General features: G+C 44.6%; 4 protein-coding genes across 7 annotated transcripts in view; 2 read left to right on the top strand and 2 right to left on the bottom strand.

Annotated features, from left to right (window-relative positions):
• The window catches only part of qpctla (glutaminyl-peptide cyclotransferase-like a), an 11,054-nt gene extending 8,212 nt beyond the window's left edge, over positions 1–2,842 (bottom strand). The window contains exons 1-5 of one of the 4 annotated variants that reach the window (XM_059004926.1): positions 2,743–2,842; positions 1,309–1,538; positions 908–1,054; positions 556–831; positions 296–457 (exon numbers count right to left, since the gene is read on the bottom strand). In XM_059004926.1, coding sequence (XP_058860909.1) covers positions 296–457; positions 556–831; positions 908–1,054; positions 1,309–1,521 — 798 coding nt within the window. In that variant the 5' untranslated portion in view covers positions 1,522–1,538; positions 2,743–2,842. The other 3 variants (XM_059004928.1, XM_033994062.3, XM_059004927.1) reach the window with 3 other exon arrangements.
• Positions 2,843–3,634: 792 nt separating this feature from the next.
• Positions 3,635–11,824, bottom strand: pglyrp5 (peptidoglycan recognition protein 5). Its single transcript, XM_034058163.3, has 4 exons — positions 11,530–11,824; positions 7,236–7,449; positions 5,847–5,965; positions 3,635–5,198 (listed from the first exon to the last, which is right to left on the bottom strand). Exons 1-4 carry the CDS (start codon positions 11,609–11,611, stop codon positions 5,020–5,022), a joined length of 594 nt encoding a protein of 197 aa, XP_033914054.3. The 5' UTR covers positions 11,612–11,824; the 3' UTR covers positions 3,635–5,019.
• A 15,087-nt stretch (positions 11,825–26,911) lies between these two features.
• On the top strand, positions 26,912–28,329 carry LOC117434504 (forkhead box protein G1-like). Its single transcript, XM_034911122.2, has one exon. It carries the CDS (start codon positions 26,953–26,955, stop codon positions 28,327–28,329), a length of 1,377 nt encoding a protein of 458 aa, XP_034767013.2. The 5' UTR covers positions 26,912–26,952.
• A 10,971-nt stretch (positions 28,330–39,300) lies between these two features.
• Positions 39,301–44,357, top strand: LOC117394946 (small nuclear ribonucleoprotein Sm D2). The gene is made up of 3 exons (XM_033993718.3): positions 39,301–39,445; positions 40,607–40,783; positions 42,302–44,357. Coding segments are annotated over exons 1-3 (354 nt in total). The 5' UTR covers positions 39,301–39,443; the 3' UTR covers positions 42,477–44,357.
• The last annotated feature ends 27,732 nt before the right edge of the window (positions 44,358–72,089 follow it).

Here is a 72,089-nt window from a genome sequence, read left to right as displayed (position 1 = left end):
GTCTGTATCTCAGTGTGTGTGCGTCAGTGTGTCTGTATCTCAGTGTGTGTGTCTCAGTGTGTGTGTCTGTATCTCAGTGTGTGTGTCTCAGTGTGTGTGTCTGTATCTCAGTGTGTGTGTCTCAGTGTGTGTGTCTGTATCTCAGTGTGTGTGTCTCAGTGTGTCTGTATCTCAGTGTGTGTGTCTCAGTGTGTGTGTCTGTATCTCAGTGTGTGTGTGTCAGTGTGTCTGTATCTCAGTGTGTGTGTCTCAGTGTGTGTGTCTGTATCTCAGTGTGTCTCAGGGCTGCACTCACGATGCTGTTCAGCAGAGTGGTGTCTTCTGCTCCGGGGGGGTGCTTGGTTCTCCCCATGAGCTCAGCGAGGTGGCGTGACCCGTACAGAGAGTCAGTGGCAGTCCACTCCTCGAAGGCCTCCTCCCCATCGAAGAACACCAACTGGAGAGTCAACACAGCCTTCTGCACCAGACAGGAGAACAGCAGCGAGGCTGTCAGTGAGCATTCCCTCCCCTCCCCTCTCCCTCCCCTCTCCTTCAATCCCATCTCCTTCCTCTCACCCGGTGTCGTGCTGCTCCCAGCATGGTGTCCAGCGCGGAGGCGAGCTCCAGCAGCATGGCACAAGGCACGGCCGAGTCACTGGCCCCTAGGAAGGGCCCCCCAGGAAGCTTCTTGGAGTCATAATGACAGGCCAGCAGGAGGCGTCGTGGAGCTTCGGGATCCAGCACAGCCAGAACATTGGAGAAGGAGACCCGGCCTCGAGGTGTGAGAGAGGAGAACGAGTCAACCTCCACCGTCCAGCCAGCAGAGAGGGAGCGCAGAGAGGAGAGGAGGTGCTGAGAGAGAGGAAAACAAGTCAACATCCAGGAGGGGGGAGTGGTAGAGGAGGGGAGGGTGTTTCAGAGTGTTCACCTGTCTCACTGCGCTGCTCCCCGGACTGCCAGGCAGCCTCTCCACCAGCAGGGGGCGCAGATGAGTCTCCCAGAGCCGGCTCAGGTCCACACGAGACACCAGCCGACGAACCTGGCTAGCAGAGACCCTGCTGGGCAAGTGAGACAGCTGGGAGAGGGAAGAGAGAGAGGAGGCTCAGAGTGCTGTGCAACAGGAATCTTATTGTTATTATTATTTGTATTACTACTACTAAATTCAGAGTGAATGTAAAATCTGGACTGGCTCTCACACTGCTGTGCAATGGGAGCCTTGTTATTATTAATAGGCTCACAGAATGCGAGTTGCTTATATAATCTCAATACCTTCAGATGTCACAAAACCCTGCAGAAGTAAGAGCTGTTTGGAAGCGCCCTGCGGCTCACCTTGTCTCTCGTCCAGTCTGCGGGGTGTGGACGCACGCTGTCCAGCGTGTCAATAGACAGGTACACTCCCAGCATCCCCGCCACAGCCAGAACCACGCACAGCCCGCACAGCAGCACCCGGGCCCGGGGTCTCCCGACCGGGTCACACCGGCCCGTCAAGCTGCCTGGACTGACCGGGGCCGCAGCTCTGAACCTCCGCCCTCCTTTCGACATCTTCAAACCCGCCGGGACTTGGAAGAGCAGACAGGAGCCTAATGCAACTACTATTAACTAGTGCTAACTAAAATGAACTAAGATCAATGTACCTAGTGACTAACATTAACTTATGTAGTCTACTTCAGTGCTCATGTTAATTTGGCTGAATAATTAACAAGTGCAACAACGAAAGAAAGAAGGCACTTATTTATTTTACATTATTTTCTTTTATTGTTACTTATTTGAAAAACAGTATTTGAACGGGGGTTCGGGAAAGAATCTCCGACTTGAACTTAGAATTGCACCTTCCTTCGCGCAATATGACGTCACCAGCATGTATCACTGTAGCATGACACACTGGGACCCCTTGTGGTTGCGTGACGTCAGGCTGTATCCACAGACAAGACTGGGATTCATTTAATATTGAAGTCAAGTAACGAGTTTCTGTCTTCAGACATCCATTACCAAAATATAATTGACGTTACCGTCAAGTACTATCACGTGTTGTCCTAGCGTTTAAAATGCTGAGACACGCTTGTATTTAAATTCAGATAGGCACTGTATAGTATTTACATGTTAATAATAATAATAATAATAATAATAATAATAATAATAATAAAAACAACTTACTTATATTTTAAGACAAAACGTCGTTTTCATTTCGAGACCCCCTCATCCTGTGACGTGTAATTCAAAATCATATTCCACTCCGATAGCAATGGGTTAAATGGGAAATGAACACAATCTTATAGCCCTATTATTATTATTATTATTATTATTATTATTATTATTATTATTATTTATTTGACTCAGTCAATTACTATATCGCCGTTATCAATGCACAGCAGGTCATGTTAACGCATAGGCGATGCAATAAGGATACCAATTTCTGTACAGTAAAAAGAAAACAGAGCGACCACAGCAGCGCACACAGTAAACCCTTATGTTACTAACTCCCCCTAGTCACCGGGGTATTACACTGACAATGCGCAATATGGTGGAACCAGTCCAGATGCAAAGCGGTACAGGCTGTCAGTCTGTCTGAAAGATATTCAAACGCTCTGCAGAAAAAAAAAAAAAACGTCCCTTTGCCCGGAGCCGCGACCACACAGGTGCAATATTATAACTACGATTAACAATGAAATGAATCGGTGTTCATATTTCCTGTGAATTCCGTCTCCTGCCCTCAGCCCTCTCGTTTGTTTAGGTACTCGTCCCCCTGCAGCCCCTCTTACTTACTGTGTTAAAAACGACACATTGCAACAAGAATCTCCGCGCTCTACTGAACAGATACCTTCCGGCTTCCTTTCCAAAACGATGACGAGCCACACACGGCTCTTAAAGGGACAGCGTATGAAATATCGACAAGCTTCCCAAATACACCTCCTTCAAAAAGGAAGTTTATAGTTATATAAGCTCTCCGCGAATATGTTAAACAGCATATGCTGAAAAAATACTAGCAGTTAACCGAAAGAATTCTGAATGAGTTAATTACCATGTCATAACACAGCTTACCAGCTGCAGTCTCACTTTGGAGTGTCACTGATCATCATTACTCACTACTAAAAACGACAGAATTGAGTATAGCTACGACGGGCAGCAGTGTGGAGTAGTGGTTAGGGCTCTGGACTCTTGACTGGAGGGTTGCGGGTTCAATCCCAGGTGGGGGACGCTGCTGCTGTACCCTTGAGCAAGGTACTTTACCTAGATTGCTCCAGTAAAAACCCAACTGTATAAATGGGTAATTGTATGTAAAAATAATGTGATATTGTAAGTCGCCCTGGAGAAGGGCGTCTGCTAAGAAATAAATAATAATAATAATACGACATCAAATAACTTCTGTCACCTCGTTGGCAATAAAGATCACATTCTCAACCATGTGCAATCGGCAAACCTTTTTCTTTAGATTAATCACGTCGTCATTTTTTAACGGTAACCTGATGGATGCATTGATTATTAAAAAGTTAAAAAAAACATAGTTGTTTTTAACAGAAGAAAAACCCTGTGCTGAATAGTTCAAACAAATTTAAATTAGAAAACTAGTCTTCTTGGGCGTTGTAAACCTGGATAGCTGGCAATCGTGGTGGGGAATGTAAAAGAAATGAGTCGACTTCCATTAGCGGCGGTACAAGCACAGCACATTTATTAGTTCATAGGATTCGGACCATACACAGCCAGGTCCCACGGCTTTCCCCTCCCAGGCATACATATCAGAGGATCAGGCGTTTTACCAACTAAACCAGGCCACAGTATATTCCTGGTTCATTTGGTATCACATTTAAATAAAACACAGCTCTGGATGCAGAATTGACATTTAAAAACAACATCTTGCGCTTTAACCCGTACTTGCACCCCGACCTGGTACTACTAAAGCCGGTTTAATCAATCCAAACCTGTAGCATCGGTAAAGTTTGTCGCATAGGATTTATTAAAACGCTTAATTTATGGATGTATTTGACTTATCTTTGTCACTGTGTTTTGGAAGAGCGCAAATGTCTGTTTTCTTGGGTGATGGCATTTCATATACAGCTAGAAAAATATGGGATCCCCATGCTTGTTTATAGGGGCTGTGGTCAAAAATGGGGACCCGTATACTCTCTCTGTCTGACTGCCTGTCTGTTTACTTTACTATTAAATATTAGCTTGGGAACATGCTGAATGGCAAACATGGGTGAAAAACTGAAGACATTCTCCTCCCATCTAAACACACTAAACCCTGCCAGCTGTACGGATGAGAGTGGAGAATAAAGTCGAAACTAACAGAAACCTTCGAGACTCTTCTTATAAAAGTTCACCAGGGGTCATTTTGAAGTTTTGCCCTATACTATACATTTACATAGTTTACCATGCTTTTTAAATATGCTTCACCATACCTCTCTGTGCTTCACAATGCCCTCACTGTGATTTATTACACTTTGCGGGAAACTTTTTATAAAAGATGTCATTTTATGTCCCAAAACCAAAATAAAAAAAGAAGACTCTCAGGGTCCCCTTCATGAGTTTGAACTTCAGCTTTCCCCTCTTCGCCTGCTTGCAGGATGATGCATGAAAGGAATGTGCAGTAACAATGGTATCCACACACAAGCACTGCAGGGGAAGCACACAGTAACACCCGCAGGACTGAATGAGACTCTAGACACCACCTTTACTAAATCAGTATAAGAACCCATTCAACTGCTTTATATGAGTTACCATTGCCACTGTATTCCTTTGAAACCAAGAAGAAAAGGACTGAAGAAACTCAGACTAAGAGGCGCAGACTTCGTTTACTTTCATATTATTTATTTACTGTCTGTTTTTCACAGAAAAATCAAAATCATTTCTCATCTCCATAGAGGTGAGGAGTAGCCATCGAAAGCCCCCTCACCGGGCCTCACCGCCTCCACCCTCACCCCTCAATCCCTTCTGAAGGCCTAGGAAGGGGGCTCCCCTTTCCTGCCCCGCTCTCTTTGAGCCGGCCCCTGTCTCCTCAGGGTCTCTCTCCTGCCCCCTGGTGGATGGTGTGGCAGTAGCCCCTCAGGGTCGGTAGCTTGCCCACTGTCGGATGGAGCTGTGCAGCTTGTCTCCGGGGCACTGAGTGCTGCCCAGGTCACGGTGCCCCTTCAGGGTGAAGGCAGGGAGCAGGTACCCCAGAGACACCCCGCAGTGGAGCAGCCTGCGGGCCGAAGAGAGAGCCTCCAGGCTGGGGGCCGAGTCTATAACACACAGACAACACAATCCACAACATCAACACAACGACACAATATCAAGACAGCCACACAGCATCAACACAATACACAACCTCACAGCAGCAACACAATACAGCATCAACACAATACACAGACACACAACATTAACACAATACATAACATCAACACAATATACAACCACGCAGCATCAACACAATACACAACATCAACACAACGACACAATATCAAGACAGCCACACAGCATCAACACAATACACAACCTCACAGCAGCAACAGAATACACAACATCAACACAATACACAGCAACACAACATCAACACAATACAGCATCAACACAATACACAGACACACAACATTAACACAATACACAACATTAACACAATACATAACATCAACGCAATACATAACCTCACAGCAGCAACAGAATACACAACATCAACACAATACAGCATCAACACAATACACAGCAACACAACATCAACACAATACAGCATCAACACAATACACAGACACACAACATTAACACAATACATAACATCAATGCAATATACAACCTCACAGCATCAACACAATGCACAACATCAACATACTACAGAACCACAGACACACATGCAATCTCAAAGAAAGGCACAAGACCAGACTGTGCAGCCTCACCGGTGAAGCAGCCCATGAGCGCGATGCCCAGCGCCTTGTTATTGAACATGCGAGTGTGAGCACCTTCCACACCCCAGCCCCGCCCCTCATACACTGTGCCGTCCGGACCAATCAGGAAGCTGCAAACACAACCACAGCCAATCAGTACACTGCAAAACAGACACTTTGGCAGATCTATGTAATTGCAATAGCAAAATTATGTCACGCAGACCCGTGCAGAGTGTCCTAGTAATCAGACAGCACCCGACAGGGTACATATCTGTCACAATAAAATCAATCTTAGCAGATTATAGCCAGGAAAGGAGTGTATGATAAAAGCTTGGTGAAGATTGCTGAAAGATCAAGGTAGTTATTGTGTTCACTGTGTACAGAGAAACACACAGACAGACGGATGGACAGACAGGCAGCCATGCAGACACAATCAGATCATCAGGGTGCCTATATTTTGAATGGGGCTCCTGAAAGGGAGTGAAGTTTGTAGCTCCTTGCTCTCTGCATGTTATCCTAACCAGGGTTAGAGTCAATTCCTTTTCTTCAATTGCAGTTCCATTTGCAGTTCCTTTTTAAAATCCTAATTTTCCAATTCTAATTCCTATTCCCTTTTAGTCAGTTCCAATTTTACAACGTAGGCTTTATTGAGCAAACATACATCCAGCTTGTCAAACACATGTACACCTTGTAGAACTGCATGGTTTGTTAACAAGGTGCACATGTGTTTGACAAGTTGTATGCATATTTGCTCAATAAAGCCTATATTGTAAAATAAATCAGAACTGGAATTGAAAAAAATTAATTGACCCCTACCCTGCTCCTGCCCCAGACTCCCTGCTCCTGCCCCAGACCCCCTGCTCCTGCCACAGGCACCCTGCTCCTGCCCCAGACCCCCTGCTCCTACCCCAGACCCCCTGGTCCTGCCCAGACACAATGCTCCTGCCCCAGACCCCCTGCTCCTGCCCCAGACCCCCTGCTCCTGCCACAGGCACCCTGCTCCTGCCCCAGACCCCCTGCTCCTACCCCAGACCCCCTGGTCCTGCCCAGACACAATGTTCCTGCCCCAGACACCCTGCTCCTGCCCCAGACCCCCTGCTCCTACCCCAGACCCCCTGCTCCTGCCCAGACACAATGCTCCTGCCCCAGACCCCCTGCTTCTGCCCCAGACCCCCTGCTCCTACCACAGACCTCTGCTCCTGCCCCAGACCCCCTGATCCTGCCCCAGACCCCCTGCTCCTGCCCCAGACCCCCTGCTCCTGCTCCAGACCCCCTGCTCCTGCCCCAGACCCCCTGCCCCTGCCCCAGACCCCCTGCTCCTGCCCCAGGCCCCCTGCTCCTGCCCCAGACCCCCCTGCTCCTGCCCCAGACCCCTTGCTCCCGAGTGCTCTCCTGTCTCACTTGTAGCCAATGTCGTTCCAGCCGCGCTCATCCATGTGCAGCCGCTGGATGTTCCGGAGCTGCACGCAGCAGGCGGAGTGGGTGTGGCCAAGCGGCATGGCTGTGTGGTGAATCACTGCCAGCGCTGCCGGGACCTGCATGCTCTCCGAGAGCCTCGGGGGCCGGGCCCCCCACTCTGAGCGAGGCACCACAGGGGGGCAGCCCTCCACTGCATCTGAAACAAGAAGATGAGTTCAGAGACCAGCACACAGAGAGAGGGGAGAGGAGGGGAGTGAGAGTGAGAGGAGAGGGGAGGGGACGGGAGAGGAGAGGAGAGGGGAGAGAAGAGGAGAGGAGGGGAGTGAGAGTTAGAGGAGAGGGGAGGGGACGGGAGAGGAGAGGAGAGGGGAGAGGAGAGGAGAGGAGGGGGGTGAAAGTGAGAGGAGAGGGGAGGGGACGGGAGGGGAGAGGAGAGGGGTGAGAGGAGGAGAGGAGAGGGGAGGGGAGAGAGGAGGGGAGGGGAGTAGAGAGTAGAGGAGGAGAGAGGAGGAGAGGAGAGGGGAGGGGAGAGGAGAGGGGAGAGGAGAGGAGAGGAGTGAGATTGAGAGGAGAGGGGAGGGGACGGTAGGGGAGAGGAGAGGGGAGAGAGGATGAGAGGAGGGGAGTGAGAGTGAGAGGAGAGGGGAGGGGATGGGAGGGGAGAGGAGAGGGGAGAGAAGAGGAGAGGAGGGGAGTAAAAGTGAGAGGAGAGGGGAGGGGACGGGAGGGGAGAGGAGAGGGGAGAGAGGAGGGGAGGGGAGTAGAGAGTAAAGGAGGAGAGAGGAGGAGAGGAGAGGGGAGGGGAGAGGAGAGGGGGGAGTGAGAGTGAGAGGAGAGGGGAGGGGATGGTAGGGGAGAGGAGAGGGGAGAGGAGAGGAGGGGAGTGAGAGTGAGAGGAGAGGGGAGGGAACGGTAGGGGAGAGGAGAGGGAAGAGGAGAGGAGAGGGGAGAGAGGAGGAGAGGAGGGGAGTGAGAGTGAGAGGAGAGGGGAGGGGACGGTAGAGGAGAGGAGAGGGAAAGGGAGGAGGAGAGGGGAGAGGAGAGGAGAGGAGGGGAGTGAAAGTGAAAGGAGAGGGGAGGGGACGGTAGGGCAGAGGAGAGGGGAGAGGAGAGGAGAGGAGGGGAGTGAGAGTGAGAGGAGAGGGAAGGGGAGAGGAGAGGGGAGAGAGGAGGAGAGGAGGGGAGTGAGAGTGAGAGGAGAGGGGAGGGGACGGTAGAGGAGAGGAGAGGGAAAGGGAGGAGGAGAGGGGAGAGAGCAGGAGAGGAGGGGAGTGAGAGTGAGAGGAGAGGGGAGGGGACGGTAGAGGAGAGGAGAGGGGAGAGGAGAGGAGGGGAGTGAGAGTGAGAGGAGAGGGGAGGGGACGGGAGGGAAGAGGAGAGGGAAGGGGAGAGGGGAGAGAGGAGGAGAGGAGGGGAGTGAGAGTGAGAGGAGAGGGGACGGTAGAGGAGAGGAGAGGGAAGGGGAGAGGAGAGGAGAGGAGGGGAGTGAGAGTGAGAGGAGAGGGGAGGGGACGGGATCGGGAGAGGAGAGGGAAGGGGAGAGGAGAGGGGAGAGAGGAGGAGAGGACGGGAGTGAGAGTGAGAGGAGAGGGGAGGGGACGGTAGAGGAGAGGAGAGGGGAGAGGAGAGGAGAGGAGGGGAGTAAAAGTGAGAGGAGAGGGGAGGGGACGGGAGGGGAGAGGAGAGGGGAGAGAGGAGGGGAGGGGAGTAGAGAGTAAAGGAGGAGAGAGGAGGAGAGGGGAGGGGAGAGGAGAGGAGGGGAGTGAGAGTGAGAGGAGAGGGGAGGGGATGGTAGGGGATAGGAGAGGGGAGAGGAGAGGAGGGGAATGAGAGTGAGAGGAGAGGGGAGGGAACGGTAGGGGAGAGGAGAGGGGAGAGGAGAGGAGAGGAGGGGAGTGAGAGGGAAGGGGAGAGGAGAGGGGAGAGGAGAGGAGAGGAGGGGAGTGAGAGTGAGAGGAGAGGGGAGGGGACGGGATCGGGAGAGGAGAGGGAAGGGGAGAGGAGAGGGGAGAGAGGAGGAGAGGACGGGAGTGAGAGTGAGAGGAGAGGGGAGGGGACGGTAGAGGAGAGGAGAGGGGAGAGGAGAGGAGGGGAGTAAAAGTGAGAGGAGAGGGGAGGGGACGGGAGGGGAGAGGAGAGGGGAGAGAGGAGGGGAGGGGAGTAGAGAGTAAAGGAGGAGAGAGGAGGAGAGGGGAGGGGAGAGGAGAGGAGGGGAGTGAGAGTGAGAGGAGAGGGGAGGGGATGGTAGGGGATAGGAGAGGGGAGAGGAGAGGAGGGGAATGAGAGTGAGAGGAGAGGGGAGGGAACGGTAGGGGAGAGGAGAGGGGAGAGGAGAGGAGAGGAGGGGAGTGAGAGGGAAGGGGAGAGGAGAGGGGAGAGGAGAGGAGAGGAGGGGAGTGAGAGTGAGAGGAGAGGGGAGGGGAGGGGACGGGAGGGGAGAGGAGAGGGAAGGGGAGAGGAGAGGGGAGAGGAGGGGAGTGAGAGTGAGAGGAGAGGGGAGGGGACGGTAGGGGAGAGAGGAGGAGAGGAGAGGGGAGGGGAGAGAGGAGGGGAGGAGAGTAGAGAGTAAAGGAGGAGAGAGGAGGAGAGGAGAGGGGAGGGGAGAGAGGAGGAGAGGAGGGGAGTGAGAGTGAGAGGAGAGGGAAGGGGAGAGGAGAGGGGAGAGAGGAGGAGAGGAGGGGAGTAAAAGTGAGAGGAGAGGGGAGGGGAGAGAGGAGGAGAGGAGGGGAGTGAGAGTGAGAGGAGAGGGAAGGGGAGAGGAGAGGGGAGAGAGGAGGAGAGGAGGGGAGTAAAAGTGAGAGGAGAGGGGAGGGGACGGTAGAGGAGAGGAGAGGGGAGGGGAGAGAGGAGGGGAGGAGGGGAGTGAGAGTGAGAGGAGAGGGGACAGGAGAGAGGAGGGGAGGAGAGGGGAGAGAGGAGGAGAGGAGGGGAGTGAGAGTGAGAGGAGAGGGGAGGGGACAGGAGAGAGGAGTAGAGAGTAGAGGAGGAGAGAGGAGGAGAGGAGAGGGGAGGGGAGAGAGGAGGAGAGGAGGGGAGTGAGAGAGTGAGAGGAGAGGGGAGGGGACAGGAGAGAGGAGGGGAGGGGAGTAGAGAGTAGAGGAGGAGAGGAGAGGGGAGGGGAGAGAGGAGGAGTTGAGAGGGGAGGGGAGAGAGGAGGAGAGGAGGGGAGTGAGAGGAGAGGGGACAGGAGAGAGGAGGGGAGGAGAGGGGAGGGGAGAGAGGAGGAGAGGAGGGGAGTGAGAGTGAGAGGAGAGGGGAGGGGACAGGAGAGAGGAGTAGAGAGTAGAGGAGGAGAGAGGAGGAGAGGAGAGGGGAGGGGAGAGAGGAGGAGAGGAGGGGAGTGAGAGAGTGAGAGGAGAGGGGAGGGGACAGGAGAGAGGAGGGGAGGGGAGTAGAGAGTAGAGGAGGAGAGGAGAGGGGAGGGGAGAGAGGAGGAGATGAGAGGGGAGGGGAGAGAGGAGGAACGGGGCGTCCAAAACCTCAGGGGTCTGTCTGTGCTGAAGATACAGCCCCACTCACGGCACTCACACACCATCAAAGACCAAAATGTGAAACTTGGAATTGGTATAAAAAATGACAAGCCATCTGATTTGTTTCTTTACAGTGACACATCACTGCCTCTGATTGCCCTGGCATCGACTCCATCTTATCCAGCCAGTGCTATTGTTATACTGATAACGTGTTCCAGGAGACGCCCTGCAGAGTGCCGCTGTTCAACACAGGCTGGCAGGGCGAGGTTTTAATGAGCTTCACAATCTGTGTGGAGCGCGATGTAATTGAGCCGCGCCCTCTGGTGGACAGACGTACAGACAGACACACCCCTAGCCCCGGTCTCTGATCACTATCATAAAAGTAATGTTAAAAACAAGTTTCATGTCAGCGGAATAACTGATTGTCCAGATATACGTACATACAGACACGTGACTGTAGTGACACACACTTCCAATATAGACGGAATCTGATCCTCTCAATAACTTATGTAAATAATGTTATTACCAAGTTTAATCACAATTAGTACAGCGACTATTGACACTGCTAATGGTGTCGTTTGAATGCAGCCTCTGGTGGTATTAAATCCACTGTTTTATCGATCAGTGAATAATTAGTTTAAGTTATTATTAAAAGTGAAACGTCTTGCATTAAACTAACAGGGCTGTATCGGAAGTCATCTCTAAGTAAACTCTTCGTATAGCAGGAGCGCTGTTACTCCTTGTTAGAAGTGCAGGCAGCGACACCGAGTAAAACTGGTCCAGTTTGTGAGAGTGCGTGTCCTCACCTGCCCGCTGCTCCACCGCTCCCCGGTCCCCGGACTCAGTTTTATCGGCTGCCTGCTCCATTCTGTCACGACCAACGCGCATGTTCGGTCCTGTGCTTCGCGTCAGCCAGAGCTGCGCCGTATAGCCCTACAAACACGCCCAGAGGCTGGGTGTTGGGGGTGTGCCTCTATAACTTATACAAACGCGTCTGTATTCGATTTTCTAGCGAAGTACAGCTCATTTTATATAAGTTCTTTAACTTGTATAAAAAGAAACGTATCACTTACATTTGGATAAAATTCACTAGATGTGATCGAAAAATGACAAACTCTGTTTTAGAGCAGGTGCAGTGACTTTTTATCGTGCTGATTAACAATTGACATCACGAAGACGCTGCAGAATGATCTGTGGATCTCGGGCAGGTGTTGGGACTCTCGGTCTCCCAGTTCGTGGCCTGTCAGAGTGTGTCATACCGTCTCGCCAGGTTTGAAATCGTTGGCTGTGAGCACCCAAGACAACGAGCCACAGCACGCTGCCCTAGTCCAGCCTCCAACATGCCGATCGCACGAAGGCGCTGCTCTCTTGACAGACGTGGCATATTGTTTTTTTTCTGTGATTTTCTTTATTGCTTTTATTCAAGCTTGCAATTCAACAGCTGAAATCACTCCATATCCAATCAGCTGTCTCACTAATTAGGTGATTAAGTGCATCTGCTTCAGTCACAGTCACTCAAGCGTGTCATGGTCAAGGATGAATGATCGAGTGATTAAAAAGAAACCAAAAACATTTCGTCAATGTCCATCATTTATATACCTTTTTTTAAAAAAAAAAAGTGTTATAATAGTGATAAGTTTATTTTAATGCTCTGTGTGTGTGTGTGTGTGTCTATATATATATATATATATATATATATATATATATATATATATATAATATATATATATATATATATGATGTAATGTTATGTTGTCCAGGATTGCTCTAAACAAGATTATTGGTTTGTAGTGTATGAAACATTGCTTATTTTGTCTACGTCACAGTCTTTTTCCCTGTACCTTTTACAGAGCATTCACAAATTCTTCTTTTTTCTTTAGAATGGAAAAAACTCCATTACTCAACTTGTTGTGGATGGCAGTATCACAAATAACCCAAAGAAAATAGCCGCACAATGTTCAAATTTCTATCAGAACTTATATAAGTCTAATGTCTGTGAAGATTCTACTAGAGATTTTTTTTAATTAATAGGTAATGTTAAAACTATTAATGCAGATGAAAAAAAGTTTTTGTGATGGTCCCATTCTTATACAAGAAATTGTTGACTCCATTGCAAATCTTAAAAATAATAAATCACCAGGAAATGATGGTATTACCGCTGAATTTTATAAAATGTTTGTAAAACAGGTATCCATTTTTTTTATACAAGTTATATTTAGAAAGTATAAATATAGAATCTCTACCACAAACCCTGAACCAGGGACTAATTACCTTAATACCTAAAACCTAAAAAAGATCTTCTCTTACTTGATAATTGGAGGCCCATAAGTCTTCTCAACAACGATTATAACATTTTAGCTTTGATTTTTGCCACAAGAATAAAAATAGCTCTTAAGATTTCCATTACACGAGAGTAGATGTTAAAACTTCATGCTGATTTGAACTCGGCTCTCGCCAAGATAAGCACCAACTAAGACGTAGCTTTACAGTAAACTAATGTGATCCATATGTGTCTCCATCCATTTACGTTTCCTTCCATATGATGATGTACAATAATAGATGAAACACAATCAGGTTTTATGAAAAATAGACATATTACAAATAATATTAGATTAGTATTAGATATCTTAGATTATTCTGGTATTGGAAGAAAGTTTTATTCTCTTTCTTGATTTTTACAAGGCTTTCGACACAGTTGAACACCTTTTCATCGTTAACGCTCTTGAAAAATTTGGCTTTGGAGTTTTTTTTTTATTAAAGTAATTAAAACGCTTTAGAAAAATAATAATAGCTCAATTAAATTAGGTCATGGTACCTCGCAAAGATTTACTATACAACGTGGCATCCGACAGGGTTGCCCTATTTCACCTTATTTGTTTTTACTTGCAATGCAGCTCCTGGCAGTCCATATCATTAATAATGGTTTGCAGGGTATTTCCATCGCAGAGAAACAAATAATTATAAGTCAAGTGGCAGATGATACAACTCTTTTTCTGAAAAATAAATCTCAGATACCAATAGCTATTAACATAATTAATTCATTCTCAAAAGCCTCAGGTTTATACTTAAATATAAAAAAATGTGAATTATTACCTATTTCTGATTCGTTTATATCAGAAATCCCAATTAAAAACGAAATAAACTATTTAGGAATTATTATAAATAAAGATAAAAAAAAACTAGGTGCTCTCTAAATTTTAATCATCTTATTGAAAAGACACAACATAAATTAAACCAGTCAATTTTTGACAATTTTTGACTGCTCCCCTGCCTCCAGAGCCCGCTCCTTCTCCACCCTTGCTCCGCAGTGGTGGAATGACCTTCCTACAGATGTCAGGACTGCCCAGTCCCTGACCACATTCCGGCGCCTCCTTAAGACTCACCTCTTCAAACAGCACCTGTAGAACTCCTCTGTTTGTATCCTGGGACACTATCACCCTTCATTTAAATGTGCTTTATTTTGCTCTTATCTGCCCCCTATTTTACTGCATTTAATCCTGTACTTCAGAATACTGTAATCTGCCAAGTGTTTAACCTGTAGTACTTTGTATTTAATCACATCCTGATGTAACTATCACTATTTAATCATATCCTGATGTAACTATCACTATTATCTGCTGTATTATTGAATTGTGGTTTGTCACACTTGAACAAAAGTTATTGTATTTCTTGCTCTCATTGTATTACTTGTATTGTAACACTTGAAATGTATTTGCTTACGATTGTAAGTCGCCCTGGATAAGGGCGTCTGCTAAGAAATAAATAATAATAATAATAATAAACCAATGGTTGCAAAGAGATTTGTCTCTGAAAGGTCGGATTTTGCTTGCTAAGGCTGAAGGTATTTCTAGGCTGAGTTATGCAGCTCTTTCTCTGGATGTATCAAAAGACATCAGTAGTATGGTTGATAGAATCTTATTTAACTTTATCTGGAAGAACAAAACTCATTATATTAGAAAATCAGTAATAATGAACAATCATGAATATAGAGGACTTAACTTTCTTGATTTTTCTACCTTAAACAATACCTTTAAAATAAATTGGATTAAACAGTTTATTAAAAATCCATCTTCAACTTGGAACTTTATTCCTGCATATATTTTTAATAATCTTGGTGGTCTAAGCTTTCTATTAATATGTAATTACAATATTGAAAAAATTCCCATCAAGTTATCAAATTTTCACAAACAAATGCTTCTTTCTTGGTCTTTAATTTATAAACATAACTTTTCTCCACACAAATATTTCATTTGGAATAATAAGGATATTTGCTATAAGCATAAGTCCTTATTTTTCCCCAATTGGTTTAATAATGGCATCATATTAGTTACTCAATTATTTAAATGTAATGGCAATCTTCTTAACTATACAGAATTCTTGTCCACCTTTAAATTACCTATTACAGCAAAGGAGTTTGCCATTATTTTTGATGCTCTCCCTAGAGGAGTGATCACTTTACTGAAAAATGATTTGAAAGTATTATCTTGCCCTCCACCTTCCATAGACCCTTGTAAAACTTTTATTGGAAAATATTGTTTTATAGATCATTCTAAAAATAATAAGCATATAAGATCTCTTTTCCAAAATGATCTAGTATCCATCCCTTATGTTATTTCATATTGGGACGGGTTTATTGAAGGTATTGACTGGAAAAAAGTTTGGATTTTATCCAACAAGTACTTATTAACTAACAAAGTTAAAGAAGTTTCTTATAAAATAATACATAAATGTTATCCTGTTAAAAACTATTTAAAGAAACTGAAACATGGTATCGACCTGAGCTGCTCATTCTGTAAGGACTCCACTGAAACAGTGTGGCATTTATTTTGGAATTGTAGATTTTGGAAAGATGTAATTACTTTCACCAACAATAATATTAAAAAAGAAAAAAACTTAAATTTCATATTGGTAATGTACTGTTTGGTTTCACTAACTATAAGACCAGTGAAAATAATGAGTATTACATTATAAACTTGATTATTCTAATGGCAAAATTTCATGTTCACAAGTGTAAATTCTCTAATCAGAAACCTTTCTTTTTTCTTTTTGTAAAAGAAATGGAACAGTACATTAAGGTTATTAAGATGTCCAATAATAAAAAAAGCCTTGAAGACACTTCATGTATGTAACCTATTTAATATCTTTTTGTAATTGTATAAAGCCCACCCCCTGGCTTCCATTATAATATGTTCACTATTCTGTTTTTTTTCTACTTTCTGTACATTTTCTTTGTTTATTTCAATAAAAATGCATTTAAAAAAAAAACAGAGCATTCACAAATATATGTCCTACTGCTGCTTAGCTTAGATTAGTTATCGTACAATGAAAATGATTGTGCTATGTACAGAGTACTGGGGTGAGAATTGGCCCAGGCTAATGTGCACCCTCCCAGAAGAGTAGTGAGAATTAGCCTGACAGGGTGAGGTTGAGCCTACAGAACTCACCCGGGGTGAGAATTAGCCTGTAACACCGGCTCCATTGCAAGGAGCGTATATCGGGCTTATGTCTTCGTATGTGATTGCGTCACCTACCTGCCCCGGACTTGCTCACCAGGCTACAGTCCGACGAGTGCGTGCCGGGGTACGTGTGTCCACTGCTGACGCCACTGTAGCAATGCCGAGTTCGCGCCCGACCTCCGCCTGTGTGTGGATTGCCTCACCTGTGTGATGCGTTAACCGAGATCGCTACAAACTAATGAAACACTTTTCTGCTGTTTTCTGACAGTTGGAATGGGTGCAATTCACGCTCCCCGACGGTCCGAACAACTTTGATATTCAGGGACATTCTCTCTGTGCTGGTTCCATGTAAAATGTTCCTAGTATAGGGAGAGGAGGGTGTATAGATATACAGAGAGAATATATAGAATGAACTAGATACAGAACAATATATAGAGAAATAGGCTAATAAAGACAGAGAGAAAGAACTATAGAGAGAGATAAACGAGATCGAGATAGAAAGAGAGAATATATAGCCTAATAAAGAGAGAGAGAGAGAGAGAGAGAGAGAGAGAGTACACATAGACTGAGGTAGGTAGATATATTTAGAGAAATAAATAGATAGAATGAGGACCCCAATGTAGTGAACTAACACTGGAGGCTGCAGTTTAACATTGAGTCCACTAGATGGCGGTGCAGCACCACACACATGCACACACGCATTCTAAACAGAATGAATTCACAATCCTGGTTAAGTTAGGGTATAATATTTATAACATAAAAAGAATTTGTCTCTACACAGCAGTGTTTAATTGCTCGATCCTCGTGGCCTTCTGGAGTTCAGAATGTGACACCTAAACAAAGGGAGCCAATTGCAACAAGCTTGTAGATTTAGTGAATCAGGGCTGTCTAACCCCAGCAGTGAATCAGGGCTGCCTCCTCTCACCCCCACAGTGAATCGGGGCTGCCTCCTTTCACCCCCACACTGAATCTGGGCTGCCTCCTCCCAACCCCACAGTGAACCGGGGCTGCCTCCTCTCACCTGTCACTCCTGTCCCTCCAAATGCGTCACGTAGTCCTGTTCATACATGACATGGAGCTGTCATCCACTGCTGTGCAAACAGTGCAGTCGAGTCTCATGGTGCCTGTGATACCCGGGGACACGATGCTCAACTGCAAAAGAGCTGACCAGGAAACCTCTCCTCTCCTCACAAAACCGGTAAACAGCAAACCTGACCCTGTCTCTCCTGACCTCACAAAACCAGTAAAGTCCCTGATACAGTCTGTCCCTCCTGTCATACATAGCAGAGAAACACTGACAGTGTGTAGCTGTGCCGGAGCACTCACAGAGAAACACTGACAGCGTGTAACTGTGGCGGAGCACTCACAGAGAAACGGGAAACACTGACAGTGTGTAACTGTGCCGGAGTGCTCACAGGGAAACAGGAAACTCTGACAGCGTGTAGCTGTGCTGGAGTGCTCACAGGGAAACACTGACAGCATGTAGCTGTGTCGGAGCGCTCACAGGGAAACAGGAAACACTGACAGCATGTAGCTGTGTCGGAGCGCTCACAGGGAAACAGGAAACACCGACAGCGTGTAGCTGTGCCGGAGCGCTCACAGGGAAACACCGACAGCGTGTAGCTGTGCCGGAGCGCTCACAGGGAAACAGGAAACACTGACAGCGTGTAGCTGTGCCGGAGCGCTCACAGGGAAACAGGAAACACTGACAGCGTGTAGCTGTGCCGGAGCGCTCACAGGGAAACAGGAAACACTGACAGCATGTAGCTGTGCCGGAGCGCTCACAGGGAAACAGGAAACACTGACAGCATGTAGCTGTGCCGGAGCGCTCACAGGGAAACACCGACAGCGTGTAGCTGTGCCGGAGCGCTCACAGGGAAACAGGAAACACTGACAGCGTGTAGCTGTGCCGGAGCGCTCACAGGGAAACAGGAAACACTGACAGCGTGTAGCTGTGCCGGAGCGCTCACAGGGAAACAGGAAACACTGACAGCATGTAGCTGTGCCGGAGCGCTCACAGGGAAACAGGAAACACTGACAGCATGTAGCTGTGCCGGAGCGCTCACAGGGAAACAGGAAACACCGACAGCGTGTAGCTGTGCCGGAGCGCTCATAGGGAAACACTGACAGCGTGTAGCTGTGCCGGAGCGCTCACAGGGAAACACTGACAGCGTGTAGCTGTGCCGGAGCGCTCACAGGGAAACACTGACAGCGTGTAGCTGTGCCGGAGCGCTCACAGGGAAACAGGAAACACTGACAGCGTGTAGCTGTGCCGGAGCGCTCACAGGGAAACAGGAAACACTGACAGCGTGTAGCTGTGCCGGAGCGCTCACAGGGAAACAGGAAACACCGACAGCGTGTAGCTGTGCCGGAGCGCTCACAGGGAAACACCGACAGCGTGTAGCTGTGCCGGAGCGCTCACAGGGAAACACTGACAGCGTGTAGCTGTGCCGGAGCGCTCACAGGGAAACAGGAAACACTGACAGCGTGTAGCTGTGCCGGAGCGCTCACAGGGAAACACTGATAGCGTGTAGCTGTGCCGGAGCGCTCACAGGGAAACAGGAAACACTGACAGCGTGTAGCTGTGCCGGAGCGCTCACAGGGAAACAGGAAACACCGACAGCGTGTAGCTGTGCCGGAGCGCTCACAGGGAAACACCGACAGCGTGTAGCTGTGCCGGAGCGCTCACAGGGAAACACCGACAGCATGTAGCTGTGCCGGAGCGCTCACAGGGAAACACTGACAGCGTGTAGCTGTGCCGGAGCGCTCACAGGGAAACAGGAAACACTGACAGCGTGTAGCTGTGCCGGAGCGCTCACAGGGAAACACTGATAGCGTGTAGCTGTGCCGGAGCGCTCACAGGGAAACAGGAAACACTGACAGCGTGTAGCTGTGCCGGAGCGCTCACAGGGAAACAGGAAACACCGACAGCGTGTAGCTGTGCCGGAGCGCTCACAGGGAAACACCGACAGCGTGTAGCTGTGCCGGAGCGCTCACAGGGAAACACCGACAGCATGTAGCTGTGCCGGAGCACTCACAGGGAAACAGGAAACACTGACAGCATGTAGCTGTGCCGGAGCGCTCACAGGGAAACAGGAAACACTGACAGCGTGTAGCTGTGCCGGAGCGCTCACAGGGAAACAGGAAACACCGACAGCGTGTAGCTGTGCCGGAGCGCTCACAGGGAAACACCGACAGCATGTAGCTGTGCCGGAGCGCTCACAGGGAAACACTGACAGCATGTAGCTGTGCCGGAGCGCTCACAGGGAAACAGGAAACACCGACAGCATGTAGCTGTGCCGGAGCGCTCACAGGGAAACACTGACAGCGTGTAGCTGTGCCGGAGCGCTCACAGGGAAACACTGACAGCGTGTAGCTGTGCCGGAGCGCTCACAGGGAAACACTGAAAATCTTGCAGTTTGCTTTTACCATTGGTTTTCCATGTAAGTTAATATGCTTTTACCTCACTGGGCCTTACAATGCTTGCCTATGTTTTACCACACCTCTCTGTGCTTTACAATGCTTCCCTATGCTTTACCAGACCTCTCTGTGCTTTACAATGCTTCCCTATGCTTTACCATACCTCTCTGTGCTTTACAATGCTTCCCTATGCTTTACCAGACCTCTCTGTGCTTTACAATGCTTCCCTATGCTTTACCACACCTCTCTGTGCTTTACAATGCTTCCCTATGCTTTACCATACCTCTCTGTGCTTTACAATGCTTGCCTATGCTTTACCATACCTCTCTGAGCTTTACAATGCTTCCCTATGCTTTACCAGACCTCTCTGTGCTTTACAATGCTTCCCTATGTTTTACCACACCTCTCTGTGCTTTACAATGCTTCCCTATGCTTTACCAGACCTCTCTGTGCTTTACAATGCTTCCCTATGCTTTACCATACCTCTCTGTGCTTTACAATGCTTGCCTATGCTTTACCATACCTCTCTGTGCTTTACAATGCTTCCCTATGCTTTACCATACCTCTCTGTGCTTTACAATGCTTCCCTATGCTTTACCAGACCTCTCTGTGCTTTACAATGCTTCCCTATGCTTTACCACACCTCTCTGTGCTTTACAATGCTTCCCTATGCTTTACCATACCTCTCTGTGCTTTACAATGCTTCCCTATGCTTTACCACACCTCTCTGTGCTTTACAGTGCTTCCCTATGCTTTACCAGACCTCTCTGTGCTTTACAATGCCTCCCTATGCTTTACCATGCTGTCAGTGTTGTATCCTCCTTCCATCCCCTTCTCCCACTATCCCTCTCTCCCCGGCGGTTTAACACTCGACACCGGCCCCTCTCCCCGCGCTGGTAACACAAGACAGCACACAGACCAGCACAGAGTGTCACTCACATACCTTCTCCATTCACGAGTTCAACCAGCCGTTTATTTAAAAGCTGTCCTTTTTTGTTGGAATAATATCACGTTTCATGTCGACACGGTCGGCTAAGAGCCATCTCGTGCCCCGTCCCGTGAGGCAGGTGACCCCTGTCGCTCGCTTTGTGCTGAGCGCCGAGTACAAAAAATGAACGTCACTGCCACCCAGCTGCACCCAAACAACGGCCGAAACACACCCACACACACACACGGGGACGGACGAGGGGTGTGCTGCGGTGCGCAGCGGGACACGCTGCACAAACCGGCCCTTCACAGTGCTTTACAAGCAGAGAATTCGCAGGAAACGGTACAGAATGAGAAATAATAATAATAATAATAATAATAATAATAATAATAATAATAATAATAATAATAATAATAATAAAACTCAAGAATTTAAGCGAGCTTGATGAAAGCGTGTCCTCCGTTCTTTAATTAACTTATGTTTCTTGAAAGGAAGCCACCCCAAAGTTTACCTTAGCCCTTAGACGACTTTAATCAAGGAGCAACAATACAGTACAGACATGCAACGTGAACTCGGGACCGGGCGCTTGCTGTGTGAGCACCCACAACAAGCTACCCGCTTTCCCGCTGAAGGGGGAACCGCGTTGCTATACTAAACATTCCCTCCAGGAAATGCTCTCTCACAAACTCGTGTGTTGATTCAATTTCTGTACGTTCAAAAGTTCCTACTAGTTTATATTTAAAATAATAATAATACAAAACCCATTTAGCAACTCTCATATTTAAAATTAGATTTACTTTAGCTTTCAGTTGTAAACAATCAATGCTATTTAACGTTTCTAATTATTTCATCTTCTACCCCTTGCTTAAATGTTTCAGTATAACCTCTACGTGTTCCAGTTCTTTGTTCACTTCGGTGACTTTTATTAGTGTAACGGGCAGTGTTGTGTGATACACTGCAGGTACACATCCGTACAGGTACAGGTACTCTGTCGATAATGGCGAATAACAATGAAGTTTGGGGATTTTTTTAAAAATTATGTCTCATTTGTGTTTAAGGTTTTATTTCAACATTGTATAGCGTCCGCTATGTGGGCAGTAAAAGTGATACGACAGAGCAGTTCAAAAGGCGAGGAGCTTTCAATACAGGAGATGAAAGATGCTCAATCACTATTTGCCTTCCAGCAGCGTTTCCCCTGCGCAGTGAAATGTCGAGGTTTGTAAAATACCGGCAACCACATCTTTAACAAAACGGTCTTCAGATGTATTCTCCCAAAACTAAAACATTGAATCGAATATAGCTGGAAACTAGTGTTTCTGCCATTTCTCAATCAAAGACATTGGCTGCTTTTGTTACGTTACTGTCTGTAGGATTTTACTTCGTTTTTTTTGTATAATTGCAACACGCAGCAATACAATGCAGCAATTATGAAGAATTCCATAGTTGAAAATTGCAACTTTGTATAGAACTGTGTACCAAACCAGACTTAAACAAACAGCATGCGTGTATCTATTTACAATCCGCTCGCTCTGCTTTAAAATCGGTATTTTTAAAAACTCAATTCAAAATAATAATAAAAACTGGGATTATAGGCTACTTATTACCGAATGACCCCGCAGAATAGATGCGATTTCCACAGCTAGCAGAAACTTCACAACCTCGACCCTGTTACAACAGCACGTACTTCATACTGCACTGAAACACTTCATGTTGGATAAAGATGTCTGTCTATTAATTAATTAATTAATTAATTAATTATTATTATTATTATTATTATTATTATTATTATTATTATTATTATTATTATTATTATTATTATTATTATTATTAACAGGACCTGCATTATATTCCACCATACTGAAGTTTTGCGAGACAAGCATTGGCACTATAGGTGCCCACACAACGTGCAGTGTAGCCGCCTCAAATGTTTCCCTTGACCCCCTCAGAACTCCCTCACCTGGGAGAGCCGGGCGCCGCCACTAAACATGACCTATCAAATATAATATCAATACCGGTATTTCACACTCTAAAATATTGGTTTTAAAGTTCAAAATACTAAAATACACTTCATAAATTCTCAATGCAAACGTTTCGGCTTCTCAGGACGCTGACAATTTGAATTCAGTACGTTCATTTTCATATTTCTAAACAGTTATGTCACAGCGTTATTATTTATTTATATTAAGATTACTATACAGATAAACAGCATGCACATGACTCAATACATCTAACATGGTGTCCAGGTCCTAGTGAGGGTGGATAGTCTCATGGGAATTCAAGCGAAATAAGCAGGGGTGATTTCTATCGCGCTACGCAGCTTGTGAATTTGAGTGTTATGAACCCGTGACCAAGGCGTGTGTGAAAGAAACTCCAAACACCACGTGTATTTGATCAAGTAATTTCTTAATCTCATGATAAACGGCATTTTTTAAGAAAAAATAGATGTTTTGAATTTTTTTGTATCTATAATAGATATAAATAGATGTAAAACAGATTTATAAACCACAGGATCTACACAGAACACATAATAATAATAATAATAATAATAATAATAATAATAATAATAATAATAATAATAATAATAATAATAATAATAATAAGTGTAGTTGTAAATCGGCTGATGTCCACTTCAATGTTTTAAGCAGTGTTTATATACATTGCATTTATATTCTATAAATAGGGCCGTTTGCAAAAATCCGAATGCAATGAAACGGGAACAAAAGTTACTAAGTTAAAGAAACCAAGTGAAATAATATGACCCGTGTATAATACAGCGCTTTTACGAATGCTTACAACGTAATCAATATAAACATGTCTTGTGTGACAGAAACACACGAAGCAATAATTATTATTATAATTAATATGAATAATAATGAATAATCAATTCAGCATTTTATGATAAAGGTGACGTAAGAAGACTGAACAGAATTTTAAGTCATTAACAGATTATTTTATTTATCTGCAATGATTGCTAAAATCAAACAGTTTATGAATAGGCTACAGTATATTAAAACGTCCAAAAGATTTATTTAATTTCTGTGACAAAAATTCTCTTTTTTTTTAAAATACAGACCTCCCCTCAAAAAGTGGGACATGAACAAATACGTGGATGGATGCCCGGATCCGCTATCAGATCATTATATTCGGTTTGTAATTGGAAGCATGGATAGTATATATTTCATGTTCAGATTTCTAGTTTATTTTGCTACAGAAAATGGGAATGTGGGAAGATTTGCCCAGGAAACTTTTCAATTTACCAGGAATATTGAGTGATTTCAAGATATGCACGGAAACAAAAACATAATAATAATAATAATAATAATAATAATAATAATAATAATAATAATAATAATAATAATAATCAGGGGGATCGTGCCTCATTGCTGATGTCGGGAGCTGCACGCCCACAGTGCCTAGCTGTGTTGTAACTAATCATCAAGTTTGAACAATATAGTCCTCTTATTTTTTGCTTATTTTCTTTTTGGCTCCACTTTTATGACTATTACTATTTTAAAAACCAACACAATACTTCAGCTAATTTCAAATGTGTATCATATACAGCAAGTTTAGAACAGCTCTGATCATTCACTACCATACTGTATTGTGATCAATACTGTCATGTATGAATGTGTTTCCTCTCTGAGTAGAAATTACCACGGCAGCAGCACCCGCTTGACTACCAGTCAAAATTATGGCTGCAGCAAATTATTTACAAAATCTTTGTATTGCCCATTTTTCCTTTACTTACAAAATATCTTGGTATCTCTGATTAGATAATCGACTCCTCTTTAAATGTCTAGTAATAAGGGTACCACTACACTTGTGAAATATCTTGCTCATTAAAATCTTTTGCATATTTTTTTTTTTAAAAAGGAGACAATTATCTATTCAGGGATAACAATGTATTTTATAAAGGGAAATCAGCAATACAATTAAGTAACGTTCGTCGAGTACATTTCCGCTGAGCTCTAAGAAAATAGTCCCGGACATTTTTTAAATAATAAAAAAAGGATGACATACACATAAAGAGAAAAACAATTAGTTTTGATTTAGTAAATCGATTTGTTATTAACGTGTTAGGGTTTTAAACTCTTATTTATAATCTGGACATTGCCTAAGGAATGAATGGAGCAATTACTGGACAGTCCGTGTACGATAGAGTCTGAACTACAATCTCTCATTAAATATCACTCTGAAATGCCTCCTCACTCACCATGTTTCTACCTTCAGCCAAAGCATGTCTCTCCTGAATCTATATACGAATGGAGCAATATCCCTGAACTGTCTGCTTCTCGCTTTGTTGCTGTTCAGAGATGCCGAGTGACCCCAGTCGAGCTGACAGGCTGTGATTGCCTCGCGGCAGTTGCAGGTACAGGGTTGTGTGCCGATTGATTTTAAATCTGAGTCACACAGTTGGTGCTAAGACGTTCCAGCGGGCATCTGCTGTTAGTGCCCGCTAGAACTGGAAACTGATCGGCTGACGGTACTGAATCGTTTTCTGATTGTAGAACATGGACCTTGACAACAAAGGTAGTTATTGACCGGACTGGCGCTCAAACAGGAGCTTACTATCAGAGTAACAGATTGCCTATCTGTAGGCACGCCTAGAACGAGATAAAAATGAATTCGTTAAATTCTACTGTGTAGTAATTTAAGACAAGTTATTATTATTATTATTATTATTATTATTATTATTATTATTATTATTATTATTATTATTATTATTATCATGAATTTCCGTTTACAAAAATGAAATTAAGTATGTCTATGTTCAATACGGATACGTTGAAACAGTATTCATTTGTGTGTATTCACAATGTTTTCGCTTATGAGTTGTATTGAATGCTTCTGGGCGATGCATACGTTTTGAGATACAGTCACGTGTTCAGATATGCTGTTACTCGATAGATTACTGTCTCGTTCACAGGCGTCTGTCTATAAATCATGTTAGAATATGTGTTGTTGGGGAAATAAACCTTTTTTTTTTAACTGATTCAAATTTTGCTGCGGATGTATTTATTTTCATAAAGTCTTCTTTAGGGTAAGTGCCGCAGCTGGGCTGCCAGAGTTTTATTTATTAATTTGTTCAACGACCTTAAGTACCTGCATTTGTTTTAATAGAGTAACCTCTATATATTATTATTATTATTATTATTATTATTATTATTATTATTATTATTATTATTTATTTATTTATTTATTTCTTAGCAGACGCCCTTATCCAGGACGACTTACAATCGTAAGCAAATACATTTCAAGTGTTACAATACAAGTAATACAATAAGAGCAAGAAATACAATAACTTGAATATAACATATTTATGTTGAAGATAATCTGCTCCAAGCCTATTAAATAATATGCATGGGGTTAAATGTGTTTAAAGGAACTGCTAATAGTGTTATAAATACGTTATAAGCATGGTTAGCTGTATAGTCCAGCAGTCACAGTGAGCAGGGTTAGCTGTATAGTCCAGTCACAGTGAGCAGGGTTAGCTGTATAGCCCAGCAGTCACAGTGAGCAGGGTTAGCTGTATAGTCCAGTCACAGTGAGCAGTTAGCCTCTACAGTATGTTTATATATCCACAGAAACACAAGACTACAGTCATGCATAAAACCACAAACAGGTGCTCATAATATACAGTCATAACACTACTGCTATTATCACTAGAAATAATAATAATAATAATAATAATAATAATAATAATAATAATAATAATAATAATAATAATAATAATAATAATAATAATAATAATAGATTACAAAACTTAGGAAAAACTATAATAAATAAAGTCAAGTAGACGAACGTTTTGGCTAGTGCATTCTTTAGTGAACTGTTTTCCAAACCTTCTGAAAAATACACCTTCAACATAACCAACAAAACCAGAGCAACGTCGCCCTACCTGCACAAGCAATCGATTCGACAAACAGCAAACCGCATGCAAGTCACTTAGCTACATAGGCCTATACGGGGATTGCAATGCATGTAAAGGTCAATTTTAAAGGGTGAAACAACTGAAGGCATTCCAGTCGAGCAGGCGTGAACGCTAACACTGCAGGACTAACCTGAGCCTGTGCGCAGCCCGACACAACACCGACAGAAGCGTGCCCGTTTACACGAGAGTCCTCTTCACTCCCAGCAAGCTGCGGGAAGGGGTGTCTTACAGGACATCAGTGTATTTGCTAAACACCAAAAACATTTTAAAAAATGGCAGGCACTTTTCTGAAGGGGGGGGGGGGGGGGGGGGGGGGGGGGGCGTGTTGAAAGCCGGCTCATTGGTCGGAAAGCAGACGAGCGTGTTGTGTTACAAAGTGCTAGGAAGTGTTCTAATTCAACGAGGAGTTCCGCGACGACACAGAGAGATTGACACCTGAATGGAGCGGCTTACATGAAGAATACCTCCTTCTGCAACCCGCTGCCGAGCGTGTATGGGTCTGCGTGCAGCAGGGAGGACCGCGCCTTCTCTTTCTCTTCCTCTGTCTTTCATGCTTTCTTCCTGTGATTCGGTTGACTTGGTGGGATGTGAAATGCTGGACATGGAGCGCTTGAAAGAGGCCCCCGGGATTGTCCGCGCGTCTTCATTCAGCATCAAGAGTCTCTTGCAGGAGGTGGCGGGGAGTGACAGCGGAGCCCCTGACAGCGGCGCGCACGCTGATACTTCCAGGGGACTGGAGACCCAGCGCACAGGCAGTCCTCATCCCGGGGTCGCCGAGCGGGACGGGGGGCGCCACGACAATACTAATAACAGCAATAATAATAATAATAATAATAATGAGGATAAAGAGGGAGAGCGAGGAGGAGACAAGAAGACCAAAGGGTCGGAACAGGACAGAGAGGGAGAGAAGGCAGCCACTTGTGACAAACCCCCGTTCAGCTATAACGCACTGATCATGATGGCGATACGCCAGAGCCCGGAGAAGCGCCTGACTCTCAACGGCATCTACCAGTTCATCGTGCAGAATTTCCCCTACTATAAGGAGAACAAGCAGGGCTGGCAGAACTCCATCCGCCACAATCTCAGCCTCAACAAGTGCTTCCTCAAGGTGCCGCGCCACTACGACGACCCTGGGAAGGGCAACTACTGGATGCTGGACCCCTCCAGCGACGACGTTTTCATCGGTGGCACCACGGGCAAACTCCGCCGGCGCTCCACCGCCTCCTCCAGGGCCAAGCTCGCTTTCAAGCAGGGGAACAGGCTGGCGTCCTCCGCCGCTGCTGCCGCCGCGGCCGCCGCTGGCCTAGCCTTTGCGGGGTCCCTTTACTGGCCGGTCCCGCCTTTCCTGTCCCTTCAGCAGCCTCACCCTCACCACCAACCCGGCTCCACTCTCGGATACAGCTCGTCCTACTTCGGACACCCGAGCTCCTACGCTGCCTCGATTCTGTCCCAGACCTCACATCAGCTTAGCGCCACGGCCGCCGGGGTGGACCGGCTACTGCAAGGCGCGGCCGAGTCTTCTTACGCGGGTACCGCTGTGGGGAGCCACCACCATCACCAGGTCACGGCCGCCGCCTCGTTCGCCGCGTCTTCGCTGCCATGCGGTCTGTCGCTGCCCACCTCCTTGAACCCGTGTTCGTTCAACCTCCTGGCGGCCGGACGGGCCAGTTATTTCTTCTCTCACCACGTCCCACACCACCCAGCCGTGCAGGGGACACAGCCCCTGCCTGCCCCTCTCGAGTCCTCGCCTCTGAAGGGCTTCCCGGTGGAACAGCACCTGCACTGCTGGAGCGGGTCGAGCACAGCCGGGGACCCGGGTCACTTCACCCAGAATCACCAGACGAGCTCGTTCAACTCGCTTCTGCACTGAGACTTTCTAAATGGGGGGGGGGGGGGGGGGGGGGGGGGGAGAAAGGAAAACATGTTATAACATTTACAAGAAGACTGTAGCTAAATTATTTTAAGCCACTATTGGACTCCACGGTGAGTCAGGTATCTGCGTTACATTGCAAAGCTGCTGAACTGAACGTCTATAGCAGACAAGACATGTTGTATACCCGAGAATAAACGAGAGCGTAATGTGCTTGTCTAAATTTACAGTTTTTTTTTTTTAACAGTTCATACTTTCTAATTTCAAAACTTGTTGCTCCACAAAAAAATATGCCCCATTTTTTTTTTTTGAACAGAAATGAAATCTTGTGATGTTCCAAATGGATTAGTTGCACTTCACTGAACGGGCCGGGGACTCAGTACGTGTCGATGTGTAACCCTGCCCCGTGTCCGCCGCGTCTGCTTAGGAAGCGGTACAGATGGCGAGTCCATCGATCACTACAAGGTTTTCTTAGAGCTGGTAATTCGATGTGATTGAACTCTTTTCATTTTCAATTTAATATTGCGTGTTTCTCTTCTCAATGCATTAATAATTCATCTCCCTAGCGAGTCGATTGGACCCCCCAATTTACGAATCCATATGAAAATAAACTGCTGTTTCAAATTTTAACAGATACATCCAGTCAAATCCACATACTATATATATATATATATATATATATATATATATATATATATAAGCTACATTTCAAATGTAGTTTCATATAGATCATTTTGATATGAAAGCTCGAATTTTTCCTCTATATCATTTTTAATTATTTTTTATTATTGGAAATTTACTGAGATGAGACCAAATTTGCCCAATTTTGAGTTTTAGTTTCAAAGAATTCAGCCGAAGTTATTATTATTATTATTTATTTTTATTAATATTATTTGAAACAAAAAGTTGCATATTTTTTTACTGGAGCAAAAAAAAAAATCGTTAATATTTGTATGATGTTGTTTTATTTTGTTTGTAACCGAACTGCAGGGAATTTTAATAATAATAATAATAATAATAATAATAATAATAATAATAATAATAATAATAATAATAATAATAATAATAATAATAATAATACGAGTGTTTTGTAATATATCAATGGCAGTGTTATTGTGTATTAGATGGTATGCACCCTTTATTTTAAAAGCAGTATTGTTTCAAACGTGAACGCTCTCCAAATCTGAAAAAAAAAAAAATGCTATGAATTTATCATGGGGTATGTTTTAAATACACACCTGTCTCATTTTAAATATATGGTTTGTGGTGTGTGCTCTTGGTTTGTAAATCGAGTTTTAGGCTACAGCAGTGCAGGGAATACATCGGAGTAAACTATTGTGAAATTAAGTTTCCTTGCAGACGCTGTCGCGCTCGTACTGTGAAACACGCATGCACTTTGGTTTCGCAGATGTCTTTTTAAAAGCTATGAAAACAGTGTTTCTTTGTTTGTTTGTTTGGTTGTGTATTCATCAGTACATGTTTACAATTCATATTCAGATTGCATCTTAATAAGCACACGGACATGCACGTGTCTTTCGATTTGTGTTTGTTGTTACTGCATGGCAATATGACAATTCTAACACCGCGGCTTTCAGTTAAGAAATATTAAAGGGATGACTTTTATAAATGAGCACAGAGTCATTTTGCAGTTTCCACCCATGCTGTTCCCATGGTTATACTATGCATTTACTATATTGTTGTTGTTTTTTAACATGCTTTACCAGACCTCTCTGTGCTTTACAATGCTTCCCTATGCTTTACCAGACCTCTCTGTGCTTTACAATGCTTCCCTATGCTTTACCACACCTCTCTGTGCTTTACAATGCTTCCCTGTGCTTTACCAGACCTCTCTGTGCTTTACAATGCTTCCCTATGCTTTACCAGACCTCTCTGTGCTTTACAATGCTTCCCTATGCTTTACCACACCTCTCTGTGCTTTACAATGCTTCCCTGTGCTTTACCAGACCTCTCTGTGCTTTACAATGCTTCCCTATGCTTTACCATACCTCTCTGTGCTTTACAATGCTTCCCTATGCTTTACCATACCTCTCTGTGCTTTACAATGCTTCCCTATGCTTTACCAGACCTCTCTGTGCTTTACAATGCTTCCCTATGCTTTACCAGACCTCTCTGTGCTTTACAATGCTTCCCTATGCTTTACCAGACCTCTGTGTGCTTTACATTGCTTCCACTTTGCCATGCTTTCATGTGCTTTATTACATTGCTAGGTTTTTACTGTGGGACTTTTGTATAAGGGTAACTTCTACATATATTTGAACGTGGTGTCGTCACTGTAAACTTAAGAACTGAACATAAATCTTCTGGAATAGAACACAGTTTAATTGTAATATTTATGCACTGCATGCTGTAATGTGGATTTTGTGGGAGTCTTAAATATATCTTAAAACAATTCAAATAAAGAATAATCTTTATATGTATTTTGATTGTGTTTAGACTCTTTTATCTGCAAATTAAACAGTAAAACGGAGCTTATTTTCTGTTGCGTAAGAGTTTAAATATTAAAACATTTCGGTCCAAATTCACCAATCATTTCTTGGAGAAGGTTATTATCTGCAACAGGAAAGGTGGCGTGCTCTGAAATGAACACTCGAGTCGATCATGTGAAGTTTTTAACAGTGTTTTCATTATAGAAAGACATTTCGATTGCTAAAAGCTCTGTGAATATGGGACTCTGAAGCGCAGGTTTTGAAATGACTTCCAATTCCATTAATAATCTTCGAATGAGTGACGCGTTTGTTGGTTGAGGTCTCCGCGTTGAAATTATAATGCTGGAATGTGAGTTCTGGAGTTCGGGTCTGTAACGAAATAACAGAAACAAACCTAACATTACCCCCCTAACCGGCTGCTCACGGGCATTACATTAAAAAAAAAAAAAAAACACCGCAAATACTGCTTTCTGATGACATTAATACGTCTTGTATGCAAGTACATTTCAGATTATCACAGAAAACAGTTCACTAAAGAATGCACTAGCCAAAACGTTCGTCTACTTGACTTTATTTATTATAGTTTTTCCTAAGTTTTGTAATCTATTATTATTATTATTATTATTATTATTATTATTATTATTATTATTATTATTATTATTATTATTAATAGTAGTGGTAGAATTTGGAAATAACTTTGATAGTCTTGTAATTCATTAATATTTAAATAATTTCCATGTAGTAGAGTTGTTTATTATTATTATTATTATTATTATTATTATTATTATTATTATTATTATTATTATACATCTGACAATATCTTTAATAGTCTTGTTAATGGTTACAATGTAAAGTTTAGCTGCACACACTCTACAAACACTCTGCCGATGTTGTTGGCTACATCTTTCAATAACACCTTTTGTAAGCCTTGTAAGAGATAGTTATAAAGTATTTAAAAATTAAAATGTGTTTACAAGGTTTGTTTAATTCCTAAACTCTTACAATGCAATGTAATCGTACAGTTTTCCCGGCGAATAGATTTTCTTTTTCTGAAAGCAAAAAATAAAAAATAAAATCCAAAAAAATATATAATATTATAAAACTGCAAAAGCAACTCCTTCTGAAAACTCTAACGCTGGGAGTAGAAACCACTGTTGCAGGCCGACATGAAATCGGTTCAATGAAAACATCTGCATTCCGTGTTCGGAATTCGGAAAAATGTCTTCTGAAAATTATTCCATTTACCTATTTAAAAAATGGGCACTTCATTATAGTATTTTGGAAATATATAGCCTATACGTGGGGAATTATATATAATCCATGTGCATGCATTTCCTTGAATCCCTACTGCGTTCAGTTTGAGAATTAATCTTTTATGCGGGACTATCAAAAGCTTTCTGGAAATCTAAATAAACCATGTCATATGCTTTGCAATTATCCATTGTCGATGTTGCATCCTCAAAAAAGTCAAGCAGGTTAGTTAGACACGATCTCCCTTTCCTAAAACCATGCTGAATGTCTCCCAGGATATTGTTACCATATAGGTAATTTTCCATTTTGGATCTTATTATAGTTTCCATAAGTTTACATAAAATAGAAGTCAGGCTTATTGGTCTGTAGTTACCTGCTTCGGTTTTGTCTCCCTTTTTGTGGATCGGTATTACGTTTGCAATTCTCCAGTCTGTTGGTACAACCCCTGTGTCAAGAGACTGTTGCATGATCTTGGTTAGCAGTTTGTAAATAACTTCTTTCATTTCTTTGAGTACTATTGGGAGGATCTCATCCGGCCCAGGGGATTTGTTTATTTTAAGAGCTCCTAGTCCTTTTAACACTTCTGCCTCAGTTATGCTATCATCTATGATTTTGCCATTTGTGTCTCTTAGACATTTAACCCCCTATTGAATATTTGAATGTTCTCTTGCTGTTATAATATAACGCGTTTTGCATACAACATTCTCTCTCTCTCTCTCTCTCTCTCTCTCTCTCTCTCTCTCTCTCTCTCTCTCTCTCTCTCTCTCTCTCTCTCTCTCTCTCAACTTTCATTTGATTAATGTTTCATTGTTAAACATTTTTATCAGTATGCTGGATAGCCGTGCTGTTTTAAATGTAGAACACGATTTGGTCTAGTTTTGAAATAGCCTATATATATATATATATATATATATATATATATATATATATATATATTTCAAGACTAGACCAAATCGTGTTCATGAACACTTCCGCTTCGCGTGTACGTAGTGAAACAGGGACAGGGAGTCTCTGGAAAATCCACATTTAATTCAATAAGCAAACCAGAAGAGCGTCGCTTTAGAATTCAGAGACACATTCGGTACTGCGGTGCACGCATAGCCCTTGGTACTTCGGTATCTAGGTGCGCACGGTGCTTATTGCACACGGCACACGGTGCCCAGCGCTACAACATCAGTGCACGGACAAGACGCCGCACGGTACACGGTGTACTTAGTGCTCGCGGTACTCGGTGTGCGCGGTGCTCAGCACTCACGGTGCTCGCGGTGAAATTGTTGCTTGATCACAGGGTGCTATATATTATAGTGCAAGCAGTGTTCGGTGCACGCTGTGTTCAGTCAGTGCAGAACACGCCAAGATGATGTCGAGCAAGACCTGGTTCCACGCCTGTACATCCTGCAGGGCCAACATCCCTCAGGAGGACAGGCACACTCTCTGTGCGCGGTGCCTGGGCGTCCAGCATGCCAACTTGGCCCTCGTGAGAGAGGTGGCCTGCAGTATCTGAAGGAGAACAGGTTGGAGAGGGCCATGAGGGCGAGTTCCGCGTCCTCAGTGGCTGGACAGTTGGAGTCCAAGAGCCCCTCCTCCATGAACTGTCCCAGGACTCCCTGCTGGACATCCCCGGCACACAGGACCCCCATAGTTGCTCCCCATCCACGCAGACAAGAAGGGTGAAGCGGTCTAAACAGGCCAGGGACATTATGGACCTCAAGGCACAAATGGCCCAGGTCCTGGAGCTCCTGTCTCGACAGACACTTGTGGCTCCTGCCGCAGCCCCAGCTCCAACCTTGCCTCAAGTTTGAGATCAGGGTGAACAAGAAGATCAGGGTGAACAGGAAGAAGCGCCCCAGCCGGCACAGGAGGATACACTCTCGATAGCACCCTCCTAGGACAGAGCCTCCTTCTCCTCCGGCACGGAGGTAGGAGGGGAGCCTGAACCTCCTGCTGAGGTAGAACTTAGCTTTGAGGTGGCCTCGGAAGCCAGTGCTCCACCGCTGTCGGACTCCACATCGGTGCTGATGGGGTGCACTGCAGCGTTTCTGCAGGTCCCCTGGACACCAGCGGCAGAGCCACGCCGCTTTGTATTTCAGACGCAGATGATGACCCCTCGCCCTCAAAAGTACCCCGTCTTCCCGGACTTCATGGAGGAGGTCCACTTCTCTTGGAATATGGGATATCCACTTGTCGACAGCTCTGATATAAAGAGCTCAGAATACCTACCCAATGGGCAAGGACATCCCATAGTAACGTTGGTGGTCATCTTCTCTTTCAGGGAACCAGGGTTACGGTAGCTAACCTAACGTTATTGTTTGAAAGCAGAAGTTTGAATAGAGGGCCACTGGAACGAGACCCCTGATTAAATTACACAGATACAATCTCGGAGCTCTTAGCGTTTTCAAGGAAATGCAATACTGTGGCCAGTCTGCATGCAAATGTACTGCAGCTACGAATATGCATGTAGTAGCGTTTATTATTATTATTATTATTATTATTATTATTATTATTATTATTATTATTATTATTATTATTATTATTAATAGTAGTGGTAGTATTTGGAAATAACTTTGATAGTCTTGAAATTGATTAAAATGTCATTTCCATAGTTTTTATTATTATTATTATTATTATTATTATTATTATTATTATTATTATTATTATTATTATTATTATTTGACATTTGACAATCTCTTTAGTAGTCTTGTTAATGGTTAAAATGTAAAGTTTAGCTGCACACAGTCTATAAACACGTCCGTGCTCTAAAGCAACGAAAATGAGAGAAAGCCCCCTATTCACAACGCGTGCACTAGTTTACACTGTTAGTTACGGTTAGTTTACACTGTTTATTTTATTAAAACAATCGAAGTTCAGATAAATCACTCAGAAGTTAATGTAGCTCCATCATTCGTCTGGGTGTATTTCATTCAAGCTCTGTGACATTGGATTTGTTTTAAAATTGAACCAGAACCAATAAGAACATAAGAACATAAGAAAGTTTACAAACGAGAGGAGGCCATTCAGCCCATCTTGCTCGTTTGGTTGTTAGTAGCTTATTGATCCCAGAATCTCATCAAGCAGCTTCTTGAAGGTGTCAGCTTCAACAACATTACTGGGGAGTTGGTTCCAGACCCTCACAATTCTCTGTGTAAAAAAGTGCCTCCTATTTTCTGTTCTGAATGCCCCTTTATCTAATCTCCATTTGTGACCCCTGGTCCTTGTTTCTTTTTTCAGGTCAAAAAAGTCCCCAGTGTCGACATTGTCTATACTTTTTAGGATTTTGAATGCTTGAATCAGATCACCACGTAGTCTTCTTTGTTCAAGACTGAATAGATTCAGTTATTTTAGACTGTCTGCATACGACATGCCTTTTAAACCCGCGATAATTCTGGTTGCTCTTCTTTGCACTCTTTCTAGAGCAGCAATATCCTTTTTGTAACGAGGTGACCAGAACTGAACACAATATTCTAGGTGAGGTCTTACTAATGCATTGTAAAGTTTTAACATTACTTCCCTTGATTTAAATTCAACACTTCTCACAATATAGCCGAGCATCTTGTTTGCCTTTTTTTATATCTTCCCCACATTGTCTAGATGAAGACATTTCTTTTTTTCTTTTTTTCTTTTTTTTTTATAAATTTAGTTGTTGCCAATTTATTTATTTTTTCTCCCAATTTGGAATGGCCAATTATTTTATTATGCTCAGCTCACTGCTACCACCCCTGCGCTGACTCAGGAGGGGCGAAGATGAACACACGCTGTCCTCCGAAGCGTGTGCCCTCAGCCGACCGCTTTTTTTCACACTGCAGACTCACCATGCAGCCACCCAAGAGCTACAGCTTCGGAGGACAACGCAGCTCTCGGGCAGCTTACAGGCAAGCCCGCAGGCGCCCGGCCAGACTACAGGGGTCGCTGGTGCGCGATGAGCCGAGGACACCCTGCCCGACCTAACCCTCCCTCCCCCCGGGCGACGCTTGGCCAATTGGGCGCCGCCCCCTGGGAGCTCCCGTCCTCGGTCGGCAAAGGAATAGCCTGGACTCGATCTCACGACGTCCAGACTATAGAGCACATCCGGCACTCTAAAGATGAAGACATTTCTGAGTCAACATGAACTCCTAGGTCTTTTTCATAGTTCCCTTCTTCAATTTCAGTATCTCCCATATGATATTTATAATGCACATTTGTATTGCCTGCGTGCAGTACCTTACACTTTTCTCTATTAAATGTCATTTGCCATGTGTCTGCCCATTTCTGAATGCTGTTTAGATCATTTTGAATGACCTTTGCTGCTGCAACAGTGTTTGCCACTCCTCCTATTTTTGTGTCGTCTGCAAATTTAACAAGTTTGCTTACTATACCAGAATCTAAATCATTAATGTAGATTAGGAATAGCAGAGGACCTAATACTGATCCCTGTGGTACGCCACTGGTTACCTCGCTCCATTTTGAGGTTTCTCCTCTAACGCTTAACGCTGGCCACATTCCACACTGCTGCTAACACTATGTCACACAATTTTTGTTCCTGGGTAGTAAGTGTTATTTCCTAATTGCTTACGCCTCAAAAGTATAGAAAATGGCTATTATTCCCCACAAACTTTGCTTTTGTGACCAGGACAGTGATGTTTTGAAATTTACCTATTTCCAATGAGAAAACGGGTGAATTTGTGTCTTTTCGTTCACATAAAGTCAGAAAAAAACAACATATGAATCCAAATTAACATGTATTTATACTAAAGTAATACAAAAATGACTACAAAAGATTTAGAAGTGAGTAGTTTTTCGAGATTTACGATTATACTGTAAATCACTTTCACGAATCAGCCCCCAAATGTAGTCTCCCATCATGTTCTCGTTATACTGTCCTTCATTGACAGCTCATCCAGGAGCCTCAAAGCCGTGCTGCTCCATAATGGTAACAAGTACCCGTCTCTTCCCCTGGCTCACTCGGTGCACCTCAAAGAGGATTACAACAGCATCAAGACTTTGCTGGACGCCTTGAAGTATGATGAGTACGGCTGGGACCCCCGGAAGGTGCTGATGCCACCATTACACATCAAATTGGGCCTTATGAAACAATTTGTCAGAGCTCTAGATAAGGAGTCGGCAGCCTTCAAGTACCTTCAAGACTTCTTCCCTAAGCTGTCTGAGGCAAAGGTCAAAGCCGGACCACAGATAAAGAAGATCCTGGAGTGCAATGAATTCCCCAAGAAGCTCACTAGTAAGGAGAAAGCGGCTTGGAACAGCTTTGTCGCAGTGGTTCGGGGCTTTCTGGGCAATCACAAGGCCGAAAACTATGTGGAGCTGGTTGAGACTCTGGTGAAGAACTACGGCACAATGGGCTGTAGGATGTCCCTCAAAGTCCATATCCTTGATGCTCATCTTGATAAATTCAAGGAGAACATGGGAGCGTACTCGGAAGAGCAAGGCGAGCGCTTCCACCAGGATATACTGGACTTTGAACGCCGCTACCAAGGACAGTATAACGAGAACATGATGGGAGACTACATCTGGGGACTGATTCGTGAAAGTGATTTACAGTATAATCGTAAATCTCAAAAAACTACTCACTTCTAAATCTTTTGTAGTCATTTTTGTATTACTTTAGTATAAATACATGTTAATTTGGATTCATATGTTGTTTTTTTCTGACTTTATGTGAACGAAAAGACACAAATTCGCCCGTTTTCTCATTGGAAATAGGTAAATTTCAAAATTTCACTGTCCTGGTCACAAAAGCAAAGTTTGTGGGGAATAATAGCCATTTTCTATACTTTTGAGGCATAAGCAATTAGGAAATAACACTCACTACCCAGGAACCAAAAAAAAATAAAAAATTTGTTACACGGTGTAATCAGGGAGGGGAGTCTATCCCCAGCACTGCCATGTCTAACACAAACTTCACTTTATTATAAGAATTAAAAAGAATCAAAAAACACTATTACAGCAGCATGACTGTGGGGCTGTCTGCACCTCTGAGTACTATTTCTTTCTATTTTTCTTTCTCTTTCTTTCTTTCTTTCTTTCTTTAATTGGTCACATTGGTAAAGAAATGGAGTTGAAATGTTGCAGTTTGTTGTGTTGGGGGGGTTACTGGGTGCTGCTGGCGCCGGGCTGTCTCGTGCCAGTAAGCCAATCCCCCGAGACCAGTGCCTGCCACCTCACAATGAGGCGCAGTGCTGCACTACCGAGACACTGATACCCATCACTAACAAAGAGAGCAGTGTGTGCCACCTCTCACTCACACACATACACACACACACACACGCACGCACACACACACACACACACACACTGATACTGAGAGACACACACACACACACACACTGATACTGAGACACACACACACACTGATACTGAGACACACACACACACGCACACACACTGATACTCACACTGAGACACACACACACTGATACTGAGACACACACACACACACACACACACACACACAGACACTCACACTGAGACACACACACACACACACTGATACTGAGACATACACACACACACACTGACATCCTCACACAGAGACCCACACTCACACTGAGACACACACACACACACACACACACACACACACACACACAGACTGAGACACACACACACACCGATACTGAGGCACAAACACACACACACACACACAATGAGACACACACACTGATACTGAGACACACTCACACACACACACACACCCTTCACAGCTCCCTCTCTCCTCTCCCCTTTCTCCTCCTCCGACCCCTCTCCCATCTTCAAACACACAGAAACACACCACTCTCCCCTTCCCTCGTTCCTTCCTCCTCCCCTTTTTAATGCACATTGAAATTCATGTTAACGCAGGGTTCTATATGAATCCAGCATGAAACTGCCTCTGCTTCTGTGAAACCAAACTGTGGAAAATGTATTACCATACAACAAGAAAATCGATTTAAAACACATATCAATAAATGCCAAACGATAATCACGAACTTCCCTACACTGCTGATGAGGAAACCAACAACAGTAGGAACTTTAATATATAATTCAGAGGCATTTATTAATAGAACACAGAAAAATAATTTCTGTAACTTTGTCAACAGGTCTACATATATGTGGATTTAGTCAAATGTTACATTTCAATAAGAATACAAATACATGCGGTTTATTAATTGTTGTTATTTAAATATCCGTATGCCCTGCTCCTGGTTTAATTTGACAAATATCCGGACTGTCACGGTGAAACCGGGAGGATTGGCAGCTCTTCAAACAAAAAAGTGCAGCGGAAGTCCCACCCTCTTTGCGTTGTACTCTGGAAGTATTTCTTGGCGCCGACCCGCATGTTCTCGCTGCTTCCTGTGCTGCTGTAAGAGAGATAGCTCGGGAATCAACAGCTTACTCGATCAAAATATTAGTTTGAAATAAAATTAGCTTCGCGTAGCAGCAGAGATGTAAGTATAACCCCGTTTTTGATGCAAGCCTCTGGGTTCAAGGTGTGTTCTCGCGAGTTTGAATGGTTTGAATGGGTACCGTCTCGGACAGGCGCGCTTTGTGCTGTGTTTTTGCCTGGGTTTGTAAACCTTGCTTTGTTTATAAACACCGGGTTTAGCTCACAGTGTGAAGCATTTGTAGATGCTCGTCTTCATGCGATTTGTAATATTAAAAGTGCATGAACATGCGTGAATTTAAAGATCAGTAATCCGGCATACATGTTTATAACCATTGAAATCAAACTCCCCATACAGTGTAGGCCGTGCAGGTTATTAACGGGTTTATATTACAGTGACCCCGCTCAGTTTAGATAATACATACGAGGCTCTTGTAAAGAATACAATGCTGGTTAATGCAATGCGCTGCCGGTACTGAATTTTACAAAATCATAACTAATACAGAGCGTGTTTAATCAGTCAGCGCTGATTCATGGATATCTGGAGCCCAGAATTGTGGCGCACTGCTTATTTCTAAATACACGCTGCGTTTTACTCAGAAAATATGTCTCGAGTATTAAAATAAAAATAAGTTGGTGCTCCACAAATATACATCCGTGTAAAATGCATTGCTCTGTACAGGGTACCGCACCTAGGAAATATGCTTCAGATTCCAAGAGGGTAACAAACAGTGGAGCACAATACGTTTGATTTTTATAGTAGCATAATGTAGTTCTTTTAATCTTTTTTTTTTTGTAAAATAATTGTTCAAAAGATGTTTTTTGTTCAGTATACTGGTTCTGAAGAGATTCCTGAGTTGATCCAAAATGACTTGTCCACTCCCTCGCACAGTGTTTGTCTGCTACAGATCAAACCAGGCAGTTGAGCAGGGCCAAGCCTCCCAGTGTGTTTGTGTGTGTGTCAAGCCCCAGTCTGAGATGAACCCTCTCTTACCAGAGACCCTCTTTAATGAGGTTCTGGAACCAACTCCCCAGTAATGTTGTTGAAGTTGACACCCTGGGATCCTTCAAGAAGCTGCTTGATGAGATTCTGGGATCAATAAGCTACTAACAACCAAACGAGCAAGATGGGCTGAATGGGGCCTCCTCTCGTTTGTAAACTTTATGTTCTCTCTACTGTAACGCTCTCTCTCTCTCTCTCTCTCTGTCTCTCTGTGTATTTCAGGAGTCTCCTCAACAAGCCCAAGTCTGAGATGAACCCCGAGGAGCTGCAGAAGCGGGAGGAGGAGGAGTTCAACACGGGCCCGCTGTCTGTGCTCACGCAGTCCGTCAAGAACAACACGCAGGTCCTCATCAACTGTCGCAACAAGAAGCTGCTGGGGCGTGTCAAGGCCTTCGACAGGTAGGGGGCGCTAGCACTGTCTCTCTCTCTTTGTTGGTCAGTTTCTCTCGCTGTTAAAACCCCTTTTTGTAATTAAATGATGTACCGCACTGTTATTGGAGTATAAAGGCAGTATGTCTTTAAACACTGCCTCTCCTGGCTTCTCTCTTGCAGCATGTGCATTGCTCATTGCACCTCTCTACAGCCCTGCCTTTCTATTCCCCATGTCTGTTAAGGTGCTTTAATTAATGAGCACCAGCGCCATCTAGTTCAGCAGTGCATTGGCAGCAGTGCAGTAGGAGGCTTGATCCTGAGTAGCTGTTCACTAGATGGTACTGCCTCTCGCTTCTATACAGACGCTTTGGCAGATGTAGCCCACATTACACATGTCTGGCAGGCAACTAGAAATGCAGAGCGGCTCTGAACTCAGGGTAAAGAACCTAAACACAATGTTTGATAGAAAGCACTCTGAGTGATTGCAGACCTCAGAAAGCTTATTTGGAGGCACTTGAAGCTCTGAAGAAATGAACCTTGTTTTTGCCAGGTATTGCAACATGGGCCTCATGACTAAAACCAGAACCCCTCAGTTATTTAGAGGGATTCTTGACCCTGTGTACTCTGAAGTTCGCTCCTCGATCACAGGATGCGAGGCTGCTGGTTGTAAAGCTCCTGCATTCTGCAATGCTCTGCAGCTCCTGCATTCTGCAATGCTCTGCCGCTCCTGCATTCTGGAATGCTCTGCAGCTCCTGCATTCTGGAATGCTCTGCAGCTCCTGCATTCTGGAATGCTCTGCAGCTCCTGCATTCTGGAATGCTCTGCAGCTCCTGCATTCTGGAATGCTCTGCAGCTCCTGCATTCTGGAATGCTCTACCTTCTCTGTCAGGGAAGCTGGGACACTTACTGTTTTAATTCAAGATTAAAAACTTATTTTTACAAAATAGTTTTTCAATGTTAGTTTTCCTGGTTTACAATCAAAACTGCTTTTTCTTTTTGTCTGTTTTTTAAAATTTGTTTCAGACTCAATTTTGTATCTCTTTTTAAATTTCTGTTTTATCAAATTACGTATTAAACTGTTTTTAATTGAATGGTTTAACACGGTCCTTATGTAACATTAAAATAAACCATAACCACTAGAACTGAAGAGCTGCTTTTAAAAGCACCGGAACACAAGAGCTGACATTTCATAACTGGAAGCTGAGGAGGTGGTGGTATTGCAGGGGTAGAAATAAGACTCTGTGGTAGTTTACTCACTCCAGGTTTTACTATGCGCTCATTTAGCCCCAGTGTATAGGTCACAAGTTCAGGTGTGTCTTGGTAAACTCCTAGTGAAACCAGGAATGGATCAAACCACAATGCAATGGGAGTCTCATTTCCACCCCTGACTAGTTTGTGAGTGGATTGCTCACCCTGCTGGCCAAAAGCAGACAACTAGAACTGAGAAGCACCTTAACTCAATAGCTAAGTAATGTAGTAACTTGAAGAGCTGAGCAGTGGTGTTGTATACAGTGCTCACTGTCTCCCCCTGCTGGCCCCCGCAGGCACTGCAACATGGTCCTGGAGAATGTGAAGGAGATGTGGACCGAGGTGCCCAAGAGCGGGAAGGGCAAGAAGAAATCCAAGCCGGTCAACAAGGACCGCTACATCTCCAAGATGTTCCTGAGAGGAGACTCTGTGATCGTGGTGCTGAGGAACCCTCTCATCACAGGGAAATAACACGTCACACGCCACCCCCCCCTTTACCCTCTCCCCCTTCCCCCTCTCCCACAGCCAGGCTTGCAGCAGCACAAACCAGCAGGGTTACAGCAATGGAAATACGACTCCTATTGCAGAGCAGTTTTGTATTATTAATTAGTCATTTAGCAGACGCTTTTATCCAAGACTAGGGGGTGAACTGTGCATCACAGCTGCTGCTGCAGAGTCACTTACAATACGACCTGGATTTTACTACCAACTTGATTAGCTCCACTCACAGTAAAACCAGTAGTGGATCAAACTGTTACGCAATGGGAGTCTTTCTTCCATCCCTGTGTTAGTTTCTAACCCTGATTCAGGCTGAGCTCTCTTATATAACCTGCATGCTGACCCCCAGGTGAGCGGCTGTAGAGTTGATTGGAAGAATTCACTGCTGCTCTCCACAGACTCACTTTCTCGACAATACAAACCAGGTCATCTCCAATCACTATTTCAACACGTTCTGTGTGTTTGTGATGGGGGGCAGCACTGGGTGTTAATGGGGTACAGCTTTGTGGAGAGCAGCTGTCCACACACACTGAAGCAGCTGTTTCAATGGGAGTGGCAGAACAGACAACAGCATCGCCCCTGTCCTGGGTGACGCTCAGTCAGAGCGATCGGTTTGTGCAGCTCTAGCCTTCGCGTGGTTCACAGGGTGCGGCTATTAAAGCTCCAATGTGGATATAGTTGTTTCCTGTTAGTTCATGTAACATTTTTTTTTTCATTAAATGCCTTTGTGAATAGATCCTTTGCTTCGTTATCCAGTTTCCAGAGCAGTGTGAGTCCTGATGATCACACGTTTTGAAATCTCTCCTTTTTCAGCTAGTCTGTTTCAGTGTGTTGCGATGTGTGAAAATCTCATTTTCACCCCGATGTGTATTTCTGAAATGCAGTTTTACTCCTGGTCCCTAACCCTGGGGGCTGTGCATTTACACATTTTATAGAGCGTATACCAAGTGCAGAAACAGGCACTAGATTGTATTGATCACATTGTAATGCATTCAAAACTGCAATCGTTGGACACGTCGCTGCTCCAGACAGCACTCAGAGCTGTGTGTGTTAAGTGTTATAGAAACCCTGTATTGAATGAATTCCTCACACCCCGCCAGAGGCAGTGTTTGTGAAGGGAACATGCAGATATCCTACAACACAGACTCTACTGGCAAAAGGGATGCCCCAGTTCCTCCATAGTGTTTATCTGGTTTGTGATGAGCACACACACACCCCCTCTGGTTATTCCCAGCATTGGAAAGGGTTCCATGTTCAATTCATTTGATTAGTTTTGCACTGGATAGTGTCTCAAATTGCTCTGCAGAAGAATGCCTGCCTGCCTGCCTGCCTGCCTGGGGGTGAATTGGCCTGAATGCATTTTTTTTTCAAAAGCTCAATACCTGTGAATGATTGCCTGTTTTTTTTATTGTTCAATTTTGTACAACAGAAAAATAAAACCTAAACTATACGCAATACCTCAAGAACACCAGATGTTTGTGGATTGTTTTTCCTGTGTGCAGAGGGACTGCTGTCACAGAGGTTATTAATCTGTTTTATTGGAGGGAATGTTTTGGAGGCAGGACGAGAGAGAGGAGTTATAAAGGTGCTTTTGAAGCAGGAAGTGTAGATTTTTATCACTAGTTTGACATTTGATATGTGGTGTCTGGACCCATTCTTCCATGCAACAGCTTTCATGGTAGCTGCAGGTAGAGTCTAATGTGTTTCCATTAAGGACGGGGAGGATGGTGGTAAAACCAGCGCCCTATTGCAGTGGAATTTATTTTATTTTTTTTAAGTGTGAGTGACATGTTTTTCAATGTTGAAACCGGCAGTTTTGGCTTTTTTGTTTTTCTAATAAAAAAATTGGCTCAAGTTGTGAAGGTGCTGTCTTCATTCAGAGCAGTGTATTGCTGTTAACAGCCCCTATGGTATTGGGGGGGGCGGGTAATCTGGTCTATCTGCTCCTGCCCTCATTGTCAAGGTCTGTGGTACAATCCCATAACCCCCGCGGTTCTCCAGAAACGTGAAGTGTGACGTATGTATGTATTATTATTATTATTATTTATTTCTTAGCAGACGCCCTTATCCAGGGCGACTTACAATGGTTACAAGATACCACATTATTTTTACATACAATTACCCATTTATACAGTTGGGTTTTTACTGGAGCAATCTAGGTAAAGTACCTTGCTCAAGGGTACAGCAGCAGTGTCCCCCACCAGGGATTGAACCCACGACCCTCCGGTCAAGAGTCCAGAGCCCTAACCACTACTCCACACTGCTGCCCTATGTATGTATGTATGTACATGTGACTGCCTCCACTATAGAACATAAGAAAATCTCCCAACAACTGGCCAGGTTCCTAGTAGCTGATTGATCTCAAAACTTTGCAAAGCTGGGTCTTAAAGGATTCCAATGATTCTGTGTTAAGAATATGACTAGGTATCCCATTCCATCCTCTCACCACTCTGAAGAAGTGTCTCCTTCCCTGTCCTAAGTGTCTCCACTTGGTTTCCAGCAGTGTCCTCTGGTCCTGGTTTCTGTGCTGCTCTGATTGGTTCAGGTTATCGCTTTGTAGAGCATTTCATCCAGAATGGGGACAGGAAACACCTGGAACACGAGGCCCTGATTGGACGATTATGCTGCTCCTCTGTCTGCCCCTCCCCCTATCCCAGCTCCCTGCTCTCATGCTGTCACCACTCACTTTGTTTGAACAAGTGAAATACTTGATTTTTCAGACACCGTGGAGGAGAGAGGTAGGGGGGACTACAGCCACTGTAACTGTCTTTAGATTATTGAGTCAAATTTCACAAGCTTGAATCAGTTTAAAAAAAAAAAAATAGATCAAATATCTGAAAGAGCCTGAAGAATTCCTTACTTTTGTAATGAAAATCCTGGTGGTTTTGAAAGGTTAGAGGTTGATCTTCACTGCTTAAGTGTGTAGGGGAGGAGCACCACTGAGTGCTCCGGGGATCCCTGGAAAACAAACTCATCCACTGCATCTCCTTTGAAAAGTGTGGTTAAGCATGGTAATGCATAGCAAAAAACAGCCATGCTAAACTAACCCATATAAAACTTCCCCACAGTAAAAAGCATGCAGTGTGATAAAGCACAGGTGGTCGTTGCGAAACACAGAGGTGTGGTAAAGCATGTTAAAAAAAAAAAAAAAAAAAAGTTAGACTATCCATAAATGAAAGCTGATAACCGTGGAGCATGTACAGAACAGTAGAATGAAAATATTTAATCGCAATTTGATTAATGCAGGATACCCTTGGGAAAAGCACAGGACTGCAAATGTACCAACCGAATATCAATAAATATATATACATTACTAATCAGAGGAAAAAATAAGGACCGTACCAAAGAACAAGTTTAATTTACTTCAAGTAAATAGCTGACAGAATAACAGCAAAGACATTTTAACAAAGAGAAAGAAGAGACACGCTTGTGCCAATGTAAACACATCATCCGTTTATTTACATCCTCTGCACTCGCTTCTACCAAAGACTGGCCCGTGTAGTCTTACCAAACCCAACAGGAGTGTGGAATGAATGGGGCACTGGGGAGCTCAGAGACGCACAGGATCCAGAGATATCCCTTACAGCCCTGGGATAGGGAATAGCAACAAGGTGAAAGCTGTGAGAAAGCAATACTCTATCCAGTCCTTCATCAACTGAATATAACAGACACATACGGCTGGTTTGATAGACCCGATTAGTAATAGTCTTGGATTACTTACAATGAAATGAGTGAGTCCAAGACTAGTGATAATCAGTCTGTGAAACAAGTTAATAGAATAAAGAAAGCCATCACTGAATTGAAACAGCTTCAGTTCAATTGAAAAGCAATGAACACCTATCTATGTGTGTTTATGTATAGATAAGTACGTGATGAGTGCATATATAAATATATATAAATATAAATATACAGACGTGCTCAAATTTGTTGGTACCCCTCCACAAAAAACGAAGAATGCACAATTTTCTCTGAAATAACTTGAAACTGACAAAAGTAATTGGCATCCACCATTGTTAATTCCATATTTAATAGAAATCAGACTTTGCTTTTGATTTTTTATTCAACATAATATTGTAAATAATAAAACAAATGAAAATGGCATGGACAAAAATGATGGGACCGCTAACCTAATATTTTGTTGCACAACCTTTAGAGGCAATCACTGCAATCAAACGTTTTCTGTAGCTCTCAATGAGACTTCTGCACCTGTTAACAGGTAGTTTGGCCCACTCTTCCTGAGCAAACTGCTCCAGCTGTCTCAGGTTTGATGGGTGCCTTCTCCAGACTGCAAGTTTCAGCTCTTTCCATAGATGTTCGATAGGATTCAGATCAGGACTCATAGAAGGCCACTTCAGAATAGTCCAGTGTTTTGTTCTTATCCATTCTTGGGTGCTTTTAGCTGTGTGTTTTGGGTCATTATCCTGTTGGAGGACCCATGACCTGCGACTGAGACAGCTTTCTGACACTGGGCAGTACGTTTCGCTCCAGAATGCCTTGATAGTCTTGAGATTTCATTGTGCCCTGCACAGATTCAAGGCAGCCCCAAAACATAACCGAGCCTCCTCCATGTTTCACTGTAGGTATGGTGTTCTTTTCTTTGAAAGCTTCATTTTTTCGTCTGTGAACATAGAGCTGATGTGACTTGCCAAAAAGCTCCAGTTTTGACTCATCTGTCCAAAGGATATATATTCACAGGATGGTTTGTAATTCGTGCAACATTGTGAGAGCATTGCAGAAAGTGGATGGAGTGTGGAGCAGGACATGCAAAGGGAAGTGTGACAGACGCTCTGGGACACAGCATTTGAACACCATGGGGCGCTTCAATAATGTCAAAACAACTAAGAAACGAAGCAAGAAATGATGAAGCTGTTTTTAGTAGGCTAATAGCCGATCTTCTCTATACAAGCAATTCCAACACTGACAGGGCAGGGCAGGGCAGGGCAGGGGGATATAGGAGAGGAAGGGGGTGTTAGCTGTGCAGCGTTGCCCCTCGGGGGGCGCGGGGGGCGCGGGGGGGGGGGGGGGGGGGGGGGGGATCCTCTTTCCTCTCGCTCCTGAAATTCAATCTCTCTCCCTCTCTCACAGGAATATTTGTGACAGATTTCTGCCTTCCAAAGAAAAGTGGTGTTCAAACAAGAAGCAGGTTAGCAGACAGGTCAGACTGAAAAGAGCAGCACGGGTGTGGAGAGACACACGGCACATTCAACACTAAGGAATGCTGTTGGGTTTTTAACAGATCTCATTTTGGAATCTGGAATTCGCTCAATTCCACCATACCTATTACACTCTCAATAGTACTGAAGTAAGAAACACTAAAATGAACTCCAATTCAATGGCAAACTTTTCCACTAGATGTCTTTTTTGAAGCCTTCTAGTTGAAAAGATTATCATTGAATTAGTATTTCATTGATAGAATGAGGGGTGAATCTCTCTGTTCCAATCCCAGAATCCACAGAATCTCTCTGTTCCAATCCCAGAATCCACAGAATCTCTCTGTTCCAATCCCAGAATCCACAGGGGTGTTTTAAAAGCGTCCAGCACACTGTTAGCCACAGATCTCCTCTAATTCAGCCCGCAGAGCCGAGCTCTGGTAGCAGATCTCTACAGAGAGCCGTGTAGCCGCAGGGCAGGGTTATTTTCAAACACGGGGAGTTTGGGAGAGAGGATTGATTTACAGCATCGAGTCACCGGATCTGATTTCAATATCTCTGCAATGACACTGAAACACACACACACACTCACACACACACACACTGACACACACACACGCACGCACACACACACACACACACACACACGGTTGCATTCCTAGTTTTGTGGGGACTTCCCATTGACTCTCACTATATTTTTATTTACTATTTCTAACTCCAGTCAGACAAAACTCCACACAGGGTGAAAGTCGACAACAAATGAAATATGTTGGCCCTTTTTTCATTTTTTTGAAGGCATGTTTAATTCTTAAAAAGGTGTTTTACAAAGTGGGGACGTCCCCACAGCGTCGTTTTTTCAGGAGTTACTATCTTTGTGGAGACATTTTCTCAAATTGTGTCCGCACATTGATATTAATACCTGCACACACACACACACACACACACACAGACATGCAGGGACTTCCTGGGTTATTTCACCTGGAGAGTCACAGACTTCCTGAAAAGCAAGGCAAGCAAACTTGTTTTAGAATGAAAATCCACGTTTGCTGTAAACTGCACAGTTCTGCCCAGTGCAGCTCATCCAAGTGGAGAAGACTGAAGGAGTTATCTTGTCGGCTACAATCACTTTAATGCCTCAATCTGCAGCCCGAAACGCTTCAACCCCTTGAATACATGGCAGTAAATAAGCCCTCTGAGAACCTGCAGCGCACTAACGAAAACATTCAAGAAAAATGCAAATAAAATCTGGACTGGTCAAACTGTACGTCCACATTTGAATGAAATCAGCTAAACTAAGAACACAGTGTTGATATTAATGTGAGTCCCTTGGCTGGTTTAAACACCTCGCTTTCACTGTAAGCTGCCCTCCCTCCCCCTCCCCCCCCCCCCCCCCGCCTCTCTCCCCCTAAGTAAACAACCCCGACACCTCGCCAGTGTTTTTACAGAGTACTCAGAACCCGACACTTTAAAGCAACGCTCTTAAAAACAAATTTACTTAAAGTATTAATTACAGCCGAGTCCGGTCGATAGCGGCAACAAACTGCCGTTTAAAAGGGCGCTGAATTATTGATGAGGCCAGATGTGCTGACAGGAGCTTAATCACTGTGATAGGGGGAGAGGGAGAGAGGGAGGAGAAGGAGAGAGAGGGGAGAGGAGCGAGGGGGCAAGAGGAGGGGGAAAGGAGAGAGGGGAGGGGGAGAGGAGAGATGAGAGGGGGAGAGCAGACAGGTGAAAGAAGGGGGTGGGGGCAGAAGGAAGGGAAGAAGAGAGAGGGGATAGAGAGGGAAGAGGTGGGAGCACAGTCAAACTTATAATTTACTGTCTAATCCGCTTAACACTAAGTAATTGTAGCTCACAAAACAATTCCATTAATCTCACCTTTTTGTACTTCCATTAGCTACACTAATCTCAAATGTGCAGCATTCCAACAAAACAATGTGCTTCTGAAAGACTCTGCAGGGCTGATTGTGGGGAAGCATATCAGTGTTGCACACAGGCTTCAGGGCTCAGTGCTTCACCTGCGGGCGGCAGTGCACTGTGCAACACTAACATTCTTCCCCTCCTCAACACAAGGATAATTATGAAAAATAAAATATGTGTAAACAACTGATTTATTTTTCTTCCTTTCGTTCATGTCATTTTACTGTGACGTAGTTGCAGCCAAATACAGTTTATTTTTTTTTATTTTTATGAATATATATATAAAAAAACACCAGTAAGTCATTTCGTAAGAAAATATGATCTTTACCTAACTCAAAATAGAACAAACTAAATATTTATAATCAGGGTATATGAGACAATACGGCTGTGTTATATACAGCCAGGAATTCCATATCCCCACAAGCACACCCTCACAGGCTCTATGCAGAGTAAATACCAGGAGGATTTAAAACCTGCACTGGTGAAACCCACGCACAAGTAAAATGCATGCATCGAGTAGGGTCAAACAGGTTCTTTGGCCAAATCATGAGGACATTTTATGGTACTTGTGCGATGATGTCATATGTATGATTCCACCTCCACAGCCTGCGACTACCCACCATGTGGAGATCTCCAAAGATATATGGTCCGAAATAGCTGAATAAATACACATTATGGAAGACCAAAATTCGACATTCCATAAAAATCGAACCCTTAATTGAACTAATCATTTGCCTACTTAGAGCATTTAAATTATTTCTTCAATGGAGATTTCAAGTTACATATACAGTTGTATAAGGAACTTGAAATGTACCGCTTTTTAGAAGCTAAACAGTTTAAAAAAGTCTAATTAAACATATTATTAGTTCAATTAAGTGTTCAATTAAGTAATTGTGAGCCCAGTTGGAACAAAAACCAGCAGTCACATGGGATCTCCAGGACTAGGGCTGGGAAACACTGTTTTATGGCCATATTTGTTGAAGACATTGTTGAGCTCTTCCACTTTGATAACATGAACATATTGCTGAGGTGTACAGTGTGAGATGTTACATCTTGCTTACTTTTGCTAGGGCCTGGCATCTCTTATTCATTGATGTCATTTACTGACGGAATCTTGCGTTGCTGAATGCACTGTTATATCTGAATTTGCTGATGGGTTGGATATTGGCAATATTCCTAATAATAATAATAATAATAATAATTTGTAATACAGATATCTCAATTTTTATGCATTGAACATATTTTTTCTTTTCTCTCCATCTAATTATTGATTTTGAACTTGTTTACATTCAGAATGTTACATTTTCAATTTGCATGTTTAACAGTGCTGTTACAGCATGTGTATTGTTAACATTATAAAGTTTGTATTCTACATCAACACTGATAACACATACTATTATTATTATTATTATTTATTTCTTAGCAGACGCCCTTATCCAGGGCGACTTACAATTGTTACAAGATATCACATTATACATTATTTCACATTATACAGATATCACATTATTTATACATACAATTACCCATTTACACAGTTGGGGTTTTACTGGAGCAATCTAGGTAAAGTACCTTGCTCAAGGGTACAACAGCAGTGTCCCCCACTGGGGATTGAACCCACAACCCTCTGGTCAAGAGTCCAGAGCCCTAACCACTACTCCACACTGCTGCCCCATTGCAGTTGCATAGTTTAAAACAAAAATAAAACTTTGTTAATTATCTTCTTGTATTGCAGCTGCATAGTTAAACAGCTCTTGGCTTGGTTTCGAAATTTCAATGTGCACTAATGTTATAGCAAGACAACATTCTGTCTATTGCAACTTATAAATGCAAATATATGTAGGATTGTGTTACAATGACATTTGTGATTTCTGTATCTGTGTGAACATGTTAAAAAACATCACTGCAGCACTTATAGTCCTGTCAGTTATGTTACTTTTGTCAACACTATTACTCTGTTGTCAGCTATGTTACTTGCAAATATATTTCTCCAAAATATTTAATTATGTGTTTTGTAATAAACTAACTTGCTTTATTGATTGGCAAAAGGGAAGAAAATGATCCATCATGAATATTTTGTGAAAATGATGCTGTTTATGTACAAATTTATTTCTGACGTCAGAATTCTGAGATAGTTTTTTTTTTAATTTTGTGGCGGGAATGGGCTTCCATACATTTGAAATGTTGTTTTTATGATAAAACCTTTTTTTTTTTGTTTTAATACACAATGATTTTCAAAATTTGTACAAGTTTCAAAAGACACTCTATTGGTAGAATGACGTTATTCGTGTTTTTTGTAAACATATGAATGAAATAACTTTATTCTTTGAGGACAACGATAATGGTAAATTATATTTAAAAAAAATCGCACCCCAATAGCCAACACATTTGCCATGACCTCCCCGTCCCCATGACTCATTTTCTGAGCACTTCCACACTCACACACCTGTCGGGCGGGCCATGCCGCGACACGAATGAGCTCCACGGAGAGACTCAGAACCGAGCCCGGGCACAGCCGCTGGATCGAGTGTCAGTACTGAGCGGAAACAAATGAAAAGCCACACCGTGAGAGAGACTCTGCTGCCGGCGGGGCCGCGGCGAGCTGCAGCGGTGTGGTTTGACCCTTCCAGCGCCTGCTGTACAGTGGGCTTGTCACACTGGAGTGATTCATATCGGAAATGTGCGCGTCTCCGCGTCCCGCTGCAGGTCACGGACCGGCCCGGGGGGACGGGAAGGAACTCGTAAAACATAAAATACTAAATATGACACCTACCTGAGGTACATCATCCACAACTATAAAACATTCAATAGTGCTACATTAAAAATACTGAATTACAAAACCCGTAGTGACTTCAAAGACTAACCCTTCGGCTAGAAGTCTTTCTCATTGAAGCGTTTGACACGGGCACGTTTATTTTAACGTGTCTCTATGTTACCTCTTCAGTGTAGTTTTTATTTCATAAACTGTATCACGGATGGAAATAAGTGTGCATGCCAGTGTCATCCATTCCAGGTTTTTACTATATATATATATACAGTACTGTGCAAAAGTTTTAGGCAGGTGTGAAAAAATGCTGTAAAGTAAGAATGCTTTCAAAAATAGACATGTTAATAGTTTATATTTATCAATTAACAAAATGCAAAGTGAGTGAACAGGAGAAAAATCTACATCAAATCAATATTTGGTGTGACCACCCTTTGCCTTCAAAACAGCATCAATTCTTCTAGGTACACTTGCACACAATTTTTGAAGGAACTCGGCAGGTAGGTTGGCCCAAACATCTTGGAGAACTAACCACAGTTCTTCTGTGGATTTAGGCAGCCTCAGTTGCTTCTCTCTCTTCATGTAATCCCAGACAGACTCGATGATGTTGAGATCAGGGCTCTTCCAGGACTCCTTGTTCTTCTTTACGCTGAAGATAGTTCTTAATGACTTTCGCTGTATGTTTGGGGTCGTTGTCATGCTGCAGAATAAATTTGGGGCCAATCAGATGCCTCCCTGATGGTATTGCATGATGGAGAAGTATCTGCCTGTACTTCTCAGCATTGAGGAGACCATTAATTCTGACCAAATCTCCAACTCCATTTGCAGAAATGCAGCCCCAAACTTGCAAGGAACCTCCACCATGCTTCACTGTTGCCTGCAGACACTCATTCGTGTACCGCTCTCCAGCCCTTCGGCGAACAAACTGCCTTCTGCTACAGCCAAATATTTCAAATTTTGACTCATCAGTCCAGAGCACCTGCTGCCATTTTTCTGCACCCCAGTTCCTGTGTTTTCGTGCATAGTTGAGTCGCTTGGCCTTGTTTCCACGTCGGAGGTATGGCTTTTTGGCCGCAAGTCTTCCATGAAGGCCACTTCTGACCAGACTTCTCCGGACAGTAGATGGGTGTACCAGGGTCCCACTGTTTTCTGCCAATTCTGAGCTGATGGCACTGCTGGACATCTTCCGATTGCGAAGGGAAGTAAGCATGATGTGTCTTTCATCTGCTGCAGTAAGTTTCCTTGGCCGACCACTGCGTCTACAGTCCTCAACGTTGCCCGTTTCTTTGTGCTTCTTCAAAAGAGCTTGGACAGCACATCTGGAAACCCCTGTCTGCCTTGAAATTTCTGCCTGGGAGAGACCTTGCTGATGCAGTATAACTACCTTGTGTCTTCTTGCTGTGCTCAGTCTTGCCATGGTGTATGACTTTTGACAGTAAACTGTCTTCAGCAACCTCACCTTGTTAGCTGAGTTTGGCTGTTCCTCACCCAGTTTTATTCCTCCTACACAGCTGTTTTTATTTCAGTTAAATGATTGTGTTTCAACCTACATATTGAATTGATGATCATTAGCACCTGTTTGGTATAATTGTTTAATCATACACCTGACTATATGCCTACAAAATCCCTGACTTTGTGCAAGTGTACCTAGAAGAATTGATGCTGTTTTGAAGGCAAAGGGTGGTCACACCAAATATGGATTTGAATTAGATTTTTCTTCTGTTCTCTCACTTTGCATTTAGTTAATTGATAAATATAATCTATTAACATGTCTATTTTTGAAAGCATTCTTACTTTACAGCATTTTATCACACCTGCCTAAAACTTTTGCACAGTACTGTATGTGTGTGTGTGTGTGTGTGTGTGTGTGTGTGTGTGTGTGTGTGTGTGTGTGTGTGTGTGTGTGTGTGTGTGTGTGTGTGTGTGGTTGACGACCTGACTCAGGGATTGATTCGTTTAGGCTAGAGAGAGTACAAGGGAGTGCTGACTGTACCTGCTGTTTTAAGAAGGCAGCAGCCATTCACTGCAGAGGTCTCACACGTGCAGTCTAGAAAGAAACACACGATACAGCAAACATGCCTTTTCATGTTACAGACATGGCCTCTGGTACTACACTGGGCTGAAGGAATTGGCTGCTGAGTGACTCAGAATATGTTACTATGTTACCCCTTAACTCCAGCACACACACTGTGTCTTAGTGTATCGGCGTGTGTCTCAGTGTGTGTGTGTGTCAGTGTGTGTCTCAGTGTGTGTGTGTCTCAGTGTGTGTGTCTCAATGTGAGTGTGTCTCAGTGTGAGCGTGTATATCTGTGTGTGTGCGTGTGTCTCGGTGTGTGTGCGTGTGTCTCAGTGTGTGTGTCACAGTGTGTGTGTGTCTCAATGTGAGTGTGTCTCAGTGTGTGAGTGTGTATCGCAGTGTGTGTCTCAATGTGAGTGTGTCTCAGTGTGTGTGTCTCAATGTGAGTGTGTCTCAGTGTGTGTCTCAGTGTGTGTGTGTGTATCGCTGTGTGTGTGTGTCTCAATGTGAGTGTGTCTCAGTGTGTGTGTGTGAGTCTCAGTGTGTGTGCGTGTCTCAGTGTGTGTGTCACAGTGTGTGTGTGTCTCAGTGTGAGTGTGTCTCAGTGTGTGTGTCTCAATGTGAGTGTGTCTCAGTGTGAGCGTGTATATCTGCATGTGTGTGTGTGTCTCAGTGTGTGTCTCAGTGTGTGTGCGTGTGTCTCAGTGTGTGTGTCACAGTGTGTGTGTGTCTCAATGTGAGTGTGTCTCAGTGTGTGTGTGTATCTCAGTGTGTGTGTCTCAGTGTGTGTGTCTCAGTGTGTCTGCGTGTGTCTCAGTGTGTGTGTCTCAGTGTGTGTGTGTGTGTGAGCATGTATATCTCAGTGTGTGTGTGTGACAAGTGTGTGTGTGTCTCAGTGTGTGTGTCTTAATGTGAGTGTGTCTCAGTGTGTGTGTCTCAGTGTGTGTGCGTGTCTCAGTGTGTTTCTCAGTGTGTGTGTCTCAGTGTGTGTGTGTGTGTCTCAGTGTGTGTGTCTCAGTGTGTGTGTGTGTGTCTCAGTGTGTGTGCGTGTGTCTCAGCATGTATATCTCAGTGTGTGTGTGTGTGTCTCAGCGTGTGTGTCTCAGTGTGTGTACATGTGCTTTCTCCAGACTCTCCAGACAGACACTCTCTCACAAGAGATCCAATCACCGCTATCCCACAATCCCCGGCAATGCCGTCCTGTTTGCGGGGTCGGACGGTCGTGTTGATATTTTGTAGATATGAAGGTGTGAGCCATACATCATCAGAGTTGACAAGACAGCGACACACAAACCCCTCAGTGAGCACACCTCCGTGCCTTCATTAAACACAGCCTGGAAATACCGGAATACACTGTAGGTCTAGCAGGGTGCACAGCACTGTCACAGATATAATACACTGTAGGTCTAGCAGGGTGCACAGCACTGTCACACACAGATATAATACACTGTAGATCTAGCAGGGTGCACAGCACTATCACACACAGATATAATACACTGTAGGTCTAGCAGGGTGCACAGCACTGTCACACACAGATATAATACACTGTAGGTCTAGCAGAGTGCACAGCACTGTCACACACATATATAATACACTGTAGGTCTAGCAGGGTGCACAGAACTGTCACAGATATAATACACTGTAGGTCTAGCAGGGTGCACAGCACTGTCACACACAGATATAATACACTGTAGATCTAGCAGGGTGCACAGCACTGTCACACACAGATATAATACACTGTAGATCTAGCAGGGTGCACAGCACTGTCACACACAGATATAATACACTGTAGATCTAGCAGGGTGCACAGCACTGTCACACACAGATATAATACACTGTAGATCTAGCAGGGTGCACAGCACTATCACACACAGATATAATACACTGTAGGTCTAGCAGGGTGCACAGCACTGTCACACACAGATATAATACACTGTAGGTCTAGCAGAGTGCACAGCACTGTCACACACATATATAATACACTGTAGGTCTAGCAGGGTGCACAGAACTGTCACAGATATAATACACTGTAGGTCTAGCAGGGTGCACAGCACTGTCACACACAGATATAATACACTGTAGATCTAGCAGGGTGCACAGCACTGTCACACACAGATATAATACACTGTAGGTCTAGCAGAGTGCACAGCACTGTCACACACATATATAATACACTGTAGGTCTAGCAGGGTGCACAGAACTGTCACAGATATAATACACTGTAGGTCTAGCAGAGTGCACAGCACTGTCACACACATATATAATACACTGTAGGTCTAGCAGGGTGCACAGAACTGTCACAGATATAATACACTGTAGATCTAGCAGGAAGCACAGCACTGTCACACACAGATATAATACACTAGATCTAGCAGGGTGCACAGCACTGTCACACACAGATATAATACACTGTAGATCTAGCAGAGTGCACAGCACTGTCACACACAGATATAATACACTGTAGATCTAGCAGGGTGCACAGCACTGTCACACACAGATATAATACACTGTAGATCTAGCAGAGTGCACAGCACTGTCACACACAGATATAATACACTGTAGATCTAGCAGGGTGCACAGCACTGTCACACACAGATATAATACACTGTAGATCTAGCAGGGTGCACATCACTGTCACACACAGATATAATAAACTGTAGATCTAGCAGAGTGCACAGCACTGTCACACACAGATATAATACACTGTATATCTAGCAGGGTGCACATCACTGTCACACACAGATATAATAAACTGTAGATCTAGCAGAGTGCACAGCACTGTCACACACAGATATAATACACTGTAGATCTAGCAGGGTGCACATCACTGTCACACACAGATATAATACACTAGATCTAGCAGAGTGCACAGCACTGTCACACACAGATATAATACACTGTAGATCTAGCAGAGTGCACAGCACTGTCACACACAGATATAATACACTGTAGATCTAGCAGAGTGCACAGCACTAGCAGGGTGCACAGCACTGTCACACATAGATATAATATAGTGTAGATCTAGCAGAGTGCACAGCACTGTCACACACAGATATAATACACTGTAGGTCTAGCAGGGTGCACAGTACTGTCACAGATATAATACACTGTAGATCTAGCAGGGTGCACAGCACTGTCACACACAGATATAATACACTAGATCTAGCAGGGTGCACATCACTGTCACACACAGATATAATACACTGTAGATCTAGCAGGGTGCACAGCACTGTCACAGATATAATACACTGTAGATCTAGCAGGGTGCACAGCACTGTCACACTGATATAATACACTGTAGATCTAGCAGGGTGCACAGCACTGTCACACACAGATATAATACACTGTAGGTCTAGCAGAGTGCACAGCACTGTCACACAGATATAATACACTGTAGATCTAGCAGGGTGTACAGCACTGTCACACACAGATATAATACACTGTAGATCTAGCAGGGTGCACAGCACTGTCACACACAGATATAATACACTGTAGATATAGCAGAGTGCACAGCACTGTCACAGATATAATACACTGTAGATCTAGCAGGGTGCACAGCACTGTCACACACAGATATAATACACTGTAGGTCTAGCAGGGTGCACAGTACTGTCACAGATATAATACACTGTAGATCTAGCAGGGTGCACAGCACTGTCACACACAGATATAATATAGTGTAGATCTAGCAGAGTGCACAGCACTGTCACACACAGATATAATACACTGTAGATCTAGCAGGGTGCACAGCACTGTCACACACAGATATAATACACTGTAGATCTAGCAGGGTGCACAGCACTGTCACACAGATTTAATACACTGTAGATCTAGCAGAGTGCACAGCACTAGCAGGGTGCACAGCACTGTCACACACAGATATAATATAGTGTAGATCTAGCAGAGTGCACAGCACTGTCACACACAGATATAATACACTGTAGGTCTAGCAGGGTGCACAGTACTGTCACAGATATAATACACTGTAGATCTAGCAGGGTGCACAGCACTGTCACACTGATATAATACACTGTAGATCTAGCAGGGTGTACAGCACTGTCACACACAGATATAATACACTGTAGATCTAGCAGAGTACACAGCACTGTCACAGATATAATACACTAGATCTAGCAGGGTGCCCAGCACTGTCACACACAGATATAATATAGTGTAGATCTAGCAGAGTGCACAGCACTGTTACACACAGATATAATACACTGTAGATCTAGCAGAGTGCACAGCACTGTCACACACAGATATAATACACTGTAGGTCTAGCAGGGTGCACAGCACTGTCACAGATATAATACACTGTAGATCTAGCAGGGTGCACAGCACTGTCACACACAGATATAATACACTGTAGGTCTAGCAGGGTGCACAGTACTGTCACAGATATAATAAACTGTAGATCTAGCAGGGTGCACAGCCCTGTCACACACAGATATAATATAGTGTAGATCTAGCAGAGTGCACAGCACTGTCACACACAGATATAATACACTGTAGATCTAGCAGAGTACACAGCACTGTCACAGATATAATACACTAGATCTAGCAGGGTGCCCAGCACTGTCACACACAGATATAATATAGTGTAGATCTAGCAGAGTGCACAGCACTGTTACACACAGATATAATACACTGTAGATCTAGCAGGGTGCACAGCACTGTCACACAGATTTAATACACTGTAGATCTAGCAGAGTGCACAGCACTAGCAGGGTGCACAGCACTGTCACACACAGATATAATATAGTGTAGATCTAGCAGAGTGCACAGCACTGTCACACACAGATATAATACACTGTAGGTCTAGCAGGGTGCACAGTACTGTCACAGATATAATACACTGTAGATCTAGCAGGGTGCACAGCACTGTCACACACAGATATAATACACTGTAGGTCTAGCAGGGTGCACAGCACTGTCACACACAGATATAATACACTGTAGGTCTAGCAGGGTGCACAGCACTGTCACAGATATAATACACTAGATCTAGCAGGGTGCACAGCACTGTCACACACAGATATAATACACTGTAGATCTAGCAGAGTGCACAGCACTGTCACACAGATATAATACACTAGATCTAGCAGGGTGCACAGCACTGTCACACACAGATATAATACACTGTAGATCTAGCAGAGTGCACAGCACTGTCACACACAGATATGATACACTGTAGATCTAGCATGGTGCACAGCACTGTCACACACAGATATAATACACTGTAGATCTAGCAGGGTGCACAGCACTGTCACACACAGATATAATACACTGTAGGTCTAGCAGGGTGCACAGCACTGTCACACACAGATATAATACACTAGATCTAGCAGGGTGCACAGCACTGTCACACACAGATATAATACACTGTAGATCTAGCAGAGTGCACAGCACTGTCACACACAGATATAATACACTGTAGGTCTAGCAGGGTGCACAGCACTGTCACACACAGATATAATACACTGTAGGTCTAGCAGGGTGCACAGCACTGTCACACACAGATATAATACAATGTAGGTCTAGCAGGGTGCACAGCACTGTCACAGATATAATACACTAGATCTAGCAGGGTGCACAGCACTGTCACACACAGATATAATACACTGTAGATCTAGCAGAGTGCACAGCACTAGCAGGGTGCACAGCACTGTCACACATAGATATAATATAGTGTAGATCTAGCAGAGTGCACAGCACTGTCACACACAGATATAATACACTGTAGGTCTAGCAGGGTGCACAGTACTGTCACAGATATAATACACTGTAGATCTAGCAGGGTGCACAGCACTGTCACACACAGATATAATACACTGTAGGTCTAGCAGGGTGCACAGCACTGTCACACACAGATATAATACACTGTAGGTCTAGCAGGGTGCACAGCACTGTCACAGATATAATACACTAGATCTAGCAGGGTGCACAGCACTGTCACACACAGATATAATACACTGTAGATCTAGCAGAGTGCACAGCACTGTCACACAGATATAATACACTGTAGATCTAGCAGGGTGCACAGCACTGTCACAGATATAATACACAGTAGATCTAGCAGAGTGCACAGCACTGTCACACACAGATATAATACACTGTAGATCTAGCATGGTGCACAGCACTGTCACACACAGATATAATACACTGTAGATCTAGCAGGGTGCATAGCACTGTCACACACAGATATAATACACTAGATCTAGCAGGGTGCACAGCACTGTCACACACAGATATAATACACTGTAGATCTAGCAGAGTGCACAGCACTGTCACACACAGATATAATACACTGTAGGTCTAGCAGGGTGCACAGCACTGTCACACACAGATATAATACACTGTAGGTCTAGCAGGGTGCACAGCACTGTCACAGATATAATACACTAGATCTAGCAGGGTGCACAGCACTGTCACACACAGATATAATACACTGTAGATCTAGCAGAGTGCACAGCACTGTCACACAGATATAATACACTGTAGATCTAGCAGGGTGCACAGCACTGTCACAGATATAATACACTGTAGATCTAGCAGAGTGCACAGCACTGTCACACACAGATATAATACACTGTAGGTCTAGCAGGGTGCACAGCACTGTCACACACAGATATAATACACTGTAGGTCTAGCAGGGTGCACAGCACTGTCACAGATATAATACACTAGATCTAGCAGGGTGCACAGCACTGTCACACACAGATATAATACACTGTAGATCTAGCAGAGTGCACAGCACTGTCACACAGATATAATACACTGTAGATCTAGCAGGGTGCACAGCACTGTCACAGATATAATACACAGTAGATCTAGCAGAGTGCACAGCACTGTCACACACAGATATAATACACTGTAGATCTAGCATGGTGCACAGCACTGTCACACACAGATATAATACACTGTAGATCTAGCAGGGTGCATAGCACTGTCACACACAGATATAATACACTAGATCTAGCAGGGTGCACAGCACTGTCACACACAGATATAATACACTGTAGATCTAGCAGAGTGCACAGCACTGTCACACACAGATATAATACACTGTAGGTCTAGCAGGGTGCACAGCACTGTCACACACAGATATAATACACTGTAGGTCTAGCAGGGTGCACAGCACTGTCACAGATATAATACACTAGATCTAGCAGGGTGCACAGCACTGTCACACACAGATATAATACACTGTAGATCTAGCAGAGTGCACAGCACTGTCACACAGATATAATACACTGTAGATCTAGCAGGGTGCACAGCACTGTCACAGATATAATACACTGTAGATCTAGCAGAGTGCACAGCACTGTCACACACAGATATAATACACTGTAGATCTAGCAGGGTGCACAGCACTGTCACACACAGATATAATACACTGTAGATCTAGCAGGGCGCACAGCACTGTCACACACAGATATAATACACTAGATCTAGCAGGGTGCACAGCACTGTCACACAGATATAATACACTGTAGGTCTAGCAGGGTGCACAGCACTGTCACAGATATAATACACTGTAGATCTAGCAGGGTGCACAGCACTGTCACACACAGATATAATATAGTGTAGATCTAGCAGAGTGCACAGCACTGTTACACACAGATATAATACACTGTAGATCTAGCAGGGTGCACAGCACTGTCACACACAGATATAATACACTGTAGATCTAGCAGGGTGCACAGCACTGTCACACAGATTTAATACACTGTAGATCTAGCAGAGTGCACAGCACTAGCAGGGTGCACAGCACTGTCACACACAGATATAATATAGTGTAGATCTAGCAGAGTGCACAGCACTGTCACACACAGATATAATACACTGTAGGTCTAGCAGGGTGCACAGCACTGTCACAGATATAATACACTAGATCTAGCAGGGTGCACAGCACTGTCACACACAGATATAATACACTGTAGATCTAGCAGGGTGCACAGCACTGTCACACACAGATATAATACACTGTAGATCTAGCAGAGTGCACAGCACTGTCACACAGATATAATACACTGTAGATCTAGCAGGGTGCACAGCACTGTCACAGATATAATACACTGTAGATCTAGCAGAGTGCACAGCACTGTCACACACAGATATAATACACTGTAGATCTAGCATGGTGCACAGCACTGTCACACACAGATATAATACACTGTAGATCTAGCAGGGTGCACAGCACTGTCACACACAGATATAATACACTGTAGGTCTAGCAGGGTGCACAGCACTGTCACACTGTGGCGGAGTGTCCCGCCCCTATTTATTATTATTTGTATTTTTGTTTGCGGCGCGGGTAAAAGCGCCGCGTCTTTTATTATTATTTAAAAACCCCGTGAGGATGCATGGCTGATCAGCTACTGATTACTTAAATAGCTGACAGTCATGCATCCTTACCAAACGCGTGCAGACTCTGGCCGGGGGATAATAAGATAATTACCAACTAGTTAATCCCTCGGCCAGAGTATATAAACCTGCAGCTCTCTGCACTTGATGTTGGGGTGTTGGAGTAGAGAGTACGGGGAGCGGAGAGAAGGAATAATATTTAAAAAACAATTGCTAATACGTGCTGGATAATCCAGCACGGCACTTACTTGTTTGTTTATTTATTCGTTTGGCCCTCGTGCCCTTTTGTTTGTATTTTGTTTAAATATTTTGTTTGTTAATAAAGACGCTGAGTGCTACTGCACTCAGCTTCACCCGCCCATCCACTGTTTGTGATTCAGTTACTTCCTGGTCCGTGACGTCATCACCCTCACCACTGCGAGCCAGACTGTCACATATGGTGTCAGAAGTGGGATAAAACAAACGCCTCCAATAGCCGGACCAGGAAAGAAAAGCTCGTTTTTTTGTTCGTTTTTTTTTCAAAGTGTTTTTGTGTGTTTTTTGGGGAAAAAAAAAAAAAGAAAAAAAAAAATATGGGAAGAAGCGGACGGAGGAAGCAGCAGCTACAGCAGCGTGGGGCCGGTCGCAGGTCCCACTGTAGCTCAACCATGCTGGACGTCTGCCCCACTTGCTTGAAAGGTGAGGAGTAGTGCTTCGCTGTTGGGGAGGTGGGTCACATAGCACCCGACCAACCCCCTCCATGGCAGGAGAAAGAGGAGCCAGAGCGTCCAGTGAGGGAGGACCTGCATCCTCCAAAGAGGACGAATGCACTCTCCTCTGAGGGAGTCTGGGACTGGCTGGTGGAGCCGGGGAGGGATTATGAGGAAGCCCTCCCTGCAGTGATCAACCTCCTGTGGGCAAGAGATGGGGAGCGCTGGGAGGCCTGGGAACAGCAACACCACCCAGCTTCCCTCCCAGACATCGCAGCCATGGTGTTCAACTACCTGGCTGCGGATATGGGAGAGACCCTGCTGCTGCCATCTCCAGCACAAAAGGGAGAGGAGCCATCGCTACCGTCTCCACCAGCAGAGGGAGAGGAGCCATCGCTGCCGTCTCCAGCGCCAGAGGGAGAGGAGCCATCGCTGCCGTCTCCAGCGCCAGAGGGAGAGGAGCCATCGCTGCCGTCTCCAGCGCCAGAGGGAGAGGAGCCATCGCTGCCGTCTCCAGCATCAGAGGGAGAGGAGCCATCGCTGCCGTCTCCAGCGCCAGAGGGAGAGGAGCCATCGCTGCCGTCTCCAGCGCCAGAGGGAGAGGAGCCATCGCTGCCGTCTCCAGTGCCAGAGGGAGAGGAGCCATCGCTGCCGTCTCCAGCATCAGAGGGAGAGGAGCCATCGCTACCGTCTCCAGCATCAGAGGGAGAGGAGCCATCGCTGCCGTCTCCAGCATCAGAGGGAGAGGAGCCATCGCTGCCATCTCCAGCATCAGAGGGAGAGGAGCCATCGCTACCGTCTCCAGCATCAGAGGGAGAGGAGCCATCGCTACCGTCTCCACCAGCAGAGGGAGAATGCCTGCTGGTTTCGCCTCCACAGCCTGGGGAGGAGCCCGAACGTCCTACGCCCGAGTGGGAGGAGCCCGAACGTCCTACGCCCGAGTGGGAGGAGCCCGAACGTCCTACGCCCGAGTGGGAGGAGCCCGAACGTCCTACGCCCGAGTGGGAGGAGCCCGAACGTCCTACGCCCGAGTGGGAGGAGCCCGAACGTCCTACGCCCAAGAGGGGGGAGTCGGTGCGTCCACAGCCCAAGAGGGAGGAGTCGGTGTGTCCACAGCCCAAAGAGGGGGGAGTCGGTGCGTCCATAGCCCAAGAGGTGGAAGTCTGCGCTTCCACCGCCTTAGGACCCAAGCTGCAGTCCCAAGAGCCAGAAGGGGAGGAGTTACAGGCTCAACCCCCTGAATTTTTCTGGGGGGGAGAAGGGCAGGATGCTGGTGTTCCCCAGCAGCCTCTATTTATGCTGCTGAAGGGAGCACGGCACACACCAGCCCAGCCGCCACAGCAGAGGGAGCCAGCACCGCCACAGCCTCCCTCTGAGTGGCCAGCATCCGCCCCATCGCCTCTGCCTCCACCACCACCAGGAGCAGAGCAGCAGGAGCTGCCTCTGTCTCCACCAGCACCAGGAGCAGAGCAGCAGGAGCTGCTTCTGTCTCCACCATCACCAGGAGCAGAGCAGCAAGAGCTGCCTCTGCCTCTGCCACCTCCACCAGCAGAGGGTGAATGCCTGCTGGTTCCACATCCACCGTCGTGGGAGGACTGCTTGCCCCTCCCACCTCCACCAGCAGAGGGTGAATGCCTGCTGGTTCTGCCTCAACCGTCGTGGGAGGACTGCTTGCCCCTCCCACCTCCACCAGCAGAGGATGAATACCTGCTGGTTCCGCCTCAGCCGCCGTGGGAGGACTGCTTGCCACTCCCAGCTCCACCAGCAGAGGGTAAATACCTGCTGGTTCCGTCTCAGCCGCTGTGGGAGGACTGCTTTCCCCTCCCACCATCGCCATTGCCTGGGGATGGCTGTTCTGCATCGCCTGGGGCTGCCTTTTGTTCTCCACAGGACACAGGGTACGAGGGAGAAGTGGAGCTCCCGCTGCCGCCTCCATGGCCAGGGGCTCCCCTCCCGAGTTCGCCTTCCGAGGGTCCGCTGCGGCTGCCGTCGCCTTCCGAGGGTCCGCTGCGGCTGCCGTCGCCTTCCGAGGGTCCGCTGCGGCTGCCGTCGCCTTCCGAGGGTCCGCTGCGGCTGCCGTCGCCTTCCGAGGGTCCGCTGCTGCTGCCGTCGCCTTCCGAGGGTCCGCTGCTGCTGCCGTCGCCTTCCGAGGGTCCGCTGCTGCTGCCGTCGCCTTCCGAGGGTCCGCTGCTGCTGCCGTCGCCTTCCGAGGGTCCGCTGCTGCTGCCGTCGCCTGGGGTCGCCAGGGATCCTGCTTCGCCTGGGGTCGTCGAGGGTCCGGCTTCACCTGGGGTCGCCAGGGATCCTGCTTCGCCTGGGGTCGCTACACGATGGCCGGAGCTCCATGAAAGGGAGCTGCCAGAAATGAAGAAAGGGGGGGAGGTCAGGAGACCAGCTCCCCCAGCCGCACTTTCGCGGCTGGAGATCATGTGGTCGGAGCCCCACGGAGGGGAACTGCCGGCCATGAAGAAGGGGGGAGAGGTCAGGAGACCAGCTCCCCCAGCCGCACTTTCGCGGCAGGATAGAGTGTGGCGGGAGCCCCGGAAGAGGGAGCTGCCGGCCACGAAGAATGGGGGGGTGCCAGAGATTCCACCATGGCCACCCCCCAGAAGTAACTTGCTTCCCCCTCTTCCGGGACTTTAAGACTGAGGGGGGAGGTGGCCGTTGGGGCCATGTGTGCTGCGCACAAGGGGGGGCATGTGTGGCGGAGTGTCCCGCCCCTATTTATTATTATTTGTATTTTTGTTTGCGGCGCGGGTAAAAGCGCCGCGTCTTTTATTATTATTTAAAAACCCCGTGAGGATGCATGGCTGATCAGCTACTGATTACTTAAATAGCTGACAGTCATGCATCCTTACCAAACGCGTGCAGACTCTGGCCGGGGGATAATAAGATAATTACCAACTAGTTAATCCCTCGGCCAGAGTATATAAACCTGCAGCTCTCTGCACTTGATGTTGGGGTGTTGGAGTAGAGAGTACGGGGAGCGGAGAGAAGGAATAATATTTAAAAAACAATTGCTAATACGTGCTGGATAATCCAGCACGGCACTTACTTGTTTGTTTATTTATTCGTTTGGCCCTCGTGCCCTTTTGTTTGTATTTTGTTTAAATATTTTGTTTGTTAATAAAGACGCTGAGTGCTACTGCACTCAGCTTCACCCGCCCATCCACTGTTTGTGATTCAGTTACTTCCTGGTCCGTGATGTCATCACCCTCACCACTGCGAGCCAGACTGTCACACACACACAGATATAATACACTAGATCTAGCAGGGTGCACAGCACTGTCACACAGATATAATACACTGTAGATCTAGCAGGGTGCACAGCACTGTCACAGATATAATACACTGTAGATCTAGCAGAGTGCACAGCACTGTCACACACAGATATAATACACTGTAGATCTAGCAGGGCGCACAGCACTGTCACACACAGATATAATACACTAGATCTAGCAGGGTGCACAGCACTGTCACACACAGATATAATACACTGTAGATCTAGCAGGGTGCACAGCACTGTCACACACAGATATAATACACTGTAGATCTAGCAGGGCGCACAGCACTGTCACACACAGATATAATACACTAGATCTAGCAGGGTGCACAGCACTGTCACACACAGATATAATACACTGTAGGTCTAGCAGGGTGCACAGCACTGTCACAGATATAATACACTGTAGATCTAGCAGGGTGCACAGCACTGTCACACACAGATATAATACACTGTAGATCTAGCAGGGTGCACAGCACTGTCACACACAGATATAATACACTGTAGATCTAGCAGAGTGCACAGCACTAGCAGGGTGCACAGCACTGTCACACATAGATATAATATAGTGTAGATCTAGCAGAGTGCACAGCACTGTCACACACAGACATAATACACTGTAGGTCTAGCAGGGTGCACAGCACTGTCACAGATATAATACACTATATATCTAGCAGAGTGCACAGCACTGTCACACACAGATACAGCACACAGCAGGCAAGGCCAGCGCAACAGGATTATATAGACACCATGTTGGGTAGCTGCTGTAGTTCTATACAGGGTTTTATATTAGTGCTATATAGTGTGGTCCCGCTAGCCAGGCTCTGCCCAGCACACAGCAGGCAATGCTAGCGCACGAGACACCATGTTGTAGTGTGGTCATGCAAGCATATGAAGAGAACTTGATGAAACCTGGTAATGACATTCTTCAGCTAATTTCGTTTTGAACTTTCATACGCCTGGTTCAATGTTGACCAGTAAGGCATTTTACATCAACCACAAGTGTGTACTACACTTGGCAGTGTTTTTTTTGTTTTTGTTTTTTTTGTCTTGGTAATGCGTAAATAGAAGCAGCATGTACTTTTCAACAATTTCCATCCCATAATATTACACCATAGGTTACAACACGCCCTGAAGACAGAAACACACAAACACAAAAATGAAAAAAGACTCTCACATACTTTCAATGCTTTTAAAAAAACGAAACCGTGTTTTTGGAACAAGTAATACAAAAACAGAAGTGGCATAAAAGTGAGGCTCTGGTGTGTGTCTGTCGCTGACTCTGGTTCCCGTTTCCCGGCCAGGTGGGGTCTGTACGGTTCCTCACCAAGCCGCGTTTGCAAACCCAAACTGGAGAAGCATTGCCTTGCTACCCCTCCTCGAGAGGAGTGCAGTGACGGCATGCCGAGTCTGCTCCAGCACTCAAAGAAGTGTTACCACAAGCCTGCTCCTAAAGGTTATTATTATCCCGTGAGTCTGAGCAGACTGGTATTATAAACCACACCCCATTGGAACCCAGCAGCCACACTTACAATGTCGAGGAGAGTGTAGATCTCACACTCAAAGCGTCAATGACAAAGCATCCGAAACGTTTCAACCACAACAGGATAAACAGATTAAGTGCCTTAATATCAGATTTTTTAAAATGTATTTATTTATTTATGTATTTATTTTTTTAGATTTACTGACTTATAATTTGTTACTAAGAGTACTTTCACACCTAGTTCACTTCGGCTCCTTTTACACCAGACAAATTAAAGGGAGTTGCTTTTAACGTGAATTCAAACTCACTTGCTGGTTCGGTTTCATAAGAACATAAGAACATAAGAAAGTTTACAAACGAGAGGAGGCCATTCAGCCCATCTTGCTCGTTTGGTTGTTAGTAGCTTATTGATCCCAGAATCTCATCAAGCAGCTTCTTGAAGGATCCCAGGGTGTCAGCTTCAACAACATTACTGGGGAGTTGGTTCCAGACCCTCACAATTCTCTGTGTAAAAAAGTGCCTCCTATTTTCTGCTCTGAATGCCCCTTTATCTAATCTCCATTTGTGACCCCTGGTCCTTGTTTCTTTTTTCAGGTCAAAAGAGTCCCCCGGGTTGACATTGTCTATACCTTTTAGGATTTTGAATGCTTGAATCAGATCGCCGCGTAGTCTTTGTTCAAGACTGAATAGATTCAATTATTTTAGCCTGTCTGCATACGACATGCCTTTTAAACCCGGGATAATTCTGGTCGCTCTTCTTTGCACTCTTTATAGAGCAGCAATATCCTTTTTGTAACGAGGTGACCAGAACTGAACACAATATTCTAGGTGAGGTCTTACTAATGCATTGTAAAGTTTTAACATTACTTCCCTTGATTTAAATTCAACACTTCTCACAATATATCCGAGCATCTTGTTGGCCTTTTTTTATATCTTCCCCACATTGTCTAGATGAAGACATTTCTGAGTCAACATAAACTCCTAGGTCTTTTTCATAGTTCCCTTCTTCAATTTCAGTATATGATATTTATAATGCACTTCCCAAACGCCCTCGGCTCTCTTGCTGATTGCTAGAGCGGAAGTTCTCTCTGGTTTTCAGAGAATACTATAGGCTACGTGATGTGCTGTTGGGCCCCAAACGCTGGTCTGCTTGACTCCGTTTAGTTTCAGTAATGCTGATGAAGGCACTGGAGCCCAAACGCTGGTCTGCTTGACTCAGTTTAGTTTCAGTAATGCTGATGAAGGCACTGGAGCCCAAACGCTGGTCTGCTTGACTCAGTTTAGTTTCAGTAACGCTGATGAAGGCACTAGAGCCCAAACGCTGGTCTGCTTGACTTGGGTAGAAAAACGTGGGTAACGTTTGTTTTTAATGTCTAAAAAGAGAGAGGAACGCAGTGTGTGTTTGTGAAAAGGTGACCGTGTGCAGCTGGCAGTGTCAGGAAGCAGGATGATTAATTCAGGAGCAGGGATGATAAGCACAGTGCAGAGATAGGGATCGGCAGCACGTCGATATCCACACAGCAATGTGAGCCCCGCTCTGTCACTCACACCACCACACAGCTGAGAGGAGCATCGATCACTCTGAAACCCGACACACGCACACTGAGAGACAGCCCTGGGGGGTGAGGTTGACCGATGAAAAGATTGCTCCAGGATATAGGCAGTACTGGGACTGATTCTGGGTGGCTAGGAGAGATCTCTGTTACTGAAGCTGCATCATTCTCTAAGCCTGAAGACCTGCTTCATTTAGTTTGTGTTGGGAAATAATAGCAGCTTTGATTCTTGTTCTGTGTGATTACATCTGTCTCAGCAGCGCTGTCAGAGAAGGTAAAAGAGAATTTTAAGATCCTAAGGGTCTCCCCTGGTAGAGGCAGTGTTGCATGGCGTGCAGGGTGAGTCACAGAGTCAGGGGAGCGCAGGGGTCCCAGAGGGTCTCCCCTGGTTCCTGGCTGTACCAAGTCGCTGGCCTTCACTGGGAATTCCACAGGGAATATTGGCTTGGTCCTAGGTTAGTGAGACAAAGGGATTGAGTCACCTTATCACACTACCACGGCCCTACTGATAGGGCTGAAGCAGACACCTACAGGGCTGGCCTTTGTCCTCCAGGGGGTGGTAGTTCACATCTGCTGTGAAGCTCATGGGTGTAAAAGTGAAACAGCTTCCAAAGTAAATATCTCATTTTTGGACGCCACTTGGTGAAATTCCCATCTTACAGACCCTTTATCTGAGAGTAACAATGACAATGCAGTAAGGCAGTAAGGCAATAAGGCAGTAACACTGGAAATGTAATTAAGGATCTTAGCAGAAACCGCAATAGTTGAGTCACACTGCCCTCTACCTGTAGAGATGCACAACAACAGCAGCTTGACTCAGAAACTGAAACATACTGACACACACACACACTAACACACAGCTACACACACAGCTACACATACATACACACACACACAGCTACACACACAGCTACACATACACACACACACACACACACTGACACATAGCTACACACATACACACAGATGCACAAACACACAGACGCACAAACACACACACATACAGGCACGGGGACACACAGACAGACAGACAGACAGACACATAAACACACACACACACACTGAGACACAGTCACACACAGACACACACAGACACACACACACACTGAGACACACAGACACACACACACACACAAACACACTGAGACACACAGACACACACTGACACACGCACACACACTGAGACACACACAGTGACACAGACACAGACACACACACACACACACACTGAGGCACGCACATAGTGACACAGACACACACAGACACACAGTGACACAGACACACACACACTGACACACACACACACTGAGACACACACACAGACACACACACACAGACACACACTGGCACACACACACACACACACACACACTGAGGCGCACACAGTGACACACACACACACACACAGAGCAGTAACTATTTCAGCAGAAACAACCTGAAAGCAGGGTTTTTCGGAATTCAGAAAGTGGTTTAGAAGTGACCCAACTGTAAATGCAGTACAGTAATTTCTGTAACAATAACAAAATGCAAAGTCACAACAAGAATTGAAGTGAAAGCATGGTAATGCACATGGAGGTCTGGTAATATTAAAAAACAAACTATGGTCAACTAACCCTTAAAACAGTTCCCCACAGTAAAAGCACAGCACAGTGTAATAAAGCACATGGAGGTATGGTAATGCATATTAAAACCATGGAAATGCATGTGGGAAAAGTGCAAAGTGATTTCTGAGCACATTTATAAATTTATTAGAAGTAATTAAATAAAAACTAAAAAACTAAATGAACAGATATAATCTGTTTCTGTAGACCCTGTTGTGGTTTGAAATGTGTACTGCTTCGTCTTTTAACCAGCCAGTCACTTCACATTTTTGTTGTGCTGAAAAAGGAACTCCTTGATTATACATGAGATCTGCAAATATTTCTCCACTATATTATTATTATTATTATTATTATTATTATTATTATTATTATTATTATTATTGCGTAAACATAAAACTATAACAAGAATATACAACAAGAGGATTTCTTTCATAACATCTCTAAAGGAATGACATCAGCTTAATACATTGCTGGGGTATTGCATGCTCACTCTTTGAATAAATTGAATAAATCACAAACAGCAGATGTTTTGCTTTTCCATTTTCAATGGTCCTGATGGTGCTGCTATAATCGTCCATCTCTATTTTAAACAGATTAAAATTTGGTTTATGGCCTGACCATTTCACTTTATGAATATGATACCTCCCAAATATTAAGATCAATCATATATACCACATTCAGTTCCAAATATATATTTTTTAAAATAAAATAATATCTCGTCACCACCAAACTGTACAGTTTCCCTTAGTGTTCTCATAATAT

The sequence above is a fragment of the Acipenser ruthenus genome, chromosome 30 (genome assembly GCF_902713425.1).
Source record: "Acipenser ruthenus chromosome 30, fAciRut3.2 maternal haplotype, whole genome shotgun sequence".
Classification (NCBI taxonomy): domain Eukaryota; kingdom Metazoa; phylum Chordata; class Actinopteri; order Acipenseriformes; family Acipenseridae; genus Acipenser; species Acipenser ruthenus.
This window is presented reverse-complemented; position numbering and strand designations above follow the sequence as displayed.

Bases quoted from the DNA above. Each gene is read 5' to 3' on its own strand.
- LOC117394946 (XM_033993718.3), top strand. The intron at 40,784-42,301 runs GTAGGGGGCGCT...TGGCCCCCGCAG, and splicing joins CGTGTCAAGGCCTTCGACAG to GCACTGCAACATGGTCCTGG.
- LOC117434504 (XM_034911122.2), top strand. From the start codon at position 26,953: ATGGGTCTGCGTGCAGCAGGGAGGACCGCGCCTTCTCTTTCTCTTCCT.
- pglyrp5 (XM_034058163.3), bottom strand. From the start codon at position 11,611: ATGCGCGTTGGTCGTGACAGAATGGAGCAGGCAGCCGATAAAACTGAG. The intron at 5,966-7,235 runs GTGAGACAGGAG...TTGTGTTTGCAG, and splicing joins TGGAACGACATTGGCTACAA to CTTCCTGATTGGTCCGGACG. The intron at 5,199-5,846 runs GTGAGGCTGCAC...TGTGTGTTATAG, and splicing joins GCTCATGGGCTGCTTCACCG to ACTCGGCCCCCAGCCTGGAG.